The 66,550-nt window shown below is 40.1% G+C and overlaps 3 protein-coding genes across 3 annotated transcripts in view; 2 read left to right on the forward strand and 1 right to left on the reverse strand.

The window, feature by feature from the left end:
• The window catches only part of AGR3 (anterior gradient 3, protein disulphide isomerase family member), a gene marked incomplete at both ends in the record, with an annotated part of 14,212 nt that extends 12,289 nt beyond the window's left edge, over positions 1 to 1,923 (forward strand). The window contains one exon of the mRNA XM_081346259.1: positions 1,874 to 1,923. Within this exon, the coding sequence (XP_081202385.1) occupies positions 1,874 to 1,923 (50 nt within the window). The remainder of the gene's footprint in view (positions 1 to 1,873) is intronic.
• A 23,673-nt stretch (positions 1,924 to 25,596) lies between these two features.
• Positions 25,597 to 35,477, forward strand: AGR2 (anterior gradient 2, protein disulphide isomerase family member). The gene is made up of 8 exons (XM_081343259.1): positions 25,597 to 25,634; positions 28,688 to 28,840; positions 29,183 to 29,246; positions 30,039 to 30,091; positions 31,552 to 31,625; positions 32,241 to 32,304; positions 32,632 to 32,715; positions 34,591 to 35,477. The coding sequence occupies exons 2-8, from the start codon at positions 28,696 to 28,698 to the stop codon at positions 34,638 to 34,640; spliced, it is 534 nt and encodes a 177-aa protein (XP_081199385.1). The 5' UTR covers positions 25,597 to 25,634; positions 28,688 to 28,695; the 3' UTR covers positions 34,641 to 35,477.
• A 3,673-nt stretch (positions 35,478 to 39,150) lies between these two features.
• Positions 39,151 to 55,988, reverse strand: TSPAN13 (tetraspanin 13). The gene is made up of 6 exons (XM_081346512.1): positions 55,725 to 55,988; positions 50,641 to 50,808; positions 47,199 to 47,279; positions 45,061 to 45,174; positions 43,535 to 43,645; positions 39,151 to 41,200 (listed from the first exon to the last, which is right to left on the reverse strand). The coding sequence occupies exons 1-6, from the start codon at positions 55,785 to 55,787 to the stop codon at positions 41,126 to 41,128; spliced, it is 612 nt and encodes a 203-aa protein (XP_081202638.1). The 5' UTR covers positions 55,788 to 55,988; the 3' UTR covers positions 39,151 to 41,125.
• Positions 55,989 to 66,550: the final 10,562 nt, after the last annotated feature.

Below are 66,550 nucleotides of genomic sequence, written 5' to 3' on the forward strand. Positions count from 1 at the left end.
TCTCTTTGCTAAAGGGAAATAAGTTCTTTCTAGGGAGACAGAGTCTCCATAAATGGTAATTTTGACTAGTTAGTAAGATTGTGTGCTGCTAGAACCACCAATACAGTAATTTTATTGGGTTATTGACTGACTGGATTTAAGCATGTTGGCTTACGGGTCTGCTCTACCATTAATAGAGTTAGCTGGGTACCTTTAGTGTCAAATGCTGAAGTGGGAAAGCAATAGAAGCATTTAGCAAGGCAGAAAATAAACAATAAAATAAAAAAATAAAATTCAAATATAGAAATTAAAACCAAATATTTAGCAAGTGATGTACTTTGATTGCCTTTCTAAATAAAAAGGTACAGGAGGCAAGCACATCTCTTAGAGATTGCATCCTTAATCTAGGAGCAATCACTGGAAACTATGCCCAGCAAGTAACTGGCATCCCAACAGAGATATTTCAGCTTAAGAATTGTATGATCCCCAGAGCTTGAAATTCTTAGCAGCCTAACAGCCAACTTTTAAACTCCCGGCATTACTTGTTTGAATAAGCTCTTCCTTCAGCCAAATCTATCTATTAGGGGTGGCAATGCTACCTTTTTAGATCATTTGCTGCCTTCAGATGTACAGTGCTTTTTTTCTAAAAAAAAAAAAGTGCTGGAACTCACACACGTCATACAACCTGCCTTGCCTACCCTACAAGGTTCCATCCAAAAAAGGTGCCAGAACTCCATTCTGGGCGTTCTATGACAAAAAAGCCCTGGATGTAATAGAAGCTATCATAATAATAGTAAAGTTGGAAGTGACATTGGAGGTCATCCAGTCCAACCTCCTGCTCAGGTAGGAAACCCTATACCATTTCAGACAAATGGCTGTCCAGTCTCTTCTTAAAAACTTCCAGTGTTGGAGCATTCACAGCTTCTGGAGGCAGGTTGTTCCACTGGTTAATTGTCCTAACTGTCAGGAAGTTTCTCCTTAATTCTAGGTTGCTTCTCTCCTTGATTAGTTTCCATCTGTTGCTTCTTTTCCTGCCTTTGGGCGCTTTGGAGAATAGCTTGACTCTCTCTTCTTTGTGGCAGCCCCTGAGATATTGGAACATGCTATCATGTCATCCCTAGTCCTTCTCTTCATTAAACTAGACATACCCAATTCCAGCAACCGTTCCTTAAACATTTTAGCCTCCAGTCCCCTAATCATCTTTGTTGCTCTTCTCTGTACTCTTTCTAGAGTCTCAACATATTTTTTACATCGTGGTGACCAAAATTGGATGCAGTATTCCAAGTGTGGCCTTACCAAGGCATTGTAAAGTGGTATTAATACTTCACGTGATCTTGATTCTATGTTAATGCAGCCTAGCACTGTGTTGGCTTTTTTGGCAGCTGCAGCACATGGCTGGCTCATATGTAAGTGATTGTCCACTAGGACTCTGAGATTCCTCTCACAGTTACTACTATTGAGCAAGGTACCCCCTATATTATACCTGTGCATTTGGTTTTTCTTGCCTAAATGTAGAACCTTACTTTTTTCACCGCTGAATTTCATTTTGTTAGATAGTGCCCAGTGTTCGAGTCTGTCCAGATCCTCCTGTATCTTAAGCTTGTCTTCTGGAGTGTTGGCTATTCCTGCCAGCTTGGTGTCGTCTCCAAATTTGATGAGTTCCCCATCTATCCCCTCATCCAAATCATTGATGAAGTTGTTGAAGAGCACTTGGCCCAGAACAGAGCCCTGGGGCACCCCACTACAAACTTCCCCCCATGTAGATGCGGTTCCATTGAGGACCGCATGCTGAGTATAGCCGGTCAGCCAGCTACAAATCTATCATTGGATCTATCATTCTCTCCTTTTCTTGAATTGTAATGCCTACAAATCACTTTATTATCTTTTTTTTCAGTAATTGAGAATATGAAGAAAGCATTGCATCTCATTCAGACTGAATTGTAAATGAATGCTGTATTAATGATCACAACAGAAAAAAGAAATGTGGACCAAGAAAAATCATTTACCAAAGTTGTTCAGTTCTCTTCTCCCTCTTTGGAATGTCATCTACGAACTTTGGAAGTTCATTTCACATCTGCTAAAAAATAATAATAATGGCTGTAATAATATAAGAATTCAGTGACAAAAACATTTGATGTTCATCAAGATACTTCTCTCCTTGAGATTTTATATAGCAGTGAAAAAGAAATACCCCAGGACATTTCTTCACATACTGAAAAATTTCTTTTATGCTAAGGATACAAGTACATAGGTTTAATGAAGAAATTGTGTTTATTGCCTTTCTAAATATATGCATCAGTTTATACTGCATTAGTGCAGTTTATACTACATTAATGAAGGCCACTACAAAACTCAGCAAACAAGTTCTTTTCTGTATATATTGTTGCTAGAGCTAGAGATGCTTCTGTTCCATATATCTCCTGAATTCATAGTCCCCTTATACTTTTACTTATAGAAGTCCAAATGGAATAGTAATTCCTTGTGAATCAATATAATATAGCAATTAAGGGGTTGAATTGAGACTTGGAAAACATGGATAAAATCCCCATTTAACCATAGAGTTTATTGAATTAGAGCTAGACTTGGGCTGTATTGCTCAGCCCTACTTATTTCACTGGGACATAGTGAGGATGATGTGAGGGGTGACTATATTTGTGATGCCTTAACCTCCTTAGGGAAATATGAACAGCAATGCTATTGGTTCGAACTCTCCGTTTTGCAATACTGTATAGAAAAATGCTATAGGATAGGGGAAAAAGTAGTCATTTGCTAGAATGCAAGAACGAATTGATTCTTCATCAAGTTCCATGGGAAGGACTCATTAATAAGCAACTTACATTTAAAGCTCTGAATATGTTGCAAATGACTGAATGAGCTGCACAAAGTTTCAAAGAAGAAATAAAAAAAACCTGCAGTCAACTTCTTCACTTGCTACTTTTTTGTCTCATATTTTCAAATTCTGTACAGGGTTCTTTCAGTATGAATAAAACATTGCCAATGGCATATGTGCTCTAGTAAAAGAAATGTATCCAGCCTTCTGTTCCCAGCCAAACCAAATGCCCATGGAAATAACTCTTGTATCCCAGCAATTGGCATCAAGATGTACTCTATTTCTGTTGCTATTGCTATTAATAATATATGGCTATGCCTATCAATCATGATAGAGACTTGGATATGAACCTGAAACTGCATTGGTCACTACATAGATGGATGACTTTGGCAGGTTTGGGTTAGGGGAATTTTGACCCTCCTAGGTCTCTTGACAGCTTTTAATATCTCTTTGTACAGGGCTGCTATATAGATGAGAAATAGCCTTCCTCATCTATGTGCCCTCAAGGAATTACAGTTCTCAGAATTCCTGTTCAGTATGCACAGCAGAAACATTTCCAACATTTCTGGAAAGTATCACATTGGAAAAAGTTAATAGCATTAAGTTCTGCATTCCCAGCTCACCACCACTGAGTGGCATCATATGCGCATCGAGTGTATTTCAAGCTAAGATTACTGTAGAAAAGGCATTACACCTAATTATTTTTTTTAGGCAAAAGCAACAAAATGATTGGATTTATTCAATCATTTCTCTTGCCTCCAGCCTGTTTATACTTATATTACTATGCTAGCTGCTTTATTGTTCATTGTTCTAACTTTTTTCTTCCAATCAGTACCTGAACCCACATGAAGCAAATACTGAGGCTTTACAAACTAAGCCTCTCAGTTTTGCATTCCGAAGATTAACACTAAATAAATATAAAGGCAAGGTAGGGAGCAGGCCTGAGATGAAGGATGAGATAGTAGCTGACTGTTACTTTAGTGCTAGCCATGGGATAGTAAGGTCCACCGCTCTTAAGGGAAGATGCTGGCTTAGCTCTTTTCAACACTTAGCCATTGGTGTTTCCCCCCTCCCCTCAGCTTCCACAATCACCCTTTTCTTATGGTAAAGCTGATCCTGAAAACAGAAGGAACAAAAAGAACTTGAAATGCAATGTCAAAATAAGTTGTAATATGAATAGATTATTCATGTGTATCTCTGTCTCTATGTGTATTTTGTGTCTGTGTGAGAAAGACAGAGAGACAGAGGCCTAATATTTCTATTCTTCTAGGCCTTAATATTTCTATTCTTCAAATTCCTCATGAAATACAGATAGTCCTTGTTCAGCAACTGCCTCATTCAGTGACTATTTAAAGCTAGGATGGTGCTGAAAAAATGTCTACACAACCAATCCCATATTCACAACCTGGTGAGCATCCTTAAGTCACTTGATTGCTATGATAGTCAGGATATTGTTCTGTGCTTGACCTATTAAGTTTTGATCTATTGTTTTTTCTATCTTGCAGTGTGGCAAAATGGGAGATGAAGGGATTACAAAGGAGTAAGTAGGCACCAGGCTGTTTGTATAGCGTGCTTAAAGCTCCACCTGCCAGCATATTCCTTTCAATGTGTATTCCCTATTGTGTGACCCTTACTCTCTTGTAATCCCTTACTCTCCAAGGAATGCAAATGCAAACATAATTCCCTTTTGTCACCTCCATCAATATTGTCTTGATGGTTTGCAAAGAAACCATTACCACTCTGAGTCTTCACTATATGGAATAGCTATCCAGCTTCCATTCCTCTATTGCATTTAAAGCTTCTTGCTACTCATAAAAGGGAAAGAACAATTTACATACCACAGTCATACCATAATATCACAATGTATGTGTGTATGTTACCGTAGCAGCAGGAATGGTGGAAATACATTTGAACCAATAAATGCAAAGAGCTGTTATAATTAAGTAAAGATTGCTTGTGAGGGTGAAGAGAGAAAGTTTCTGGGGGAAAAAACTTTCCTCCCAAACCTCACATTGTAATAATGCAGTGATGGAGTTGCTGCAACTCTACTACACTTGCACCAAAGCAAAACTTTGCACTGATTAGGCGCAAATAAAAAAAGAATTGGAGAAAAGCATAGGAGAGCAATTTCTACAAAGAGAGTCATAGAAATAACTTTGCAACAATCCTATAATGTAATCATAAGTATTAGCTCATAAAAGCTAAAAATATTGTTTTGATTTGGAAGGACAATAGCATATAGCTACAAATATTAGGAAAGGGTACAGCTCTAAATATATTTCTAAGGGATTTTCCATCCACGCAGAGCCATGGTAATGAAGTGGGCAGAATGCAGTATTGCCCACAAGCAGGAGTTCAATTCTGACTGGCTCAAGATTGACTCAGCCTTTCATCTTTCTGAGGTTGATAAAATGAGGACACAGATTGTTGAGGTAATATGCTAACATTGTAAACTGCTTACAGAAGACTGTAAAACACTGTAAACCAATATGTAAGTCTAAGTGCTATTGCTATTCAGTACCATTTGAATCAACATGCAGGATATTGTGTGTCAAAAACAGAATGCAAGAGCAAGAATTTTTGTGGAAGAATTCTATAGGGAATTCTATACAACAGCATTGTGCCTCTTTGTTTCTCCTCTAGCATTGCCCTTGAATGGTTAAATCAGAGGTTCCCAACATTTTCAGCCTGGTGGCCCAGGCTGGCTAAGGAGGATTGTATGTGGCAGGCGCAGATCCATTTGTGCGAGTGGCATCCACATGTGACCTCCACTTACACAATTAGAGCTTTGTGCGTGAGCGGAGGGTGCTTGTGCTCACATGCAAAGCTCCACTCAAATGAGCAGAAGATGCTTGAGTGGAGGCACTTGGGCTCGCATGCAAAGCTCCATTCATGCAAATTTCGAACAGGCTGTGGCCTGGTAGTGGGACACAGCCTGGGGGTTTAGACTCTTGAGTTAAACCCATTTTTCATTCAGCTCATTTGGCCCAAACCTCAAATCACAAAACTCCCATGTTGAAATTTGGCATTGTTTGCTCATTGGGTTGAGGGACAGGCAATAGATGGGAATTCCTACCCATGAGCTTTCTCCATCTTAGAAATGCATTCCTTCTGAAAAATAGAAGTGACTGGTATTGGGAAGAGCCTATATCATCATGCCATCTTCAATAACACCTTATTGTCAGATTGGTACTGAAAATAGATACCAATAAACTTCATATTTATACAATGTTGATTTATATTACTCATTTTTTACTTTAAAAGAAGGAAGGCCACTGTAATAATAAACATACTGGTCACAAAATCTATACTTATTTTCCATAACAAGCTAGCAGGATGGCCCCATATTGCTTCAAAATGGTATCTATTTATTGTTTTCTCACTTCCTTTCTTTCAATTCATGAATTTAATATACTTTTAATATACTTTTGCTTCTTTTATTGTTTTCCAGCCCAGGTATGCCATTAATTTTTCTTGTACTGCCCATAAATAAAAAGGTCAAGAGAGATAAGTTGTACCCTTATTGCTTCAGTATCCTTTGTTCTTATTCACATTATATTTAAGAGAGTGTGTCCAAAGAGCTCTTTCATTGGGAACATCTGGAACTGTCCTCATATTTTATACTATTTTTTTCTGAACTTGTTCATCAACCAAAAACATATTTACTTCTCCACAAAAATGTTTGGGTGTGTGTTGGTTTCCATGTTAGGTTCTAAGAATTTTGCACTACTATATCATTGTTTCTTCTGCCAACCTAGCAGTTTGGAAGCATGTAAAAATGCAACTAGAAAAATAGAGACCACTACAGTGGGAAGGTAACAGCGTTCCGTGCGCCTTTGGTGTCTAGTCATGTCAGCCACATGACCACAGAGACGTCCTCAGACAAGCGCTGGCTCTTCGGCTTTGAAACGGAGATGAGCACCAGCCCCTAGAGTCGGAAACGACTAGCACGCATGTGCGGGGGAACCTTTACCTTTACCTTTATTTATTTATTTATTTATTTATTTTATTCGATTTATATACTGCCCTTTTCCCAAAGGACTCAGGGCGGTTTATAGGGCAAATTAAAAGAAATACAATATACAGATTAAAATAATTAAATTAGCAGCCCTAACACTATAAAATTTGATTTATCATTGTTTAGCTTGGCGAGTTAGAGTATATTGTTTGCAGGAATCTTAGATACTTATTTTAAATATTTAAAAGACCAAATTCCTCTCATGGATTGACATCTTAGTCTAGAATCCTGAAAAGAGCTTATTTCAAAAGTATTAAGAGGAAAGAGAAATTTAGGTTTTATTCTCCACAACCCTTACGTATGATTTCAGTTCTTATTATCCCAACTGCAGGAATAAACACATTTGAAAGGTGCCAGGCTAGAGGGATCCTGCTTCCTCCTTTCCCAAACAAATTTATGTACATTATATTTCTCCAGCATTATCAGCTAGTAATCTGAACAGGAAGCAAACAAATTTCAGCTATGTAACTTCAAGCATCTGAGTTTCAGTAACTGACGGAACAGGTCTCTGGCTGCATCCGCCTTCAACAAGGAGGGTGGAGGCTTCCTTAAGCAGATGGCAAATGTACAAATTTGTAGAGCTGAATATTTCCCACTGAACAAATATTTGTTTTGTGAGCTGTAACTAAAAGGAAAAAAAAAGATTTACCACAAGACAAAGACTTAGGAACACCTCAGCAGTTAAGCCACAAAAAGAACATGAAATTGGATAAATGTGTTCTTGATTTATGCTTCATTGTTCTAACGGTTACACTTTTACGTAAGCCTATAAAAGAACTGAGAGGAAAATTCCAGTGCTGATGTGTCTTAACTTAGGGATCAGGTTAATGGGATACATTGTCTTTAAATGGGCATAGCATTTTGCAGATAATTTGCAAAGAAAAATTGGAAGGCTGGTCCCAGTTAAAATTTGTTTTGCTTAATTCCAACTATGTAGTTAATTTGGACTTTCTATATATTGTGTATATTACTCTGGGTAGTATGCAATTTTACTCTGAGTAATTGTCAAAGGGGGACAAAAAGGCCCACACATTCTGATAACTGAGGTATTGGGTATTTTCCAAGGCAGTGGAATTTTGTGGGTTATCCTTAAATATCAGGCAGACCTGGCAGTGCTGATGGTTGTTAGGGGGGGAAAAAGATATATTTATTTATTTATTTTTATTTTATTTTAATTCCATTTATATCCCGCCCTTCTCCGAAGACTCAGGGCGGCTTACAAGCTTAGCAATAGCCTTCATTCTATGTATATGCCTGCTTATTAGGGCTTTCGCCCCCCCCAAGCGGCATTATTACAAAGTCAGCTTAATTGCCCCCAACAATCTGGGTCCTCATTTTACCTACCTCGGAAGGATGGAAGGCTGAGTCAACCTTGAGCCTGGTGGGATGCGAACCTGCACTAATTGCAGGCAGCTGGTATTACTTAAGGAGGCATTAGCCCACTGCTCCACCAAGGCTCATGATCATGACCATGTCATCAAGATTTACATACTTGTCGGATACCATTATATTGGAGTCATTATTTTCAGGCCATTGTGGTTTGCTGCAGAAATTGCTAGGCATATCCACTCTCCATTAATACATCACAATGAATAGTCCTCAATTGAAAAAAGTCTACACATAGACTGAGAATTAATTGTCAAGAAACACCAGGGCCAAATTCCCCCCAGGCAAATAACATAACCTTTTAGATGATTGCCACAATGTTGTAATAGCACTTACTATAGTAACCTTTTCAGTTCATCATTATAGTGACATGGCTCACATGTCATAATTAAGCATTTAGCTGCATTACGACAACCACCAAATCAAAATGTCTAGTTATAAATAATCCACATATACATGGAAGATATTGCAATTTAGCATGATATATGAACCCACTATTTACATTGATTGAGGCTAGTTTACCTGAATGTATTCAAACTGCACATTTCTTAATGTGAAATGCAATAGCTAATCTCCATATTGTTTCAAATGGTAAGTATTTTAGAGGAATATTATTCTTAACTGCATATCTCTTTCTAGCAAACTTTTAATAATTTATATGCTGCATAGAGTAATAGCTAAAAAAAATAACTGTATTTTACTGCCGTTCTTTATTATTTAATTACTGGGGGATATTATACTGTTAAACAATATTCATCTTTTTTATTTATAGTAAGAAGAAAAAATACACATTGTAGTAAAGCTCATTTAAAAGCAGGAACTCTTCAAGCTGCTTGTTCTTCTAGGGAGAGGAATACTTCACTGTAAATAATATATACATCTATATGTAATCTCACAACGCGCTCCACTGAAGCATAAAAATACAAATGCATTAACAAGGTCATTAAGAAATCAAGACTTTATATGTAAAGGATAAATTGCACTGATGATAATTGCACCTTGCAAATATCCTTGGAATTGAGCTAAAAGATAGACTAACCAAAGTTTGAATTAAAGCTGATAGATTTCAGGGTGAGGAGACAGGCAAGAGGAATCTATATCTAAACTGCAAACATTTCACTCTGGGATAGGAATGGAAAATTTTAATTCTTCAAGTGTTTGGCTGTATTTGGCTATCTGGTTGTTTGGCTGCATTCACTACTGCTAGTGAACTTTAACTTTAACAGCAGTTAGAATTATTTGGGTTATAAACCAAAAACTCAGCCCCAATACTAGAAAAGGCAGCTCTAAGGATTGAGTCCAATAAGTCGATTGAGAAATAAGATAGCTGTGAAGAAAGAAAAAAATAGATGTGATTTGTTTTATTTGCATCTCATCCTTTTTGCATATTTCATTTTATCTTCACAAATATTGGAAGCATTGTTACAGGTTTAGTGTTAACTTACTGACCACTAGGAGCATTAAGAGTAGATAGAGCATTAACTCTATCAACTCTACTCTTTTTGTGTCTGTTTTGGTGCTGGAAGTCAGATACTAAGAAAAGTTCTGACTAAGCCTTTCTCCAACCATAAGGACTGAAAGCTCAAGGTACAAGCTTTTCATTGGCATGTATTAACTATTTAATACAGATAGTCCTTGATTAGTGACTGCAATTGGGATTGCCAATTGTTTAGCAAAGCAGTTGCTAAATGAAACTCATGTGACTCTGACTGCTTATGATTTTATTTCAGCTTTCCTTTGCTGTACAGTGTTAGAAGGATACAAGCCCCCAATGAAGAAACTGGAGAATTATCCCTGCCAGTTTTATACAAAAATATGCCTGCAACATACCACAATTGGTTTGTTTTAGAAAAACACATACTTAACTTTGCAGGTGATATATTTAGCTGACCTTAGCTGATGTGGTAAGCTATGAAGTTAGTTAGTTAGTTAGTTAGTTAGTTAGTTAGTTAGTTAGTTAGTTAGTTAGTTTTATTAGTACTTGCATAGAAAACCTCCTTGGCAGTCTAAAGCTGTAAAAGGTAAAGGTAAAGGTTCCCCTGCACATGCATGCTAGTCGTTTCCGACTCTAGGTGCCGGTGCTCATCTCCGTTTCAAAGCCGAAGAGCCAGCGCTTGTCCGAGGACCTCTCCGTGGTCATGTGGCCGGCATGACTAGACGCCAAAGGCGCACGGAACGCTGTTACCTTCCCACCGCAGTGGTCCCTATTTTTCTACTTGCATTTTTACGTGCTTTCGAACTGCTAGGTTGGCAGAAGCTGGGACGAGTAACAGGCGCTCACTCTGCTACGCGGCACTCGGGATTCGACCCGCCAAACTGCCGACCTTCTGATCGACAAGCTCAGCATCCTAACCCACTGAGTAAACAGAAAAAGAAACAAAAGAAAACAATAACAAACCATTTTCATATCATGTCAAGAAAACAACATGAATATGTCCATGTAGGTCTCTGGAAACTGAATTTGACAAAAAAAGAAATTTGAGCAGTATGAAAGGATGATATTGTGATATTGCGTTGTTATGACACAAGATTTAAGTATGCTATACAAATGCTTGGTTGAAGATTTCCCTGGTCTTTATTTTCTCTTGTAGTTTTCAAAAATAAATTCCATGCTGAAATCAATTCAGTAAATTCTCAGTAAAATGACTTGTGATAATGGTAAAGTTTTCTGAGCTTGGAGCAGCCTTCTCTAAATTTTTAAATTTAAGATACGAATTGGTACTTGGAAGGAATGTGCAAAGCCCTACCCTCTGATCAATCTCATTTGTAAAACCAGTTCTACAAGACATTTAACCTATATTGTCAGACCAGTTTTTTTTAAAAGCCTTTTCCTCCTTATATACCCATCAGGAAGAAACTGGCAAAAAAAATCTAAGCCAAAAACCCAGATCATAGTAAGAAAGGAAAGGAGGATTCTGAGAAGCAAGCAGGATTTAGTTATATGAAGCTTCTATTTTTTTGAAATAATGTCCTCGCCATATAATTAGAGAACATCATCCCAATGTAAAAAGCTGCTGTTGCTGTCATCTTCATTTTTGCCCTAACGAGGTATTTCATATGATAACTTTTTTCTCAGTACTTGTTTCAACTAGTTTATGAAAGAAGGGTCTTTGATACAATTTTAGGGGAACATAGCTAAACAATACATGCAAACTTCAACTTATGTCTGTTCACCTACTTGAAAAGCCCATACATTGGAAACTTGACATTATGATTGACCCCCAAAATCTACTTACAATCTAATTTTGAGGTTACAATGACCACCGACCTCCCCCATACCTCCATGGTAATGTACATTTTGGCTACTTGGTAACTGGCTCACTTTTACAGCCATTTTGTAGCAACCAGCAATCACATTACTGCATTCTTCAAAAAAATTGCCTGTTTCTGATGTTTATTTCTGATTTATGGCAAAAAAAGCCCCCATCACTGGGTAAAATTGATTCACTTAATATTTGCTTAATGACCACCATAAAAATGATAATAAAGTCACATCTCATAATATGAGGACCTATTAAATATCCACAAAAACTTATGACTATAATTCCAGACTCGATTTTACAGTTGCAATTTGAGAACTGCCTGTATTGCTGCTTTTTTACATGAAGAACATCCATTTTTCCATTCCCACATCCTTCAGATACAGTGGAAAAATTCTCTGGTTAGTATCCTGGAAAGTCATAGTTCATGCTGACAATTCTGAGATAGAAATAACAGTGTTCCAATTCAGAAGACAACTTCCTATTTTTCTTTGTATTTGAATGTATGTTTATTATATTTGAAGTTATGTTGTTGTTGTTAGTTGCAAAGTCATGTCCAACCCATCGTGACCCCATGGACAATGTTCCTCCAGGCCTTCCTGTCCTCTACCATCTTTTGGAGTCCATTTAGGCTCACACCTATTGCTTCAGTGACTCCATCCAGCCACCTCATTCTCTGTCGTCCCCTTCTTCTATTGTCCTCAACCTTTTCCAGCATTAGGCTCTTCTCCAGTGAGTCCTTCCTTCTCATTAGGTGGCCAAAGTATTTGAGTTTCAACTTCAGGATCTGGCCTTCTAAAGAGCAGTCAGGGTTGATCTCCTCTAGGACTGACTGGTTTGATCGCCTTGCAGTCCAAGGGACTCGCAGGAGTCTTCTCCAGCACCATAGTTCAAAGGCCTCAATTCTTTGGTGCTCAGCCCTTCTTATGGTCCAACTTTCACTGCCATACATTGCAACTGGGAAGACCATAGCCTTGACTATACACACTTTTGTTGGCAGGGTGATGTCTCTGCTTTTTAGTGTGCTGTCTAGATTTGCCATGGCTTTCCTCCCCAGGAGCAAGCATCTTTTAATTTCTTGGCTGCAGTCCTTGTCTGTGGTGATCTTGGAGCCCAGGAAAATAAAAAAAAATGTAATAAATCCTACTGTCTGAAAATGGAAAGGAGATTTAAAGTACTGTAAGTAAATACATTTGGCTGGTCATAGCAAAGTCAGCTTCTAATTATATTTCTATTTAAAATGCTAGTTACAAACTTAGCAGCCACACTTGTACAACATGATAAATTTGATTAGTTTTGATTAAGTACATACAAAATCTACCATTCCAGGAAGTGAAAATTCCAGAAAACTGCATGATGTTCTTTTCCTTATCTGGACCACACTAATCCTAACATTTCAGGTGAGTTAGTTGTTCTTTGTCCAAGATTGAAGTGAATATTAATATCTAGTAAGCTGCAAAACTACCCAGAGTAGCTGGATCAACAAGGTCCAGAAAAGAAATAGAGCATTCTTCACTTTGCACACCTGGTTTTAATCTTGCTTTTTATTCCTTTCAAGGTCATCAGACTGACATCACTTGTTTGATTGTGGTTCATCTTGTTGCATGATCTCAGAAAATGCAACACACTTTTTTTTTAAAAAAAGAGCAAAGCTTCTCTTTCATGGTTTCTTGTTATTTATTTATTTTTTTAAATTCTTTCTCTGACACATTTGCCTGTCACTTAGTTTGGACTTGAGAGTGACTGGCTCAAAGTCATCTCATTCACCTTCCATGACTGAAGATCTGAACTTAGATCTCTTTGAGTCCAGTCCAGTACTGTAACTCTTGATGCTGTTATTGTTGATGGTTATAATGTACAAAATGTGAAAGCAGCAGCAATGCATGTAGTTTTTGTAAATTCCTTTTGAGAAAAGGAAGGAGTCTTTTCCTTATTTTCTTTAAAAAATGTCCCTGCTCCCTTGCTAACCTCATATTAGTGAAGCAGGTTCCTATTATGTGCAGCAGCAATATGTTGATATTGAAGGCCATACTCACAGTGCAGTCACTCCTTTGCAACTGTTCTGTGGAAGATTAAGAAATGGCAAATTGAAGAATTCTGAATTGGCTTATCTCTTAATGTAATATATTCACACTGAATTGATATGGTTTGTAGTTAAGTTATCTGGTGCCCCATGTCCGACTTCTAATACTGTACAGAGATTACAATTATGTACAAGTAATTTCAGCACAGTTGAAATTCCAAAGAAATATTTTTCCCCAATCAGTTTTGTAAGTAAGCAATGAGCAGGAACTGAATGCAGTTTTGATCCTGGAAATTTATGCCAACATCTGTTTCTATGCACACTCCATTGCCCAAGACATTTTTCAGAAGGTGAGATATTTTAAGTTAATAATTTATTTTGTCCTAAGGGGGGAAAAAAACAAATGGGAAGCCCAAATTAGTTTCAAAAAATTGAATGTATTAATAAGTATTTCCCACTGTTATGTCCCATATTTTTAACTGAGTTTGTTCTATCAAGTCTTCTTTGCCAGTAGGGCTTTTATTCACACTGAATGATCCTGTGTATTATTTTGCTGCATGTGAAATTAACAACTTGAACAAAAGATTGCACTGTCTGTTAAGTCTCCTTTCTTTGCTATTGATACGTAGACTGGTCTCTTCTACTCTATTGGCCAATGTATTGTTCTTCAGTTTTGTTGACATAGGTTAGAACCTTAACTGACGCTTCTCCTGTGTATTGTTATATTTCAGTTAGTGTTCCATCAGTTCTGTAGCCTTATGTTTTGACTGAAATGCTCATATAGTTTCCTATTCTACTACTAGAGATTCTTTTGTTAGCATCTCTATTGTATAGAACATCATTATACTTCTTCCATTTTTGTTTGATTTTTGAATCAAATGCCATCTGTCCATTGGCAATATTTAGATACCAATTTGAATTTAGAACTTCATTCTGACTTCAGAGCTCTTTTTGAAGACTTTTCCATGTCTGTTCCCATCTTTGAAATAATAAATTTTAATGTAATCTTGTTTCTTCTTCATCTAACATTTTCTGAAATTTTTGTTGAGATTCTGTCTGAGAGATATTTGCTCTCACTGAGTTTGTCTTCTCTTCTTGGCAATTTCAATTTGCTTGTATACAATATGGTATTTTCAATCTAATACTCTATTTCTTGGTCTTTGGCAATCTCTTTTTCATGTTAATCCTTAAAAACTTCTTTTAATTCATTCCACAGTTTCTCTTGTTCCCTGTCAATTAGGTTCAGAATTTCAAAGCGATTTCTGATGATTTTCTTGAAGATGAATGTATAGAAAGTTATATTATGGAAACGTTTGGCTTTCTTCAATTTGGAACTTGTAAATAAACAATTTGTAGTATATTCAAAATAAGAATTTTTTAATGTGTTCCACAGTTAGACCTTGGCCACAACTTTTGTTATAATTGAGTTCTTCCATCTCCTTGTACCAATAATGTAGTCAGATTGATTTCTGTGTACATGAGGCATTCAGTATACAGCCACAAGTAGTTCATATTTCTTACATGTTCTGCAATTTCATATTAAACTTGATTAGAAAATTTCCTCCTCCTCCTCTTCCTCCTCAGTAATAATCATATGATGAAGTAAAATTGATGTTATTTCATCTTAATTTCATTGTATCAAAATATTGTCATTTCTACACTCTTCCTGATACAAAACTAACATTGTTACTTCTTTACTTTTGTGTGTGTGATCTAATTAGCAAAAAGTGTGATCTTGTGACTGAAAGTGACCAATCCCAGTGCATTTCAATTCAGTAATAACTGAATTGTCAGTGTTTAGCCAATTCATTTCATACTTATGTTGAGTTTTCCTATGTCCATGCTTTTTGCCTGCTATGCTGCCAGTGTAATTCTGTCTCTGCGCCTTCAGTTTTTATTTTTCTGCATGGCAAAACCATTTACCATACATTCAAAAAGTTTTAAAATAGTTTCATTTTAAAAGATCCTCAGCTCTTTCTCAGTAGCGTATTAAATGCCATCTGATCCTGAGGTACACATCATCCAGCACCACATGATCCATCACTTTATAGGATTTGCCAGTGTGGCTCCCTTGGTAAAATATGGGAGGGATTTACCATTGTCTTCTCCCATGTAAACTCCATTATACTTAAATTCTTCCATTAAAATTATTGGAGCTTACATTTATTATAAACAAGTTAATGCCTTCTTTATTTCAACAGGTTTATTCAAAGTATATTGAAGTCTGGATTCAAATCCGTGTGTACATATTCTAGCTATGCCCTATCTAAGAAGAGGAAAATATTACAAACTAAAATATAAAGAGGAAAGAAAGCAAGAAAGAATAACAGAATTGGAAGGGACCTTGGAGATCCCGCCCCCTGCTCAAACAGAAATCATATCCCATTTCAGACAAATGGTTGTCTAATCTCTACTTAAAAACCTCCAGTGTTGGAGCACCTAGAAGGTCATTCATTTTAAGATTAAAAGTAAAGGTAAAGGTTCCCCCGCACATGCATGCTAGTTGTTTCCGACTCTAGGGGCCGGTGCTCATCTCCGTTTCAAAGCCGAAGAGCCAGCGCTTGTCTGAGGACGTCTTCGTGGTCATATGGCCGGCATGACTACTGTAGATGCCAAAGGCGCACGGAACCCTGTTACCTTCCCACTGTAGTGGTCCCTATTTTTCTACTTGCATTTTTACATGCTTTCGAACTGCTAGGTTGGCAGAAGCTGGGATGAGTAACAGGCGCTCACTCTGTTACGCAGCACTCGGGATTCAACCCGCCAAACTGCCGACCTTCTGATCGACAAGCTCAGCGTCCTAACCCACTGAGCCACCACGTCCCTTAAGATTAGCTCTTTTTTAATTCAAAAGTTAGGTTAATGCTCCTTCTTAACTGAACAGATTTGTTCTATAATATGTTTTCTTTATTAATTTTTGTCCCATATGTATACTGGTCTATCTGAGTGACTTCCTCCCCCCTTTTGAAGATGTCTTACCCAACAGAGCCTTTTTTAATCTGACACAGAAGAGAGTATTTTACAGAAGAGAGTATTTACTCCTGTTTCACATTTAGTATGGAATGTACTGCTTCTGGAGGTGTATTTAGTTCTACTTTATCTGTTTTTATATAAGCAGCTGTGCTTATGTTATTGAAATAATGATTATTGAAACCATTTTTACCTTACCTTTGTAATCATTGTAGTTATTTCTATATGTCTTGAGAAATTACCTGAATAGAATTCAGTAGAATATGTTCTGAATTGAGCAGAAAAGCAGGCTATGAATCAAATCAATCAAAAAACATATTGAGTTATTCAAATAACTATTTTCTAACATTTCCAACATTTTTTTAAAGGTCCTAATATAGCTGGTAGCAAAATTGTAACTTTAGAGGATATAATCTCATTACTTTTTTATAGAGAAATTATATCAAATTATATCTATTTCTAGGATATATTAAATATAGCTTTCCTACTTGAAGTTTCATTGTCCATATAAATATGGGTATGGATGAAGGCAGATAATTTCAACAATTAGAATAAGGAGAACATTAATGAATTAATGAACCTTTATTGTCAAAGTACAACCATGTATACATTGAGATTAGCTGAGCCTCAAAACCATCAAAAAACTCTGCCCATAACAGAATTCACATTATGAAAACTTTGAAGAATAATCAAGTTGTGCTGATAACTAGAGGAAAACAGAAAATGTTGTAGTTGTTGGGAATGTATTAAAATTCTGTAGTACACATTTTCAGAACAAAAGGCAAACTCACAACTAGGTCCAAATCTTGAGAAATTTTAAATTCCCCCCTTACAAAAATTGTTGGTCTTGAAAGAAAATGCATTCCTATATTAAAATACAACTTAGGGCAATTTCATATATCACAGGAATTTTTGATCTCAGGTCAGCACAAAAATTCCTGATTGGCTGGAGATTTATGGGAATCGAAGTCCACATATCTTAAAATTGTTAAGGTTAAGAAACATTGATGTAGACTGCTATTTAGGAAAACAGCAGCTAGAGATGATTTTAGATTAAAAGTATTAATGTACGAATATGTTGGGTTTCTTATTCAACATGTTTTGACATTGTTTATAAAATCTACTTTTATTCCTGACAACATAACTAGGTTTGTTCCAAAAGCCATCCTGGCCAGTTCCATATAGCATTATAAATCAAACCCAAAATGTAAATTCCATCCAGAATAGATCACAGATGATGAGAACTATCTAGCAAAACTCAAAAAAGATGACTAGGTTTAATACTTAATAAAGCATGTGTCATTATTTATTTTTAGGGCTAGGACATACAGTGATAGTACAGCAAAAATAATGCATCGTCAGAACTAAACACAACAGGACTTGCTATTGAAATTATGTACACATCATCAAGTTTTATTTCTGGAGTAGGTAAAGTAAATATAACAAATGTTTAATTGTTTGGGGATATTGATCAAATTAATGTTAACCTTTACTTAGAATTGTTAAAGTTATATTAATATATCTTAAATGACCTCAATTCTGAATTTCAGGAATAAGACAAGTTGCTACATGGAATTAATGAACATTTATATTCCTGACTAAAGAAGAGAAATTTAGAACAGAACCATTATGCCAGTTCCAGTCTACCTTGATTCCAGTAGAGAGTAGCTTCATCTAAATAGATTCTATGTGCAAATCTTCTGCGATCCTAAACATTCCCTGTGCAACAAGCAACTGAAAAACCTTGGCTCCCCAAACATCTAATTTGGTGCTTTCTTATCATGTTAAATTACAAATACAATAATTTGGTTAGCAAGTCCATTACTCCTGCTGTTTAATTGGTCACATTCCCAGAAGAAACATTTTTAGATTGGGCCTAAGTCCAAATTGAAAGGGGCTCAAATAATCAGCTTCTTTTGGAGCTATAAGCTGACCATTTTCTCAACAAGCCTCCATAGAGCAGCAGTGAAACAACAGCTGTCTGAAGAATTGTAAGAGTTGAAGTCCACACATCTTCAAGTTGCCAATATTGAGAAACACTGTCCTAGTGTTTCTGGGCTTTTCAACCAGTGGTACGGGTACCACCTGTGGTACATTAGCACCTGGTAGGTGGTACATGACTGTTAAATAGCGGGTTCTTTGGCGCAGGAATGAAGACGAGGTAGCTGAGTACAGGGAAACTCATATTTTATTTCATGCAGAATCTGTACTGAGCAAATGGCTGCAACTAGCCACAATATATAGTCTAGCCCCTAGGTGGCAGCCAATAGGTTTGAAGCAACCATTGCTGCCTAGGGATAGCCAGTTGTAGTGCTAGAGACTTGTAGTCTGGGTTGCAGGAGAGCCATTAGCTGCTCCAGCAACCCACATGGTATTACTATGAGCCCAGTACATAACACCCCTCCCCTCTTAGATCAGACAATATTAACACAAGTTAGTCTCAATGCAATTATCAAGACTCATTATCACAACACACTAAAATAAAAAGTAATAGAACAAAAAAAACCCAAATAGGTTACAACGAGATTAAACAATGTCTGAATGAATAGGCTTCAAGGATAGCACACTTAGACAGTTACAACATAGCACTAGTTTCTGTAGTATAGTGGCATATAACAATACAACAATGTTATAGCTCTTTATTTTACAATGTAATCAGCAAGATATGAAGGAGGCTTGTGTGTCCTAGAGGAACGTCTCAGAGTCCCCATCACTTTGTGGTCTGCCAGCTTACCCAGTGGGCTGGGTAGACTTGTGTCCCTTTGTGCTCCTGAATCAGGGGGATTAGATGCTCTCTGGCTGGCCTCTCCAGGTTGGCCCACCCCAGAGTCAGACTGATCAGCAGAGTAGGCGCAGTGGTTGCTGAAGTTCAGATGGCTTGCTCCTTCAGGGGATCCATGTTGCATTCCAGGACTCCCCACTTCTCCCTCTGGTTCCATCTCAGTTATGAAGGAAAAGTCCTGAGAGTCCATGTGAGGACTGGCTTGGCCGCAAGTTTGAGGACCTTGGGAGGCACTAATGATGCAGTCCTCACTTAGTGGCCATTCTGGAAACCGTTTCCTGAGCTAATCAATGTGTCGTCTGACAACTTGCCCTCCCTCCAACCCCACTTCATAAGACAGGGGTCCAGATGCTTTGGTAATTTGACCAGAAACCCACAGATTCCCATAACCATAGTTCCTGGCCCAAACCCAATCACCCATGTGCAGCCCCCTCGGGAGTTTTGGTCGAGAGGCTTCTGCTGCCACTCTATCTGGATGCAACCTGTCCAGTTTAGTGATCAAACGCCTCCCCCAACATAGTTCTGCAGAACTTTTGCCTGTAGCAGTGCAGGGCAAAGAATGCTGGCAGAGTAGAAAATCTGCCAATTTGTGATACCAGTCACCTGTGACAATGCATTTGAGTGATTCCTTCGTTGTCCTTACCATGCGTTCAGCTTGACCATTAGAAGATGGATGAAAAGGCGCAGACATTGCATGACTGATGAGATTAGCTCTAAAGAAGGCCTGAAATTCAGCAGCAGTGAATTGGGCTCCATTGTCTGAAACTAAGACATCTGGCAACCCATGTTTGGCAAAGAGTTTTCTCAGCATCTGGATGGTCCTAGCAGTAGTCATGTTAGGAACTGGAATTACTTCCAGCCATTTGGAGTGGCTATCCACTACTATAAGGAAGAGCTGTCCATGAAAGGGCCCAGCGTAGTCTATGTGAATCCTAGACCATGGAGTGTGTGTTTCCTCCCACCTGTGAATTGGAGCCTATGGCATTTCAGGCCTAGATTGCTGGCATGTATAACAACCATGGACTTGTGCCTCAATGTCCTTATCAAGGCCAGGCCACCAAAGGTAGGTTCTAGCTAAAGCTTTCATTCTGACAATGCCTGGATGGCCTTCATGTAATGACTGTAAAACCCCGTCTCTTAGGGAAGTGGGAATTATGACTCTGTTTCCCCATAATATGCACCCCTTGTGGGCAGATAACTAATGCCTTCTGACAAAATAGTTCTGAAATTCAGAACCTAGGCTTTTATCCAACCAGCCCATGTATACCCATGACAATACTCTAATAAGTATTTTATCTGTGGCAGTTTCAGCAGCAATGTTCCCTGCATGTAGGGGAAATTCAGGTATGTCCTGTATGGACAGTATTCTAGCAGCTGGAGCTGGATCTGGTTCTATTAGTGGCAGTAGTAGTCTGCTGAGGCCATCAGCATGGCCCATTTCTTTGCCCAGTTTGTGAATCAATTTAAAAGTGTATGCAGATAGAAAAATAGACCATCTCAGCATTCTTGGAGACAGTAGCTGGGGGGGGGGGGTTGTTTGTCTGTTGTGAAAAGTCCCAACAAAGGTTTGTGGTCTGTAAAGACCATGAAGTCCCTGCCATTTAAATAGTCATGAATTTTTTTTATTCCAGCAACAATGGCTAGGGCCTCTTTGTCAATCTGAGCATAGTTGTGCTCAGCAGAGGACAATGTCCTTGAGTAAAATGCTATAGGGACTTATGTTCCATTTTTTTCTATGTGTCTTAAAACTGCCCCCACCCCATATGGAGATGCATCACATGCAAGACATACTGGTTTAGACTCTTTGTAGTGTTACAGTGGATGTTTCTGACAATAGTGCTTTTAAATACTGGAAACTTTTTTCATGTAAGTTATTCCATTTCCGTGGAGCTTTCTTATCTAGAAGCCTGTAGAGGGGCTCTGCTATTGCTGCCTTATGAGGTAGAAATCTGTGATAGACGTTTAGGAGGCCCAAGAATGCTTGTAGCTCTCCCTTGGCTTTGGGCCTATGAGCCATTTTAATGCCCTTCACTTTAGAATCAGCAGGGTGAATGCTGTTAGCATCAATTCAGAAACCCAGGAATTCTGTTGAAGGAACCCCAATACTACACTTGCTCTTTTTTAATTTGAGGCCTGCTTCACGAAGCCTCTGCAAAACAGCCCTGAGCCTACTGGCTAACACTTCTGGGGATTCCCCTGCAATAAGAACATCATCAAAATAAGGGCAGAAACCCTGAATACCCTTAAGTGTATGCTCCATGATTCCCTGGAAAATGCCCGGTGAAACACTGACTCCAAACTGTAAGCGTTTAACTTTTAAAGCCCCCCTGTGAGTCACGATTGTCTGAGCCACAGCTGTGGCCTCATCAACCGGCAATTGCTGATAGGCTTGTGCTAAATCAAGTTTAGCAAAAATAGTACCCCCTTGCAAGGAGGCTAAAATGTGGTTGACCGCTGGGACCAGGTAAGCGTGTTGCTTGAGGGCTTTATTTAGTGTGCATTTATAGTCAGCGCAAATGTGAATTTCCCCATTGGCTTTAAGTGGAGTGACTATAGGAGTTTCCCACTCCCCACCATCAACAGGCTGTAACATGCCCTGTTCTACAAGCTTATCGATTTCTGAATCAATTTTATGTTTTAAGGCAAAGGGGACCCTGCGAGGCTTAACCCTGATTGGAACTATGTTGGGATCTAGCTTAAATGAGAGAGGCGGGCCTGTGTTTGTTCCTAGGGCTGAATCAAAAACATCTGCATAGTCCTCACATACTGACGTGAGGTCTGCAGTTTGTGTCCGGTTTATACCAGTAATCTGAATACCTAAGGCATCAAACCAGTCGAGTCCAATGAGATTCATTCTCTGGCCCCCTACTACTATTACATCCAGGTGCCCCAAAAAGCCCTTAAATTTTACCATCAAATTGGCTTCTCCCTTAAATTTAACATGAGCATATTGAAAATCAGTTAGGATTATATCTGAGGGTCTTCGTTTGGCCCAATTGTTACAGCGCCTACACACAAAGTTAAAAGTGTCTTGAGAAATAATTGAGACTGCAGAGCCAGAGTCCAATTCCATCTTACATGAAACTCCTTGTAGCTCTATCATGAGCTTAAGTTTGGGTTTGAGGGGGCGTTGAGCCCCGGTGCGGCACACGCTTCTGCGGCTTCTGAAAAACCCCACACTCACTGGGTCCTGGGCCCCACTACCTCTCCTAGTCGATTCTTCCGACAGGTGTTTGGGTGGCCAGTATCTCTGTCAGGCTCTGCAAACCACTGTGATGTGGCCTGTCCTTCCACAAGCTCCGCACGTGGCTGATTGGAATCTGAAATTGGTGTGGAAATGGTTGCTGCCGCACCTCTTACATCTCGGTAAGAGATTCTCTTGCTGCTGGCTGTTTCGGTGTCACGTGTTGGGTTGCTTTTGGAGTCTGTTGATTTTGGGCTCTTCTTCCTCGGAAGATTCATCAGTGCATTTGGCATCCTCAAGGTGGACCGTTTCTTCAAACTTTGTCATTTTGGCGGGCTGTACTGCTTGAACTGCGCCCCCAGCGGCTTCGTCAGCCATCACTTCGTCTGGTGCCTCAGAAAACGTTAGGTTTGGTCTAGCAAAGAGTCTCTGCTGAAGCGTTCTATCCCGTAGGCTGCAGACGAGCTGGTCTTGTAGTCGCTCTTCTAAATTTGAAAATTTGCAAAGGCGTGCGGCCTGCCTCAGGCCCGCTATGAACTCTGCAGCTGATTTCCTGGGTTGCTGCACTCTTTGATAGAACTTGAACTGCCAAGCCATTTCAGACATCTTGGGCTGGAAATGTCTGGTTAGCTTCTTTTTGAGGTCTGAGTAGGAGACCGCTTCAATCGGTGTCAGTGCGAAAAGGTTCTTGGCCAAATCAAAGGTTGCTGGGCCGCACATGCAGATAGAGTTGCGGCCTTCAGCCCTTCTTCCACGATCTGATTTGCCCTGAAGTAGTTCTCCACCTGAGACAAATAGGATGTCAATTCCTCTGGGTGCTTCACGTTGAATTCTCAAAGTTTCCCAACCTTCGGCATTCATCCTTTGCTGGTTCCTACATTTCCTTCCAAATCCTGCTTCCAGGCTCAGGGAATGAGTCCACTGAGCACGAGGTTGCTAGTGTAGCTTGCTAGCTGATCTTGAGAGAGGGGGGTAGAAAATGCCTTTTCCCTCCGGCGTGCAGTGCCTTCCCCTCGTAGACTTCAACTTTTTTTTTAGTGAAGCAGGATCCCACCCTCGTCGCCAGTGTTGAATAGCGGGTTCTTTGGTGCAGGAATGAAGACGAGGTAGCTGAGTACAGGGAAACTCATATTTTATTTCGTGCAGAATCTGTACTGAGCAAATGGCTGCAACTAGCCACAATATATAGTCTAGCCTCTAAGCAGCAGCCAATAGATTTGAAGCAACCATTGCTGCCTAGGGATAGCCAATTGTAGCGCTGGAGACTTGTAGTCTGGGTTGCTGGAGAGCCATTAGCTGCTTCAGCAACCCACGTGGTATTACTATGAGCCCAGTATACTGTATAACAGTGACCATCCTGGAAAAGTGGAAGCTGAATCGGTGGCAGCACCACACAAGCCTGAGCGAGAGATGGCTGGAGCTGCAGGGCTGTCAAGGCTCAGCGGAAGTGCCAAGATCAGCACTTCTTTGGGCCTGTCAGAGCTCCAGCTGGAGCTCAGTGCTGATCCCGGTGCTTCTAGCACCGATCAGCTGGAATGTTGCATAATCCCCAGGGTCTTGTGATTTACATTCAGATGCTTGACAACTGATTCATATTTATGACGGTCACAGTGTCCCAGGGTCATGTGAAGTGACCAAAACCTGCTGCAAACACCCAGCAGAAAGGTGGGAAATAAAAACCAAACACCCCCTCACCCCACCCCCACTGCCAATCCTCAGCAGAAATGCTCACAATGAAAACCTTGGACAGAAGAAAGAGTGCCACTGGGCGGGCAGGCAGTTGTCTTGCTTGGCTGTGGCTTGACGGGCACTTTTTTCAGTGCCACTGTAACTTCGAACAGTCACTAAGTGAACTGTTGTAAGTTGAGGACTACCTGTACTTCATCACTTTTTTGGGGGGTGTCATCAAGTTTTTGACACCTTGCTAGGCGACTGGTGGTACTCGGATGTTGCCATATCCTAAAAGTGGTACAATGGGTGAAAAGGTTGAAAAACCCTGTCCTAGAGTAATACGGTAGCTTCTTGAGAAGGGTGTGAACAACAGTCTCCTACAAAGTGGCTAGATTTACTCTTTCCCACAAAAGAAATGTTCCCCACTGCATGTATCCAACCATGTGCTCCCTCCCTGGAGGCCTTATACAATTAATGAGGGGCATGAATCTATAACACACAGCCCAATTTACAGCTAAAGGGAAAGCTGATTAAGCACTAATCAAATTATTTGAAATGAAAAATACATAAAATGGCAAAAGAATAGTGGCAATCTTAACATGATCAAAGAAGCTTGCTAGGAACAAATCTTGGCAGAGATTTGCCGTAATGAAATGCCAATGTGATTGTTTTGTAATGGTATTCAAAATATATGAAAGCAAACAACATCACAGCAACTTTTGCATAGATAGTTTGCATGCTTGTAATAGTAAAAATGCAATGATTCTTTACCATTCTGCTTAATCTAGAACATCTGTTTTGAAACTAATAATTATAATTATTATTATATTTGTATCCCACTTTTTAAATATATAACATACTTAATACTCTTGCCTCCTCTTTTCTCCACATCAACCCTGTGAGATAGGATAAGAGAGAACAATTTCTAAATGTGCTAGCCCAACATAACCCAGTCAGCTTTCATTCCTAAGGCAGGCTTTCTTCACAGTTCCTAGTTACCGGTACTGAATCACTACACTAAACAGGCTCTCTAGTTATGGAACAATCTTATTCCTAGCAATAACATACAGAGATTAATCTCCATTCTGGTTTGTACCTAAAAGGTAATCAAATAACCAGCTTCATTTTTTAAAAAAAATAAATTATAGACCAGTGCCTTAGCATAAAGGCTGCTCCAATCACATATGGACAAATCAGCCTTTGGTCAAACTGGAGTCTCCATTTACACTTGCTGTACTAGATTTGGTCTGGTGCCAAGTATATTTCCTGAACAACTCACATAAATTCAAGCATTCTAGTTTTCTGTAATAAATGTTCAATAAACCAAAGCACAGAATGGCATAACATTGTTTGAAAATTCTTTGCTAATACTTTTCTACTTTGCTTTTTAAGTTTTTCTTAGAACAGCAGGATTCAAATACCAACCTCCTGGGTGGGATCAGGTGCACCCAGATATATAAATAGGCTTCCACACCTTTCTTGTTCACACTGAAATTGAGCTGTTGCTCTAAGAAGCAAGAGGGCAGAAAAGGTAAGGTTATTGCTGCTTGCGTAGTCAAGGCCCTGTTAAAATATTTTATGCTTGTGAGTCAGGTTATTTATTAATAAGCAGAGGTAACAAGCAGAGCAGAGATGATGACATTTAGATAATCCTAACATTCTTTTTGACAGGAAAAAAATCCATTTTTAAACAGACCTTTGCAAGTACACTAAGTATTTTTACAGCCAAGATACATTATTTTCAGTTATTTGCTTTCTCCTTCTAGCCTGCCAACAGTCTTTCATTTACTGTGCTTTGATTTCCTGTTTGACAAGGGCAAAGCCATTTCATAATTTTTAAGGCTGTACTTGTTTTTGAAAGGGAACAGCTTCTGTATTGTACAAAATTGGAATTTTATATCTTTTCATGTTTCTTAGAAAGTTTGGAGGAAAAGGAGATTTTCCTTTATAGAGTTTTTCCCCATTTTCTTTCCATTCATATTTTTCTTGCTACTACTATCAAACCCCAATCTTCCAGTCTCTAAACTCTCACCATCTATTCAGCCTAACCATAGATCATGCTGGCTAGGCATAATGGGACTGCCTTATAAAAATGTCACTATGGCATACTCAGGTAGACGTAGATATTTAGACAGACACACGTATTTACACACCTACTTTTAATTCTCCTATGGCTTCAAAAATTAGATACTGTATCCTGGCATCTTACCTTACTTTATTCCTCCTTCTAATCATCTCCATTTTCATTTTATTGATATATATATATGTTACTATACTATAGTTATCTCATTAAATTTTAATCTAAAGCATGCTTATTCAAAGTTAAAATCTACTATTTATAGCAATTTTGTTTCCTAAAAACATAATTGTTCTCCCTAATGTATCTGAAGCCAATCCCTCTGTATTATAATTAAATCTACTTACAAGTTAGTGAATTGGATTTAGATGTAATCATGGCTACAATAGATCTAAGGCAATATTCCAGTTTATAGATTTCAGATCCCAAAATCCTTCAGCCAGCTATCAAAGTATTAGACTACAATACTCTTGGTATCAATAAGATAATTTATAATTAGCTAGGGACCCACTGATTTCCATAAGTTTTATTTTGAGCTTCACTAAGTTTATATCCATTCCAATGTGCTAAATACAAAAGCTCAGAATTAGCATTTTGTTACCATGTTCCTGAAGGCAGCAATGCTGATGAGAATAATGCTAAAGACTGATTTCGAAAGTGGCATGGTCCTTAGTAACTTTTACAGTATTCAAAAGTATCAGGCTTGAACTCAATTTGGCAAAGAGAGTAGGGAAATGTAACCTCCCCGTGACTTATAAATTGTTTAGCAATCTAAAAGATAAGAGATGCTGAACTCTTATAGAATCAACGTTCAGCATCTTGCGTGTGTGCTATTTCTAATAATCAATATTTTAAGCTAGCTAATTATGCAATTAGATTAAAATAAAGTAAATCTTCCTGAAAACAGCCTGGGGTAAATCTAGATAAGATCACCCTAGAAAACAAAAATCAGTCTTCCATCGTGAGGCTTTGTAAAAATGTTGGATTTAATCCGTGAACAAATGGCAAAAAGCTGGTGGTCACTTGCGGAATTGTCATCTAATGCATTTAAGAAAAGACTGGTCTAGATCAAAACACAAAATGCAAAGCCACACTCGCATGCACGTGAGAGTGAAGTCGGTTTTAAATGTGTTTATTCTTATTTATTTATTTATTTATTTATTTATTTATTTATTTATTTATTTGATTTGTATACCGCCCTTCTCCCTAAGGACTCAGGGCGGTGAACAGTGACATAAATGTCAAAATGCACAAATACAGAAATGAAAATAAATTAAGCCCTACTGCCCAAATGTAGAAGCTAAGTTAAAACCACAATTAAAATTAAACCCGTCAGACCAGACCGGATTGCTTAAATAGATATGTTTTTAGATCGCGTCGGAAGGAGCGAAGGTCGGGAGCCATCCGGAGCTCAACCGGTAAATGGTTCCATAGGTCAGGCGCGCCCACAGAGAACGCTCTCCCCCTGGGAGCCACCAAGCGATTGATGGAGGAAATTCCCTGATAAATATTATAAAATGTTTTGCGTTCATTAGTATAACATGTATCAAATATTCCATTCTTAATAATGTTTTGCTTTACTATCAACTAATAGTAAATTCAGCAGTAATTCAGAGAAAAATTCAGAGAAAAAGAAGCAAGAGAGAAATTAAGCCTTGAAACCTGTCTCTGCCCTTACTCTTGGGAAAGGAGTTTGTTCCTTTACGGTGCTTATTTCAATGCAGGAATTTTTAAAGGATTTTCATTCACTGTACATGACTTTCTCCTGTAATTAATATTATTGCAGATTCTATAGTAGAAATACATTGAAAAACCCGACTTTTACATTCTTGTTGAAAGTATATATAAGCTCCTCTACATAGCTTACAAGTGGTACCGTAATGTCAAAGTACATTTATCTAGACTGTAAATATGTAGTTTTTCCTGTATTTCATAGCTGCTATCAAGAGATTATTCAGATATTTTGCAGCTCTTAGTATATATCATACTAAGGCAAGGTTTGTTTTTAACTTAGTATAACTAGTGAACTCAACATTTAATAAATGGTTAAGGAAACTTAATTTTGGAGTGAATCTCAGCTTAGACTGATGTTTGAATCCGATCTGTAGTTCAAGTGTAACACTCACTAGTTGTGAGTACTCTTTTCAGCATTCAAGCCCTATTCCCCAATAGGTACAACATAAGAGGAAGGAAGGAAGGAAGGAAGGAAGGAAGGAAGGAAGGAAGGAAGGAAGGAAGGAAGGAAGGAAGGAAGGAAGGAAGGAAAACATACTTGGGAGGAAATTCATTAACTTCAACAGTGCTCAGCACTGAAGAAGCACATATAGGCTTGTGTTGTAAATTTGCCTAAGTAGTTCCTCACTAAATAGAGAAATTCTACACCAGTGCATGACATTTAAAGCATCTTTTCTTTCTTATGTTTTGCTACTAATGTTTTTTTCTTGTGGTATTTTGTTCCATTGCTTTTCAAGCATTCCAAGACTGTTTTTTTTCCCCCCGCTCCTTAGATTTAACAATGGAAAAAAACATAGCCTCCATCCTGATTTTGGTTCTTGCTGTCTTGAATACCCTGGCTAAAGAAACTACAACTAAAGATGAAAGAAAAGACCCCAAAGAACTCAAAGAGACCCATCCTAAACTTCCACAGACTCTGTCAAGGGGTAAAACCGTGGTAGCTGAACTTGATGAAAAGCTGTGTATTTTATGCTGATCATCTTCTCAGTTGTTAATCAGGCCTGCTTATTTTTAGAAAGTGATTTCTGGAATTATTCTATGTTTATCAGCTTCTGAATTCATATTAATAAATGAATTCAAAAAATGCTTGCTGTTAATCCTTATTATCAAAAATAGCTCCCTAAAACATGGGGTAATGCTTGGATTAAGAAGTGCATTGTGTGATAGATATACTACAATATTTGTTCAGATTTGAATGAAGTTATATATTTAAGACTTCTTCAACAATGACATATTTAAACTAAATTCCATTTGTCATTTATCTTCAGGCTGGGGTGATAAACTAATCTGGACTCAGACTTATGAAGAAGCTCTTTTTAAATCCAAAACAAGGTAAAGTGTTCCCTTTTGCAAGTGCTTTTCATTGTTTTATGAAAAATTATTTGACTTCCAATATGAGACATTAATAAAATATTTCTTTTAGTATATTTCAATGATACTGTGAATTACCATTGTATCACTCTCTCTTTCTTCATTTACTGTCTTTAAAACTTATGGAAAAGAACTTGCTTTCATTTTTCCCACCCGGAAAGATAACAACTATTTAGGGAAATTCTTAGGGATGGGTTGCCGTATGATCTTGCCTTAACCTTTTTTTTTCTTCCACAATAAAATCACCATTACACCAGTCTTCAGCTTTCTGGAGTTTCCACATTTCAGTTAAATCCAAAAAAATTACGTGATGAGGAAATTCCTCTTGGAATTTGGAGCTTCTATGGCTTGCAAAGAAACAGGAAACAGACTTCACAGTTATAGACAGAAGTGATTAAATAGCACTATAGAACTTGCCACTTCTTTGAACAGTAAAGTCATCTCACAAAACCACAAAAGAAATGCTAAAGAAATTCTAAAGCACTCTGGGAATAAGATAGAAATGCAGAAACATCTTTTGCAGGAGAAGAAATTTAGGAAAAAACGTGTTTCAGCACGATGTTTGATTAAAAATTAAGCACAGACCTGAGATCCCTTCCAGATACATTCTAATTTTCATCTCCCCCAATCAACATAATCCATTGGCTATGCCAACCGCACTGAGGGAAATTGTAGGGCAATACAATGGGATGTGCTTAGTTTGGAAAATTTAGGTAACTGAAATTCTATTATGGATCTCTTTTTCTTTCACAGCAATAAGCCTATAATGATCATTCACCACTTAGAAGAGTGCCCTCATAGTCAAGGTACTGTTGTTTCTAACAAATGAAATGTTCATCCGAACTAGGAAAGCTCCTTCCTTCCATCAGAAGGTTTTTTTTAATGACCTGGAAAAGCAGCCTGTTTTAACTTAGTTATTAAATTAATTTGAATACAAGGTTTTGTAGTAGCCATAATCATAATTAGAAATGAAGTGCTATGATTTGTAAAGAACAATATTAATCCTGTTCATATATAAAAAAGAAAAGAAATCCAAGTTTTAGAATCCAAAGACAATTATTGTGATAGTTCTAAGTATTTTTTCTTAAAATAATTTTTCATGCTTTATTTCTATAGTATCCTACGTGTGTGATTTTGAGTCACTTTTTGACTGGACTAGTCCCTGCAGTTTTCTTTGCAAGATTTCAGAAGTGGTTTGCCATTGCCTATTTCCTAGGGCTGAGAATGAGTGACTGGCCTAAGGTGACCCAGCTGGCTTTGTGCCTAATGCAGGCCTAGAACTCGCAGTCTTCCAATTTCTAGCCTGATGCCTAAACTATTATACAAAATTATTATTATTATTATTATTATTATTATTATTATTATTATTATTATTATTATTATTATTATTATTATTATTGTTGTTGTTGTTGTTGTTGTTGTTGTTGTTATTATTATTATTATTATTATTATTATTATTATTATTATTATTATTATTATTATTATTTTTATTTGTATACCGCCCTTCTCCCGAAGGACTCAGGGCGGTGAACAGGGCAGTACATGTTGAAAGACAAAATACAAAAATTAAAAGAGATTAAACAAAATGCCCACAACTCTTACAATAAGTTAAAACACATTAAAAATATGTTAAAACACATTAATAAAACCCAACCCCATCCCATCAGGCCAGGCCAGCTTGTTCGAAGAGGTAAGTCTTTAGATCGCGCCGGAAGGAGTGGAGGTCAGGCGCCATCCGGAGCTCAACCGGAAGATGGTTCCATAAGTCCGGCGCGCCCACAGAGAACGCCCTCCCCCTGGGGGCCACCAGTCGACATTCTTTGACCGGTGGCACCCTGAGCAGGCCCTCTCTGTGGGAGCGTACTGGGCGGAGGGAAGTTGACGCTGGCCGCAGGTGCTCCCTAAGGTATTCCGGACCCATGCCATGTAGGGCTTTGTAGGTCATTACCAACACCTTGAATCTCACCCGGAAGACAACTGGAAGCCAATGCAGCTCGCGGAGCAGAGGTGTAACTTGGGAGTATCGGGAAACTCCCAATACAACTCTCGAGGCTGCATTCTGTACCAGTTGGAGCCTCCGAGTGGTCTTCAAGGGCAGCCCCATGTAGAGAGAGGTTTTCCTGTATAGTATTACTGTTTCATTTTACAATGAGATATACCAGTCATTATTATAATTTACAGGTTTGGTTTGATTTGTACTATCAACAGATATATGACATTTGTTCTATTTTTTAAAAAAATAGCTTTTATAATTATTCTGTTTTAGCGCTGAAGAAGGCATTTGCTGAAAACAAAGATATACAGAAATTGGCAGGAAGCTTTATTCTTATCAATCTTATTGTAAGTTTTCAGATGATGTTTGAATTATTATATCTGGATATTTATCTAATGGTATGTTAATCTATTTTACACAAGGCATTTCACCAAAATGAAAATGACCTGCAAATAATTTGAGAAAATGGAAGCTATTACTTTAGTAAAATTTACAAGCACATAGGTTGCCTTGATTTTCTGAGTAAGGAATTCAGTTCATAAAAGTATATTAATAAATGATAATCTTATAGTAATTCACAATATGTAGTTTCAGTAATATTGTTGCTTGCATGAATACCTATAGTAAAAATATTATGAACAAAACATGATGGGAAAGTCTCAACTTTCTCCAGTTGCTATATAAATTATATTGGCTGGAGGATTATGGCAGATGAAGTTGGTTGAAGAATATGGAGATTTATTCACAGCATCAAGTTGATCTAAACTCTTGAATATCTTGAGATTAAAATTCTAACTGTGAATCTTATGCAACATTGCAATAGTTGCACCTAGTCTTTCTCTCCCAAATCTCTAACTATATTGAGGATAATTGTTGGGGTTTTTTGTTGGCATGAGAAAGAGATGAGAGACTGCAGCTTAAATGATAGATAGGAATATCAATATCTTTTTTTCTAATTCTAGTATGAAACTACAGATAAACATCTTGCACCAGATGGTCAATATGTACCCAGAATTATGTTTGTAGGTGAGTCTTTAGAAGTTGAAAATATTTACTTGAAAAACTGGTATTGAGCTAATAAAAATAGTCTCAACAAATATTTATTATGCTAACAAATTTTGTTCACTATTCAGTATGAATGTGGAAAAACTAGATAGCAGAATCACATTCAGGTGACGTTATTTGCAAAGTCTTTTCCCTACCTGGTATCATCTGAGTGTTTTGACATCATACTCCTCAGTATACACTAATTCATAATATACGTCTAATTAGGAATCTGTACTTCAGATGTTGATGGTAGGAAAAATATGAATGGCTAGTTTTATAGACTGTTGCATCTTACCTTGTCTCTAGATCCTACACTGACTATTAGAGCAGATATTACTGGAAGATATTCCAACCGTCTCTATGCTTATGAGCCTCAAGATATTCTACTGTGTAAGTAATTCCTGTTTCATATCCCAGCTTTCAGCAGATTTAGCAAAGAAAAATCCATTTGACTTACAGTATGCTATAAGCAAATATTGGAATACATCATTAGAATTCTATCACCAAAATAAAATCCATTAATTTGACATCATTTCATTTTATGTGTTGCAGACAAGAAAAAACTAGTAAGGTGTACAACCTTAATCAGTAATAATTACCTTTGGAGTTAATATATGTGCAGAATCTGTGCATAAAATCAGTATTGGCCTTACAATCATTATTGACTCCTGGCAACTACATAAAAAAGCCCATTCTTGGCAAGATTTTAAGAAGATAATTTGTTGTTCCCTTCTTCACAGACTGAGAGATAGATGTAAAATCACCTAGCTGGCTTTTGGGTGTAAGGCAGGACTACAACTGGTGTTCCCCCCCTCTCCAAGCCCAGCTCCTTAACCACTAGATAGGTGTTTGTCAACCTTGGCAACTTGAAGATTTGTGGACGTCAACTCCCAGAATTCCCCAATCAGATTTGAACTTCATTATCTTCACTTTAAGCCACTTTAGGCCAAAGTGGTTTTCATATGTAGGATGACACAGCTACATTATCACAAGCAATTGGCCTCTGCCCTTTCTCTCTAAGTAGCAGACATGAACCACCTATGGCCTTAGAAGCAGGTAGGTTTTTTTTGTGCAATCTGTTAAGTCCCTTCCTTCTACTGGCCTTGAACCCTGAGAAGAAAGTTCCAAAGTTGTTCACCCCTGGTACTTAATGCTTACTGATTTTACAAAACAGTTTGTTATTACGGTATAAAAGTTATTGGGACATTTTAAAAGCATGTAGAAGTTCTGAAAACATGGTTTATAAGTATTTATTTGAAAAGATGTTATAAAAATTCATATATTTGCTAACTTTAGAACTTATTTTTAACTTACTTTAGCTCATCCATATCTACATGATTCAGTCACACACTATGTTACAGCATATAGTGTGGTGTTCACTTCCAATATTGTTCCATGACCATATTGATCCAAAGCAGAACAGTGAAAACTTCGCTGACTTAAAAATGTTTGCCAGTCAAGGAAGATGATAATTCATAGAAGTGGACCAATGGTTATAAGTGAAAACCAGTCTAAAGTTTTCATCCGGAGAATTTAGCCATGTTGCACATTTAATTATGACTCTGTATGATATGAATATTGGCTGGCACTAGTGATAGGCAACTTCTGCCTTCTGTGGTGTCTTGAGGGCTATACTACAAAGCATTGTGCCAATTCCCCCTTTTGGGAGTTGGATAAAGTTTCTGAACTACCATTGTGCCATACCAGAAACAAGCCCCAGCTTGGTGTAATGGTTAAAGGACTGGATTAGAAATGGAGACATTGTGTTCCTCCATTAGTCAGAGAAGGTGGTTGGGTAACTTTGGCCAGTTCACCCCTCTTTTAGTCCGACCCATTTGAAATGGCGAATATAGGAAGAGTAGTGTATGAGTTGTACAAAATAAAAGTGGGATATGAATCTGAAGATTAAATAAAGATACCCATACAAGTAGTGCTGGACTTTAGGGAATTTCTGAACTGTTCTATATCACTCCACTGCAATATGCAGGTTACTATGCAAGTCACCAATCATTTCTAAATAAAGCATTTGTATTTGAAAAAAATCAAAAGTAGCTCATCAAAATTAATACAATCCAATTTAATCAAATTAAGAATCTGACTTTCTACAATAAACATGCTGTAAATGCTCATGCTATTTAAATCAATTTAAGGTGTGGTTTTTGTTTTTGCAGCTTGTTTAATTCAAGCTGGTATCTATAAAATTGTTTAATAGGATATGACGTTTTGTTTCTTAAAAAATAATGACTCCAAGTTATTTATTCCTAGTGTATTCAAATATGCAGAAAGCTCTGATTCTGCTAAAGACTGAATTGTGAAGAAAGAAAAGTGACCTACTCTCAGATCTTCTGTTCCTGACAGTCCAAATATGCTTATTTTTCTTCCCAAAATGAAGACAGTATGTACTTTGGATCTGCATGGTGTATGGTTTGCTAATATGCTACCTTTTAATACTACAACTATGTTATATTCACTTGTAATGTTATGACATGAAGTATTGATTGCTTTTATAAAATAAAACTAAAGTATGCTAAATCACAATTACATCTTTACATCCATATTACATCGTTACCAAATCAGAATCTCCCACATTATCATTTTTAAATCATCTGTAAGTTTCTTAGTCAAAAGTAATACCCAGGTAAAATATCTGAAAGAGGTGAGAATGAAAATCAGAAAATGAAGTATATAAAATTATAAATATCAAAGTGTATTTGGATCAATTCTTGGTGTCTTCAGTCTGGGTGAGAAAAAAAATATGTAAAAATTTGAAGATCAATATCTATCAATGCAATGTACCAAAATTGTGATTTGACTGCATTTTGCAAACCACTTCTATTATGAGGAATAAACACATGAATTTAATTAACTAAACAGCTAAGTGAAGTGAAACAGGTATTTTCCATTCATCTGTGAAGCCGTTGCCTCAGTATCTCAGTCTCAATTTACCTAAAATCTTTTAAATAGTTAATGGTTGACTTGCTATTTATATTACACATTGAAATGTATAATCAAAACCCTGTAACTAAAGTACAGTCATCTATTAAATATTAGCCTAATGTGTTTAAGTATTAATATTGGAAATTGCCTTCCTGAAATCATGGGACCCAGGCAGGATAGCAACCTTTCAATTAATACACAAATGAAATTTGTCAGTCAACTGTCAAATTATAGCTTGCCAGAAACACAGAAGACAAAAATATTTGTATGTACATAAAAGGTTCGTATATATTTTTAGCTCAGCATGCTGCATAAGTCACATAAAATATAGTAGTTTATTTAACAATCTAATGCAGGGGTGTCAAACTCAATTTCATTGAGGGCCGCATCAGCATTGTGGTTACCCTCAGGGGGCCGGGTGGGTATGGTCTGGGTGGGCGTGGCCTACTGGGTGGGCATGGCTAGAGTGTGTATGGCCTACTGGGTGGGCGTGGCCAGCTCTACATCGTTCGCATAAGGGTGCCTATGGGGGCCTGGGCAGGAGTGGGACAGATCTGAGGGTCTCTGGCAGAAGGAGGGTCTCTGGGCCAGGGCCAAGGCAGTGGGGGCCGTTCCCTCACTGTTTCTAGGATGGCTTCGCGGGCCACATGAAACCACTTCGCGGGCCTGATCTGGCCCCCGGGCCTTGTGTTTGACATGTCTGATCTAATGTATTGTGAAGTGTGATATATGGATATAGCCTCAGAGTTACATGGTACAATATGATAAACTGAAGGAACACTTTTGCCTCCCAGGTCTGTTTCCAGGACTCCCAATGCAACTATTTACCATGATTAGTGAATACTGGCTGTGGAGTGCTGAAGATGCATGAAAAACATTACAGCCATTAGTTCTCTAGGAAAATAACAATGCAGTACCATTTCTACTACTTCTTTGTGGGTTTTATTCACAGATATGTTGAAAGAAAATTGGGAACACAAATAGGTGGAGAGGAGACTCAAACTTTGCCAGCTTTCATGCCATTTCTGGGTTGAAATCAGAAATTTATGCTTCTAAACAAATGGGAAAGGCTAGTAGGCCAGTTGTTACTAAGGCTGCTACCATTCCAAAAGAGGATAACAACCCATGAGTATTTACCCTGACATGAGAATGAAACACAAGCTACCCTGATTCCCAATAGACCTCTGGGTGTGATTCAAATAGGGGTCATCACCTTCAAGTCCTACATGACAAGACAGTCAGGCATTTTGTGGGATCACCTTTTCCTAGCTGTCCTGCTCATCTGGCCAGAATAGAACAGAACAGAATAACAGAGTGGGAAGGGACCTTGGAGGTCTTTTTTTTTAATCCCATTTATATCCCACCCTTCTCCGAAGACTCAGGGCGGCTTACAATCTAAGAAGCACAAATCAATGTGCTTAGCAATAGCCTTCATTCTATGTATATGTCTGCTTATTAGGGCTTTCAGGGGCTCCCCAAGCAGCATTTTTACAAAGTCAGTTTATTGCCCCCAACAATCTGGGTCCTCATTTTTACCTACCTCGGAAGGATGGAAGGCTGAGTCAACCTTGAGCCTGGTGGGACTCGAACCTGCACTAATTGCAGGCAGCTGGTGTTACTTAAGGAGGCATTAGCCCACTGCTCCACCAAGGCTTCTAGTCAAACCCCCTCTTGAGCATGAACCCCTATACCATTTCAGACAAATTGTTGTCCAGTCTCTTTAAAAAATTTCCAGTGAGATTTCCACAACTTTTGAAGGGAAGATTCCACCAGCTCTAACAGTACAGGGATGGAAATAGTATTGAAACATTTGAATCTCGGTATTGAAGAAGACTTTAGAGTAGCATGATAGCAAAATAAACAAATGGATCACTTAAGAAACAAACCCAGAGTTTTTACTCGAGACACAAATTACCAGATTCAAAATGTCCTGCTTTAGACACATAATGATAAGGCCTAACTTTCTGGAGAGGTCTATTATGCTGTGGAAGGTGATAGGAAACAGTAACAAGGTAGGTGTACCAGTGGAAGTCCTGAAAAAGCCAGCTGAGGATAGATCCTCCTGGAAAAATCCATGGTTGCCAACAGTTGGTATCTAATTGTTGGCACTTAATCAGTCTGTGAAACCATGCCATCTAGTGGGATCCAGGGGACCAGTCTTCTCTGTCATGTCTGTATCTGTGAAACAGCATCCCTCCCTATTCCCTAATTCTGATAGCCTCACCCCTTTTTAGCTTTCTGTAGGGCCTTTAAAATCTGTTTCTTTCCTCAAGCATTTAGTTGTTAGTTGAGCCTGCTGTGTTAAGTTTGGTTAGTGTTTTTTTAATTCATTCTCTCTCTCTCTCTCTCTCTTTCTTTCTTTCTTTTCCTTCTCCTTCTATACCAATGACTGCATCTCTAGAAATCCTTTTGTTAAAATACTGAAGTTTACAGATGATACAATAGCCATGGGCCTGTTTCGAGTCAGTGATGAGTCTGCATATAGTGCTGGAATCAGAACAATCTGGAGCTGAACATGCTTAAAACTGTAGAGATGAGAATGGATTTTAGGAGCCCTCCTATTCTACGACCTCTTAATATATTCAACAGCATAGTATCAGCAGTAGACTCCTTCAAGTTTTGGGGTTCTAGAATTTCTCCTTAAAATGGACACATTAGATCCATCATTAAAAAGGCACCACAAAGAATATTCTTCCGTCTCAACTCAGGATATTCAAACTGCTCAGGAGCTGTTGATACAGTTTTACAGAGGAATTATTTAGTGTGTCACTTGTACTTCTTTGCAAGTACAACAATCAAATCGGACAGGTATAGACTCCAACAAATAGTTAAGACTGCAGAAAGAATAATTGCAACCAATCTACCTTCCCTAGGTGATCTATATGTTGCAAGAATCAAAAGGATGACTGAGAAAATCTCCACAGATCCTTTACCTCCTGGACATAAACTATTTCAGCCCTCCCCACTTCGGATGCCACCATAGGACATTGCATGCTAAACAACTAGACAGAGTCAGCTTTTTTTCCCCTCGAGCTTCTGCTGAACACCTATTTCTCACAATACTGCCTAATGTTTATGTATGTTTAGCCATGTAGTATGGTTGTATTATTATTATCCTTATTATCTTCTTTACCACTTCCTTATTGGATGATGACGAGGAGGTTAATAATAATAATGATAGTGGTGGTGGTGGTGATTCTGTTGCTTTGTATGTACACTGAAAGCTTCTGCATCAGAGACAGATTCTTTGTATGTCTAATCATACTTGGCCAAATAAAGTATTCTATTCTGTTTTTCCAGATGGGTTCTTAGAAGCCTCAGTTGGATTGTACTGTTTATGTACATTTAATTATTATGTTTTAATGTGTTTATATTTAATGGGACTTATATATACATGTAATTAGTAATTTTTTTCATTTTTAAATTTGGGGTCACACTTTTACACTAAAAATTAAAAAAAGATTTTCAATTCACCAATGATTTTTTAAAAATAAATTATTTACCTTTTGCACGTAGTCAGTCATTGTACACATACCCACACGTCAGTGGTGTAACAAAACATAATGGTCACCACCCGTAGTAAGCACTCAGCACGTGACCACACGTGCTTACACGTGCAGTGCCACAAACCATGCAATGCCATTGCAACCAGCACAGATGAAGTACACATGCATCGAACTTGACACACAAACAGCCTGCATGCACCATTTTAATGATTTTGCTGCCGACCTGCTATGCTCGACTGGGTGATTTAAGTCCACATGGATCAAACATCAAATTTTCAAGTTACTTTTAAAACTTGGAAAATCTGTCAAAAAAAGGTACCGGAACTCCAGTCCAGTGTGCTCTATGGCAAAAAAAGCACTGGTTGAGTTCTTCTTTGATAGAAAACTTTAATCAAGAATATGTGAATATCATCACTGTAAAAGGAACAGGAAGATTACAAAACTAACGTGAATCAAAATGAATACCACTGAATGTCAAGATAGACTAGGAGATGTATTTTAAATATAACTAATTTTTATGTGATTCCTAAGTCAAGGGCAAACTGTGTTTAAGACTTCAGGAAATTCCAGGGGAAGAACAACATGAGACATAGTGGAGAAATATTCTTACAGAAATATATTTAGATAGTAGCTACATTATGGGTTGATATTCTTGTGCTTCTCAATAATTAGATCCACAGAAATAAAGCAGCTTTACTCTCAACTCATGAATGACTATTGAACTGTAGCCTAAGGTGCATCCATAGATTTCAGTTCCAATAACAGGTCCATAGCACTTCATGGAAAGTTTTATCTCTCAGTGAAATCTTGTGATAAACGTATATGGGGTTTCAGATATTTTCAATTCCAGTTTCCATCAGCTTCAATTTCCAACTCCCGAGAGATAATATTATGGCTATAAGAATTAGATAATCCCAAAACAGTACCAAAGGGATAAGACAAAATTTAATACTTGACTGCTCTCTAATGGCCATCTGGATTTCTGGAATTCATGTCTAATAGTCCTCTTGAAGAGCAGTAACTGGTTCCCACCCTACTTTCAATTTCCAGGACTGCTTCTTTTTGGCAATTTGTGTTTTTTCCCCCATTATGTCATTCTTACTTACATTTCTTTTAAGCTTTCTGCTCTCTACAGACTTCCTCTAATTATCCTTTTAAAACTAATATATTTAATTTGCTTGAACAATCTGCATTTATATAATGTTAATAGAAAAACTACAAATGCTTTGGCAGTTCAACAAGTGCTATGTTATATGATACATGGCTTCAACAGAATTTTAAATGTAATTATTTAAAAGTTTTATTTTAAAATAAAGAGAAGAACTACAAAGATATTATTTACAATAATCTAGTACACATTTACGATCATATACTTTAGATATCAGTGAACAAACAGTTAAATTTAAGACCCATATCAGTATCACAGTTCATGTATTATACTGATAAAATATAATTACCCCTTCCCCCAAACCTCCTAACAGCAATATCTTACCATGACAAGCCAACTACATTCTATGTGTCCCCATTTATCATTTTATGTTACACATCTTGTACAAATTTAGTATACTGTAAAAATTCAACTCTCTTTCTTACTGTTGTTCACATACTGGGTACAAAGAAAACTGATAGTCAAACTACTGAAAATTATAATCTTAGATAATATCCAATCACCCCTGTCAAATGATTTCATGTCTTTTAGAGGTGAGGTAAATCAGGAGATTTAGACATAATCTGTTCTTGGGCTGAAACAGAATCACTATTTATATAGGCAATATTGAAATTAATGGGCAACCCTGAACTGATTTCCATTTATATCTTGAACAGATCCAAAAACTGGAGAGGAGTTGATAGATATAACTCCTAATTATTAAAAATGATTGACGTGATTATTTGAGGAGGTTTCTTCCCAACTAATATCAATATTAGAAACAAAAGCACAACTTCTTTACATTTCAAATAAAATGCACTGAAGCCAATAAATCAGTCTTTCAAAAAAGAAGGAATAGATCAATGAAAGAGTTTCTGAGAAATGAAATGCGACATAAGAACAAATAAATCTTTCTTTAAATTAAAAATAACACCAACCCTTTGAGAGAAGAGTAACATGAATAATTCTACTGAAACACTACATGCTTAGAGAATTCATATTCTGTTTAGTTATACAATTGACAACAAGGATTTCAAACTAGTTTCTTCAAAGAACACTAGAAAAAAGTATGAGAAGCAGTTCTAGATCTATTTTCTTATCTCAAAGGCACATGCCCCCAATTAACATGGAGAGTAGACAGATCAGTGGAGAATTCAGCTTTTTAAAACCATAGGGAGAAAAATGTTCACTCCCTGAAAACATTTCCAGGTCAAAGAAATGCACTAGGGTTTGCACGTGGATCTTTCTGATTCCGGTATCTGTAAGTGAGCCATACTCCTAAGATCTGAAGGAAGAAAAGAAAGACAGCATCTGCTAAAACTTCATAATATATTGCAATATCAGCTTTCAGCAGTCTATCACTTCATTTATAAACTTTCTCTATACCCAATGCTCCTGACTCATCATATTTATTTATTTATTTATTTATTTATTTTTGGGACTTATATGCCGCCCTATCTCCCAAAGGACTCAGGGCGGCTTACAACAATAAAAAACAACAATACAAAAATTAAAAAATGAATTAAATAACAGCCCCCAAATAAATTAACTACAGTTAAAAATTAAAACATATTTAAAAACCCATCATCAATCCAGGTCAGCCTGATGGAAGAGAAAAGTTTTGAGGTCGCGGCGAAAGGACCGGAGGTCCGGGGCCATCCAAAGCTCAAGGAGAAGCTGGTTCCAAAGGGCTGGTGCTCCCACAGAGAAGGCCCTCCCCCTGGGGGTCACCAGCAGACATTGTCTGGCCGATGGCACCCTGAGGAGGCCCTCTCTGTGTGAGCGCACTGGGCGATGGGAAGTCGTCCCCGGTAGCAGACGGTCCTGCAAGTATCCCGGGCCTAAGCCATGTAGGGCTTTAAAGGTAAGTACCAGCACCTTAAATCTCGCCCGGAAGACAACTGGTAGCCAATGCAGCTCACGCAGGAGGGGTGTAATATGGGAGTATCGGGATGCTCCCATCACTACCCGCGCGGCTGCATTCTACACCAGCTGAAGCCTCCGGGTGGTCTTCAAGGGCAGCCCCATTTAGAGAGCATTGCAGTAATCTATCCGAGAGGTAACGAGTGCATGAGTGACCGTACGTCGGTCCAGATAGGGGCGCAATTGGCGCACCAGGCGAACCTGGGCAAATGCCCAGTATATGTATGCTCATATACAAAGGAGTAATATTTATGAGTATTTATGAGTAAATAATATACCAATTTTCAACCTCAGAATAACCTACAAAATTGAACTTTTACTTTTCGGGAAACTTTGGATATCATTTTAGAATGAAATTATCTTTATTTTTAGTCATACTATATATTTCTATGTGTACTTATCTCTATGAATTTTATTTCATCAATACAGGTAGTCCTTATTTAATGACTGTTCATTCAGTGACTGTTCAAAGTTACAACATTGCTAAACAAGGAAACTTATGCTAAGTCCTCAGTGTTGCAGCTACTGTAATGTTACCAGAGTCACATGATTGCAATTTGAGTTCTTCTTGGCAATCACTAAGCAATTATGAAAGCAGCAGCATCCTACAGTCACATGCTTTTTTTAAAGAAAAGATTTTGCTTAAAAATTGATTCAGAAAAAGTGATTTGAATCTCATCGCTGTTCACTAAAGTTGCTTTCTTTTTTCTTTAGATTTCTGCATTAATCTGTAGACAGACTTTTATCCTTTTTTTTTTCAAAATAATTCGGAAATCTGAAAAAAGACATGTGATTTCATAGGAGGTGTTGTACTTGGATGAGGTCCAAAACTGTCATTTTCAGAAATTTTAAAATGGACACGGACATTCATGTTATGGTCCCTGTTGCATGAAATCAGCTGTTGGGTATTATTCACATTTTTCATTTTTCTCCATCTATAATTACTCTGTTTTCTAGCTACATAAACTATGAAGGGAATCTTCAGCAGATTTGGAAAACCACTGAGCCATCCCTGTGTGATGCTGAAAAACTTATTACCCAGAACCAGACCTAGGTAGTAATTAAATAGAAGATCAATATGTAGACTAGACTGTTATCTCCCAAAAGGTAGCAAAGGCAAATAACTTCTGTTCTGTGGCACTTCATGCTTCAAAAATGAATTTGGGAAGAGTTGTGGACTTCATGCTAACAACAAAACAGTACCCGTCTGCTACCAATAAAACAACCACATCATTTTGTCAGACTTAAAAAAATATGATCAGGTTTTAAAAAGTCAGCTCATAAAAATGATTCTTCAGTTAGTGACTTCCCAAATTTGTGTGAAAATCATAAAAAAGAGACACAGCTACTTTAGGGCACTTTTCCCTGATTATTTTTCAAATGTGCACAGAAAACAAAATGAACTGTTCGTATAATTGCCAGGAATAAGCTATAACTGACAATGTTACAATGCACGCAACCTGTAAATAATAAACAGTGAATTCAAAGACATTCACTCCTGCATAGGATTTTAACTTTACCTGACAGTGAAATAATATGTATATTATCATGCTAAGAAATAAAAATATTTTTACTTTTATAGAAGAGAACAGTGCTTCCCCATATCAACACATTTATAGAAAATAATTATATTGGCAAGTTCTCTGAATCACACATACTGTACATACATAAAGGTTTAGGCTGATTTTGCACTTACCTCTGTGAAACTAAAGAAGAGACCAATGCCTCCTACAAATCTCAAGACCATTCCAGAATATTCATTAATTATAGGTGCACAGGATTTACAGGTCTGCGTTTCAAAACATTCCTGCAAATAGTCATTATTTCAATTCATTATTAGGATGTTACCTATAGCATGTATGATATTTAGAATATTTGTAGTTCCCCCCCTATATAACACTGGGCAGCTAACAATAATCAAACCAACATATTACAAATACTCTCCCCTCCCAAATAAAAGACCATCACAGACTAATCAATGACATAAAAAATTCATACTAATTGCCCATAGTTTGGTTTCATGTTGCATCCTGACTCATAATCTAGGATGGGCATGTCAAATTCACGACATCATGTGACATTGCGCAACATATTGCAACTTTTTCCCCATTGCTGGCAATGGGGTGAGCGTGGTTTCGGCGTGACACATCCGGCCTAAGGGCCGGCAGTTTGACATACCTGATCTAGAAGCGTCAAGAGAAAAGGGACTACTTAGATCTCAAGGGAGAGTCTGTTCTGTAAAGCAGGTGCCCCCCAAGTCCCTTGGGAGGGAATTGAGAACCAGTGCACCACCAGAATGGTGTAACATGGGCAAATCTCAGAGCATTTGGAATTATGAACATGATGTATTCTGGGCCAGTTGAAACTTTCAGATAGTCGCCAAGGGCAGTCCCATTAGCAATAATTGAATTAGGAGTGACTAAGACGTGAATAAGATTAGGGCAAGGCCTCCTAGTCAAGGAACAGGTGCAATTTTCAAATTGCATACCAGCATTGTCCAGGTGAGTGCTACCTCACTTTCCACACCTTATTGTCACAAGATAAGCCTATACATAATTGATAAGCCTATACATCACTTGTCACCTATAAGATTTGCTTTTTGTCTTATTAGCATTTTGTCTTAACAACACTCTAGGTATCTCTTATGTTGTTTCATCTTTCACCACTCATGTATGAACTGGGGGCTCCATAAGATCCACAATTACAGAGTTCACATAGGTGGGATCCACTAATATCTCAGTTGAACTGAACACAGAAATTTAGGAATAACCTCAATCCTTCTGAAAACACACTGGGTTTCTAAACTGCCTGAGATAAGCCAACCTTCCCTGCAAAGTTCCTATTGGAACTCCAGGACCATGGCAAGGAATGAATTAACATTATCCAACCATATTGTCACTCTACCAAGATGAAAAGCATATCTACGGGTTGACTGTGCTGTCAAATGGATCAACAATAAGCTATACCAAGTCCAGGACTGCCATAATGCTCATGAGTTCTGCTTCTTGGACAGATCTTAAAATAAGATTTGGATGCAACTTTTCATATTAACCTTTTTTTTCTCCAAAAATTCTACCATAACTGTATCTATTGTAATTAAATGCAAGAAACAGATTATGGATTTCAAAGATAGAACATTACAGATCCAAGAGAGGCAGATAACCAAAGTAAATATATAGTAACAAAGTTCTTATAAACAGAACATAAAAATAGTCAACTTACAGCAGAACAAGAAGTATTATCACTGACATTATGGAAGCCACAACAGTTTAGAGTCCGCTGAATATCCTGCCTTGCATTGCTTGTGTTGTTCCACGCAACCTCTAGAAGTTTGCTCTATAAATACAAGGAAATTTTTTAGTAGCCAAGAATTGCTCTTTGCTAGTAGTTTGATATAAACTTCTGCATAAAGACTCTCATTTGCTACTTATATAAGTTCACTCCCTTCATTTCAGGACATAACATATAAGCGATGCTTAAGCAGGGTACGCAGGATTGTCTAGAACACTACAGATCCTCTTCATGATTTGTTTTCCTTGTTACCTTCTGGGAGGAAGCTCCATGGTATCCAAAGCTGAACATCCAGACTCAGTCACAGTTTTGTTCCATATGTGAACTCTCAAGCTTGTGAACTCTTTCTGCTATGTATTCAAGATGGACAGTGATTAATATTTATATGTAAGGATGTAGGTATATACACCTTTACATATATGTATGTATATAGCATGTCTTTATGTGTGTTATGTACGTGTGCATTTTTTGAGAGCAGGCAACAGAATTTCATTTTTAATGTGTGCCAGTGTGGCCACAGTAAAAAATGGCAATGTTATCTTATCTATATCTGAACCACCAATGCAAACAGAATAATTTTTCAGTAGTTTAATTATTCATTTCATTTCCTTATTTTGCTCATAGTTGTAAAGCTTTCTCTGCCTTGGATTTGTTTGGATAGTACCAGTTTATGTAGAAAATATCCTGTTTCTTGGTAATAATAATTTTGTATCTTAGATGCATTCTTTAGTCTCCCTTTCTCCCAGTTTTGCTTGCTCAGAAAAACATGCTTATGTTGCTGCTGATTCATTTCTTTTGCCATATCAGGGGTACATGAAGGGAAATGACTGTGTTTTGGTTTCTGTCTGTACAGAGGCTTATTTTAAATCAGATTTCAAATTTGGCAACTTTAAGATGTATGGACTTCAGTTCCTATAATTCCTCAGCCAGCAAACTGGTTTAAACCCAGTCATAAACTATGAATGTGAAGAGACTTGGATTACCTTAAATGGGTGCATGTGTTAAAAAAATGCTATTCAAAAGACCGTGTAACCTGTAGATAAATTAAAGCTGTTTGCACTATCCATTTAACTGATATTTCTGGCACATTATGGTGAAAAACATCAGGCAACAGATGATTAGGTTTCTCTATTTTGTAACTTATCCTTTTTCTTTTTGTTTTACTTTTGGCTAACTGGAACAGCCAAGGTTTCACAAAATGGATTAACAGTAGTAGTACTTAAATGTTACAGTATTTATGAGGGAGGGGATCAATTCCATAGCCAACGTTCTCATTTCTTCATTATTTTTTATCAGGAAAAAAACTATAAGAAGAATGGAGTTAACTCCAACTTGACCACCAGCCATGACTATCAACAAGCAGCTTTAGTGGATCCAACCCATGACATGTATCATGAATTTTTATAGCAGTATTGCTATACAACTTTTTTATTTTAGGCCTTCAGCCAGCAATTCTATTCTAGAATGTCTTGAGTTGTTACAAGTTCTGTATTTTATGTATAAAAGAGTCTTTAGAGTTTTTGATCTTTTTTAGGATAAATCCTTCTTATCCTTGTTAGCTTTGAAATACTTGAACTAAATATCTTGAACTGGGAGTTGGAGTTAAGGTTGTTGGATAAACGTTCACAGCATAATTCTCTTAACCTAGTGAAATAGATCTGTCCTCTGTTTTTCCTTCAACTGAGGCTTAACTGCTCTGTTTTCTGCAGCTATTGGGAGATTATGTGCTACACTTTGTAACTGTTACTTTTTCTAATTAACAAACAAATGCTCTTTTGCGGGTCCACCTCAACTTTGCCTATGAATATCTTCTTCATGATCCTACTGATAAACATAAAAAAACAACAACAACAATAGTCTCTCAGTATTTTGAGTTTTTTACACCCTAATTTTACAAATCAATAAATAAAACCCTGCTTGGAACTGCTTACATGCTACTTTAATAATTTTTAGGTCCTTGGTTAGGGCTTGATTATTAAGTTTTCACAAATTTTATTGTAAATCTAATTGTAGATTATACACGTAATAATAATACTTTTTAGATAAAGATATCATAGGAAATATTTTACCTGTTGTTCTTTATTCAATGTCAAACAAGCACAGGAGACTGAGAACTGTATAACAAACACTAGCAAGAGTATAATCATATACTGAAGACACTTAGTTAAGGTAATCAAAACTGCATTTGTAGAAATGATGCCCATGTACTTGTTTGCCTGTTGATTCATTCATTTTATTTGTTTGATATATGCTATCCAACTCAATCAATCGACCCCACGTGGCATGCCGTATATACATGGATAAAATGCAGTGGTGGGATTCAGCCGGTTCGCACCACTTTGGCAGAACCTATAACTAATTTTTTGTTGCTCAGGCCCTGAATGGACTTCTGGAAGCGGCATCCACACAGAGCACTGGTTGTTCACATATTTGAATCCCACCGATAAAATGTATATACAAATTTAAAAGATTAAGCTCTTTTGGTCTGATTCAAAGAAAGCTCAGTTAGATGGGAAGAGACATTTTGGATTATGATTATGCCAAAATTTCCACCTGTTCCATTAACTAATTCAGGGATATTGGTTGTCATGTCAGCTACAGGCCACCCCACAGCATTCTATTTGCAGTCTCCAAAACATTCTAGCTTTTTCAGTTGCCATTTTTCAACCTGACTGGACCTTCTTGAATCATTAGCTCCTTCTTTATCTTACACCCCTTGCATAATTCTAATTAGATTACCGTATATACTTGAGTATAAGCCGACTCGAGTATAAGCCGAGACCCCCAATTTCACCCCCAAAAACTGGAAAAAGTTATTGACTCGAGTATAAGCCGATCCGCCGTTCTGCAAGCCTCCGCCGCCAGCAGAGGCTCGATCCGCCATTTTGCAAGCCTGAATACACAGGAATACCCTGTGTGGCCACGGCTCTCGGGGAAGCCCTGGCTGTCCGCTTCCTCGCTCCACGCTGCCATTCGGGGCCCGCGCGTTCCCCGGGCAAATCGCGGCGCCCAGCAGGCGAGGAAACACGCCCGCTCCAGTCGCCCCCCCTTCCCTCAGGAGACGCGAAGCAAGTGACCGCCCGGAGCTTACCGAGGACTTGCGCGCGGCCGAGACTTCGGTGCTTCCAGGATCGCGCGCACCTCTCCCAAGCCGCCGCCGTCCGGAGACCTGCCGAAGTTTGGGGAGGTTTGGGGAGGTGCGCGCGCACCTCCCCAAACCTCCCCAAACGTCGGCAGGTCTCCGGACCTCCGCACCCTGCCTGCCTGCTTCTTTCTGCTGCGGAAAGAAGCAGGCAGGCAGGGCGCGGAGGTCCGGAGACCTGCCGACCTTTGGGGAGGTTTGGGGAGGCGCGCACCTCCCCAAACCTCCCCAAACGTCGGCAGGTCTCCGGACGGCGGTGGCTTGGGAGAGGTGCGCGCGATCCCGGAAGCACCAAAGCCTCGGCCGCGCACAAGTCCTCGGTAAGTTTTTTTGTTGACTGGAGTATAAGCCGAAGTGGAATTTTTCAGCCCAAAAAGTGGGCTGAAAAATTCGGCTTATACTCAAGTATATACGGTATATTTGTATGAAATGGAACTATTGTAATCCAGACACCATGTTGCTTTTCAAAGATACAATTGTAATATTGGAAAATCAATAAAAAAATATTTTTAAAAAATCCTGAATTTGCACGTAAAACAAAAGTGAGAGACGTTATACTCACACATAATAAGAAGAGATGTTGTTAGAATTTGCTGAAATGTGAAGCAATTTACCTGATGTGTAATAAACATCTGGCACCTTTCGTTCAAGCTTTCTTTTTTGAACTTATGGTAAAGGTGAAGGTTTTTCTCTGTCAGTCATGACCAACTCTAGGGCATGATGCTCATCTTCATTTGTTGGCTGACGGAGCCAACGTTGTCCAAAGACAATTTTCATGGTCATGTGGCCAGCATAGCTTTACACCAAAGGTGCATAGTATGCTGTGATTTTCTCACCTTCCCAATAAAACTACTTGCATGCTTTCGAACTGCTAGTTGAGCAGGATCTAGGGCAGACATGTCAAACACAAGGCCCGGGGGCCGGATCCGGCCCGCAAAGTGGTTTCATGCGGCCCGCAAAGCCATCCTGGAAACAGGGAGGGAACGGCCCCCACTGCCTTGGCCCTGGCCCAGAGACCCTCCTCCTGCAGGAGACCCTCAGATCTGTCCCACTCCTGCCCAGGCCCCCATAGGCACCCTTGATGCGAACGATGTAGAGCTGGCCACGCCCACCCAGTAGGCCATACGCACTCTAGCCACACCCACCCAGTAGGCCACACCCACCCTGACCACACCCACCCAGCCCCCTGAGGGCCACCGCAATTCTGATGCGGCCCTCAATGAAATTGAGTTTGACACCCCTGATCTAGGGCAAGTAACGGGAGCTCACTACATTGCGTGGAGCTCCAGCTGCCAAGCTCAGTGTCTTTAACCACTGAATCACTGCACCCCTTTCTGAACATAATGTAGTTTAATTTGAATAAAAGATTCTTCAGTCAAATAATAACATAAGTTACATGAATATTTACACAATGAGATATTTCTTCTTTTCCTTACAGGTAATCCTCACTTTACAAACATTTGTTAATGATGGTACAAAATTACAATAACCTTGGGAAAAGTGATTTACAACAGTTCTCGTAGTTATGACTGTTGTACACAAACACACCCACAGTCACATGATGGTAATTGGGGGACTTGGCAACTGGCTCACATTTATGCCTGGCTGCTGTTTCCTGAGGTCATATGATTGCCATCTGCAATCTTTCCAACCAGTTTCCAACAAAATTGTCAATTGGAGTTGCTTTATCCAACTAACTTTGGATTACTACGGTCCAAATTATAGTCATAGGTCAAGTACTATCTGTTACTTAAAGAGTCATAGACAAGTTAGGTATTTAAGAAGTAAAAAGGCCATAGGTCCACATGATCTTTCTTATGCTGGAATTTTAAAGCATCTAGATATGCTTTAAAAGCTATTGTTTGACTCCAAGGGATGTATTAAAAAAACAATTGTGCGACATAATAAGTCAATAATGTTATAGTGAGCAGTGAGCACTTTTTCCATTTTTATCTTAAAAAAAGATTTAGTGTCTAAGACTATCTGAAGTCAATGCTCTTTTTCCTTTAAACTGAGCAGTATTTTATTTATTTATGTATTAGCCATTCAACTCCAGTGGACTCTTATTCATTGGCTGTCAAATTAGTTTACTCTCTGGAATCTCTGGAGATCTGCATCCACTTGAAAGAAACCATTTATACCACTGGAGAAAGCTGTTACTATCTAGTTTTTAGTGTCATAACAAGGACAGAGGTTGAGTTATTCAAAAATATAACACTTATTTTCCTGTACTTTAGATAATTTCACCAAAATGCTGCCCTCCATTTAATGAACCTGCCATGAAGTACAAGAAACCATGAAGACGTCATTTAAAGGAGTTTCAGAGAAATAGGGGAGATGTGTTAGATTACTTTCAAGTCAAAGGATACAAAGAAAAGCAGGACCTGGTGGTGTTTGATGGCCCCAATCAGTCCCACCAGAGCAATCAGGAAAAGAAAGATTCCTACTGCCACTGCAACTCCAACAACTCGGAAACTGGAGATCAGGCCAAAGCCAATGCCCCAAGCTGCAATTCCAATCAGCAACAGACTGACCAACTGGTAAGAAAGAGAAAAGAAAAGTTTTGGTCACATGTTAGAATAGTGTAGTGTTCCTTCTCTAGCCAAGTGAAAGATCAACATTTCCAAATCGGTGCAATAGTTTTGGTCCAAAAATTCCCACAAACAACTTCTCCTGGGTATAAAATTCACAGTAACTTAAAGCGTTTGTGATCTTAAAAATCTAGTGCTTGAGGTGCTACTTTAACTCTCCAAATGCCTAGTGCAGTTTTAAAGTTATGCAAAGTTCCTTTTAGGAACCAAAGACAATCAATAAAGGAAATCAGCAGATGCCAGTAGGAAGTCGTCATTCATTAATTTAAAATGCTACTTTTGTACATTATGTACAAAATGTACAATTGTACATTGTGCACTTTAAAACACATTGTAATATATTGCAGTTCATGTTCACAAGTTTGATGAATTTATAGCTTTTTAAAAAAAATCACAAGAAAAAAAATCAAAGGAAAAATCAACCTCATATGTTGTTTTCCACATTTCCATAACGATATGGAAGTGGTTTGTCATTATTTTCTTGCAGAATATTTTTAATTCCCTGTCTAGCTTACAGTTTTGCAGTTTTCTGGCAATCTCCTATGTGCTCATCTGGTTTGACCTGATTAGTTGCTTTTTTTTTCTTAAGATCATCCAAGGTCAGCCAAGTTCTACTATCTAGTTGACAATTTTGAAATAATCTTTGTATCAGCAACTCATAATCAGCCTTTGAAAACATGCAAAAAAAAAATGTATCCTTATTTAATAAAAAATATTCTGACACCTATGAACAACATAAACAATGCCTTAATCCACAATGCTAAAGCCACACTGGAAATTAAATGGCAATTCAGCTTCACAAAGAACTTCAGAAATCTTATACTCTTTAGGTAGATGGCAGGTAGTAAATATATACCACTTGTGATAGAAGATGATAAAGGAACCTGTGTCATTTGTATGATGTCCCGTTAAAATTTTTAATTGGAATACAGGTAATCCTGGTTTAGTGACTGCCTCATGTAGCAACTATTTACAATTACAACAATCATAACAAAGTAAGTTAAATTTAATTTAAACATAATTTTTCAGATCTATGACCTTCTCAGGTTTATAAAACAAAGGAACATTAAAATATGATCATAAGCACAATTGTGATTTCATTTAACTTTGCTTAACTACCATGTTACTGGTCCCAACTGTAGTTACTAAACCAGGACTACCTACTGTATAAGGTTTTTACTTTTGCCCAGCCTTTAATCAAAATTAACTTTAAAGTCTGCATAGCACTTTTCCTCCCCGGCACTTAGCATATTTCAAAAAGGAGAGTTTTGACACAAAGAAATATTTGACAAGTCATGTTTTAAATGGAGGAAATCACTGTTTAAATGCAGGAAGCCCCCACCTTTCCTGTTTCTGTAAAAAAGAAAAGAACAGATATCAACGCACTGAAAAACTGAGCTATTGTGATACAGAATAATACCTACAATCGAGTGCCATTCAGAAAATACCAGAAATAAAAACAAAAATAGTTGTTGGCCATACTGTCTGAGAATTCGGAAAGTTGCAATCCTAATACATGCGGAGACTATCAGGTTGGGCAACTTTTTGACCTCTAGGGCATCACGTGACGCATAGCTTCCATTTTTATTTTTCCACTGTAGTTTTATTAGTCTAAATTAGTGTATGGCTCAAACTGATCAGGAAGTCTTTGATAAAATGTAAAAAGCAAGAAAGCAATTCAGTAACAGTTTACAAGTAGCTATCTGCAGTAAAAACTCAAGCACAAGATGTCAGTAACAAATATTTATTTTAAAAGTTGACGTGCCGGACCATTACAAAGAATGAGATAACACTGCCATTCCGTGCTGCAGTTATAATAAAAGGTAAGGTATACATTATTCAAATTTTAAAAAACCCATATTCAAACTCTGGAATTTTATCCAATATAAATGTTTAGTTTCAACATTTTCAAGGCCCAGTAATTGTTTGCAGGCCTCAATAAGCTTCATAGCTGTAATCCCTTGTCGACTTGCCAGCTTAATCTTGTTTCCCAGGTTCTATGGTTTCTTAATGTAAGGACAAAAGGGCCTATCTTGAAACTAACCTGGAACATAGGCTTTGAGTAATTAAATCATCAAATCCTCAACTAAACGGAAGAAACACATACATACACATACATTATTCATCATCCATGATGCTTCACACATGATGTGGCAAGATACACAATTTTCCATTACTTCCTTATCTGGGACCTGAATTACAGTTTCTCATCTATGTGCTGATGTCAGAGGTTGGAAATGCTTTCCAGTTTACTGCAGAAATATATGACTCTTTTTATTTGTTAAAGCTTAATAATTTAATACAAAGTTAAAGTATAGTAACAACATTGAAAATGCTTGAAAATTAGAATTCTAATTTTTTAACGTTAATTTAAGACAAAAAACAATAGCAAAATAAGATTGCAATAGCGGTTTTATGGGATAGTCTGTAGCTCAAAAGTTCTTCTGGATCTAATGGAAAGAGAACTGGGGAAAAAATTGGAACTCTCATTTTATATATTGTGAGAGCAGCAAGATTGCTCTATGCACAAAAATGGAAGGATGCCTCAATTCCTACCATGGACGAATGGTTACAAAAGCTGATGGAATTAGCAGAAATGGCCAAATTGACTGTGCTTTTGTTTCTACTTGTAAACTGCATCTGGACTTTGTGCTTGAGTTGGAAAAAAATATTATGATTTTGGGTTTTACCGATTAGACTGATTTGCTGATACAGAAATGGCTAGTGCATACTACTATAGAAATGTAAAAAGTTGAGATTTGATTTTAATGTTTGATTTTACTGCAACAGAGAAAGTCGGAAGTCAATGCCTTTTGTTTCTTTCCCTCCCCTTCTTCACACTTTTTTTGTTTTCCCTTTTTCTACTGTTGTCCCCTACTATTTGCTTTTGTATTTTCACATTTTATGTTATAAATGAATAAAACTAATAAAAAGGGGGGGAGTCATGGATTAAGTAATTTTATGTAGAGTCCTGTTCCATTATCAGACCTCTCCAATGTCAAACCAACTTAACTGCAGCTTTACTGAAGTGGCCATCCTTGGAAAAGGGCTGAACAGGATGTCCTGACATCAGAATTTACTGATCTGAAAAAGTTCACATGCCTCCAGCATAGATTATGAATGTTGCTAGAACAGATCTATCTAGAAGTTTACCTTAATCTATAAACTGGCTTTCTATGATATTCATGCAGCTTCTTCAAAGAAAAACTACAGATATAGCAAGGCAAAGTAGTAGAAGCAGTAAATGAAGTAGGCAAAGTAATTATTAATGTTTAGATATGTATTGGTTCATAATGCACTAAATTAAAATGTGGGGCACAGATTCATCTATTTTCAGACACTAACATAGAGGTATGCATGCTCACGGTAACCTGTGGCCTGACAATAGTGTATGGAAACTCTGTGTATATTTTTTCCCATATAATAGTAGTTAAAATTAACGATAGTTAATATGATTCCTTATGTGTTTAAGAATTGGGTAACAATGTTTGAAGAAATTTGAGGCATACCCAAGGTTTTGGCTGCAATTGCTCAGGGCTTAACATGTGATTTATTTAGCAAAGTACTTAAGCAAATCTTTACAAAGCACGTTGTGTGAATTTTCTAATATAAACTGTTATATAAATATAAACTATTAAAAAGTGAAAAAGTAGTTCCTCTACCCCTGCTTAAAAAAACGTGTAAGAAGTTTTTGAGTAGTTTAAATCCACAAAAGAAAAGAGTATTATCCCGTAAGAAAATATAGTTAGAAAGCCTAAATTGCTCTGAATATTGTGGGATTCCAGCTTCAATTAGTCTCAGGCTTTAAACAGGAAAATGGGAGTTGTAATCTCGTGTCATGGTAAGAGTGGCTTGATAGTGACATGGATGGAGAATAAATGTAATAATAAACAAGCAAATAAAACAAATAATATCCTCTCTAGGGAGAAGAGAGGAGTCAAAGAAGTCAAGATGGCAGCCACAACTATGCAACTAGGCAATCTTGGTTATTTGACCTCCTGTTTCAGCAAGCATGAGACGTGAGACCTTGTGACTCCCTACTCAGCGATAAGAGTTTATTTCCAAGTGCAAATGCACAGATAGAAGTCGGAGTCTTGTAGTTATAGAAGCTAGAATAATACAGCATAAGATTTTATGGATTATTACTCCACAATTTAAATCAATGTCATCTAGCACTGGGATGGGCATGCAGAGGCTTTGATATAAAATAAAAACCAAAAGGCTCAAACTTTTTAAAAATGAAAACTAATAATTATTTCAGCTAATTATTCTCAATTGTCTAACTTTGCTGTTCTACCAGCAATGCTCCGCCTCTATATCTAACTAATATCGAACAGGAAGACGTTCCACAGGTGAAGATTTCCCCACCGTTGGATTCCTGTCAGGCGAGGAAGAAGGCTAAATGACCGCCCTATGTGCAGTTGCTCGACACAAACAATCCTGCTGAACGAAGTGATATGCCACCTCAAAGTACACATCGGTGGAGCTCCCAGAGCGTAATCTCGGGTTTAACAGAACCGCCCGGTTGCCTAGGCGCCGCAGAAAGCCTGCAGAAAAGGGGCTTCCAGCAGATTCGAGTTCCCGCAGTCCCTCGCGGAGGTTCTTTAGCACCGCGGCAGGTGCATCGCGTTTTAGCGAAAGAGACTCGCTCCGGGACATCTGGCGGTCACGACTGCGTCTCACCCTCCGCGGACTATGGGGCTCGCACAGGCCTACTGTGGTTCTTTTTCGCTCAGCAGTAAGAAAAAACCAGTCACTTCGGGGGGGGAGGGGAGATCTCCCCCGCCCACCCACCCCTGGCTGCAGGAGGCTCCCATTCAGTCGCCACCTGGCTCGAGAATGCGGGCGGCGGCTGGACTTACCGTGTAAAGCAGGTTGAGAGCGCAGAGCCAATTCTTGGAGCAAGAGAAGCCGCCGCAAACCATCGCGCCCTGCGGTTGTGCTCGCTGCTGCAGGGTCCCCTGATCTGGCTAACTCCCCTCGTCTTTCAAGGGAGGAAAACAGACCTTTGCTTCCCCTGCCCGAAGTGGAAAAGGGCAGGTAGAACCAGGATGACCACGACAGCACTACAGGAACAGCAGTCACAAAACCCAGCTTTCCCAGCCAGCTGCCAGCGCCCGCTCGGAAACCTCCGGGGGGGGGGGTGGGGGGTGGACCGCAGGCAGCCAAAGGCCCTCATTGGCTGATCTTCGGAGACAAAGGTAAAAATATGCAAATACATCCGGCCCGGCGACCTGGTTTTGAACGAAGTCGTGGAAGAGTGTGAGGCGAGTTGCACTTTCCCGTTGTCTGTTTACACTGCTATTTTATTTAAGCTTTTAGAGCAAGGTTGCTGCTTCTTGGGGAGACATTGGTCATTCGGAAAACATAATTCTCACTGAAGCAGTTCCGTGCACACGTTAACATTTGGTTGATTTTGACTTAAAGTAAATTTAGAACAGCTCTTTGCTTTCCTCTAGAGTTGAACATCATTGTTCACTATTTCTTTCCTATGTCTGAGTCAAAGATTGATAGGTATTGTAGACCAATACGTTTTTGATGCATTCGTTTGTAAAGGTCTAGCTTTTAATAGAATGCATATAGTTTGTACTATGTTGTTGGAAATTGTGATGAATTGCTTTTTCAATTCTATAATAAACTAAAAGAATAAATCCAACAATAAATAATAACAAAAAGCCAAAAGAAAACAAAAGCAAAAAAAATACAACAACTCTGTAAAAGGGATCTTAAATCTTAAACAACCAAATAAATCTTGACTATATAAATGAGATTCCCATAATAACATCAGCAGAAAGTCTGCTCAGAAAGTATAAACATATCTTTCAGCTAAAGTTTCTGGTAAAGTATACTAGCTGCTATCTATACATGATGTCCAACGTTTCCTTATGCTTTCATAGATTTCCAATTTGAGAATATAATTTTTACACACCTTCCCCAATACTCTATTTTATAATCTTATGGAGTGTATTTGTAAAAAGAACAGACCCAGAACATGTAGGTTAAAAGACTGTTCCAGCACATTGAACTTTTACTGGTTGGAAACCAAGCCCTTTTCGGTCCATTAAACAGAAAATAATATTTTATTGACTAAAGACAGAGACATTAAGATGAACAATAAGGCAACCCAGTAGCTATCTGATTTGTGTATGTATGTGTGTTTGTTCCATGTAGTGAATTTCATGTTTATTGGATTATTATATATTTGCCTTAAACTGAAAAGCCACATGCTTATCTTTAAAAAAAAGAATCATGGTAATGGTTTTGGGTTTTTTGGGGAATGCAAGAAAATAGATAGCTTTTTCAGAAGTAACATTTTCTATATCAGTGGAATTTCCTTTCATGATAGTTGTCAAACCCTCGTCTCCGCCGGGAATAACAGGCACTCAGGAAAAACCACGACGAAGTACGGATGACTGCAGAGAGCACCTTTAATGTCAGGATCTCCAAGCATTAATAAAGTCAGCGTTGAGAGGCACACTCTCCAACGCGCCTTTTATTCTATGCCTGTAACAAGGTAGCAGCCCCACCCTTAGGCCCCACCCCTCCCCCGTGCAGACCAGCATCCGCCTGGCCTGCATAAATACTCCACCCCCCTACTTCATTACCCCACGCCCAACTCCCTCCACCGCCACCGTGATTCCCACCGCGGAGAAAAAAACACAAGTCCACCCCCCCCTACAGTCCTGGTCGTGCTCCCCTCCACCATTGTAAGCCCTTGCGTCATACCCATGGCCCCTTGGTGGTCCCCAGAGTCCGGGCGCAGCTGTTCAGCGCCCCGCGTCGCTGCCGGCGTGTCTGCAGCCGCAGCCGTAGCCGTTTCAAGCCGCCGCTCAGCTTGCAGCCGCCTCCCAGCCGATCGAACTCTACGGGCCCCGGCAACAGCTTCCATCCGCCTCCCAGCTGATTGAGCCGAGACGGACTGTCCCCCGGCCGCCAGCACCGGCGCGGCCTCCCGTAGCGCTGCCGTGGATCCGACGCTCGCCTGCTGGACAGCTGGTATGTGTGGGCGTGGCTGGGCTCCTGGTGCAGCGCGGGCGTCTGCCTTCGCCCGCCGCACAGCTTGCAGCACGCCCGTGGATCTGACGCTCGCCCGCTGGACAGCTGGTAGGTGTGGGCGTGGCTGGGCTCCCGGTGCTGCGTGGGTAACCGCGACCGTGCTCCCCTGGCTCCCCGTGAAGTGTCGAGCCCGTAGGGCTTGACAGTCGGCCCCCCTCACCACGGCTCCTCCTGGAAGGCAAGATACAGGAGTTAGGCATGCACTAACGAGAGCAGTAGTTTCCCTTCGTCTCCCCCCCGAGGGCCTGCCAGGATGCCTTCGATGAAATGCTTTAACTAACTTAGGGGCCTGGACGTTCGGTTCTGCCACCCAGGATGCCTCAGTAACCGGGTATCCCTTCCACAGCACCAAGTATTGCAATCGCCCTCTCCGTATTCTAGAATCTAGAATCTCCTGTATCTCGTATTGATTATCGCCCACGGGCCCCGGGGTCACTGACTCCCCCCGGGCAGGAACGGGAGCTGGTTTTAACAAGCTGCCGTGGAACACGGGTTGCACCTTGCCCAGGAATTTAGGCAACCGGAGGCGCACCGTGACTGGATTGATGACGTGGGTGACCTGGAAAGGGCCTATGTACTTAGGGCCCAGCTTCTTGCTAGGTACTTGCAACCTCAAGTATTTTGTAGACAAGTACACCCAATCCCCAACCCCCGGGGTGTAGAACGGTTGGCGCTTCTTGTCTGCTTGGGCCTTTACGATACCGGCTTGTTTGGTCAAGGCCTCCTTGGTTGCTGCCCAAGCTTTTCTGATTTGCAGCATCCACTCCTGGGGTTGACAGGGGGAGGTCGAACCTTGGTCGCACTCGGGTACGGGAGGGAAATCGTAGCCAGACACCACCGTGTACGGTGGGAGACCAGTGCTACTGTGCACAGCGTTGTTGTGGGCGATTTCCGCAAATGCCAGTAGATCAGCCCAATCTGCCTGTTGGTACGAGACATAGCTGTGCAGGTATTGCTCCACCGCTGCATTGGCCCGTTCAGCAGCACCATTCGTGCAGGGATGGTACCCCGAGCTTAATCCCTGAGATGACCCGATGAACTGGAGGAATTTACGCCAAAACCTGGCGGTAAACTGCACTCCCCGGTCCGATATAATGCGTCTAGGCGCCCCGTGCAAGCGGTACACATGGGTTATGAATAGCCAGGCCAGACGCCGGGCCGAGGGTAAACCCCTCAACGGGACAAAATGGGCCTGTTTAGAAAACAGGTCAACCACGGTCCAGATAACAGTGTATCCGCGGCTCTCTGGTAGGTCCACGATGAAATCCATCCCGATGTCCTGCCATGGCCGGTTAGGGTCTGCCACCATCTGTAAAAGCCCCACTGGCTTCCCGGGCTGGGGTTTGGCCATAGCACACGTGCGGCAACGCTGGACGTAATCTTTGACCTGCCGCCTCATTCCTGGCCACCAGAACTGACGTCTAGCAAGGTGCAGGGTTTTCAGGAATCCAAGGTGTCCGGCCTGTTTGGCGTCATGGCACCTATAAAGCACAGTCTCTCGCAAGGTTTGCGGTACATACACCTTACTCCCATACCAGGCTAGGTCATCCCGTCGGGTTAGGAGTCGCGGGTGTTGCTGTAGCCAGTCATCTTCCACCAGAGCTTTTTTCAGCTGCTGTACAAGGTCCTCCACACCCTTGCTCTGAACAACCTGTACCATCTCTGGGACGAGAGGAGGGATAAGAGCCTGCACCACCTCCTCCCGCTGGTTGTCATACTGCGGAAGCCGCGAGAGGGCATCCGCCAGGAAATTCTTCCCCCCCGGAACGTATTTCAGGGTAAACCTGAACCGCCTGAAATACAGGGCCCACCGTACATGCTTAGGGGCCAACTTACGTGGGGACTGTAGGGCTTCTAAGTTCCTGTGGTCTGTCCACACTTCGAAAGGCTTCTCTGCCCCCTCTAGGAGATGCCGCCATGTCTCGGCAACGCCCACCGAACGGCGTAGGCCTCCTTTTCCCAGATAGCCCAGGCGCGTTCGGTGGTCGACAGTTTTTTGGACGCATAAGCACAAGGTTGCAATGCGCCTTTACTGTTGTGTTGTAATAGAACAGCTCCGACTGCCACGTCACTAGCATCTGCTTGCACAACATATGGTGCTGCTGGGTCGGGATGCAACAGTATGGGCTCTCGGGTGAACAAACCTTTCAAGGTCTCGAAGGCCCGTTGACACTCTACGGTCCACGTTACACGCAACCCTGGTCGTGGTTTCACCGCTAACTTCTTAGTTTTGAGCAAGTCTGTTAATGGAAGAGCTACTGCAGCAAAAGATGGTATGAATTGGCGGTAAAAATTGGCAAACCCCAGGAAGCTCTGTAGCTGTCGTCTGGTCCCCGGGGCTTGCCACTGCAATATAGCCTCCACTTTCTTGGGATCCATGGCAATCCCGGCCACTGAGACCCGATAGCCCAAGTAGTCCAGTCGAGACGCATGGAATTCACATTTTGATAGTTTCACGTACAACCGTGCGTCAAGGAGTTTTTGCAAAACCTGGCGTACAAGGGCAACGTGCTGGTCCATTGTCTCCGTATATATAAGGATGTCGTCAAGATACACGAGCACCCCCCTATATAAATGTTCATGCAAAACCTGATTTATTAGTTGCATGAACACGGCGGGGGGCCCCCTGGAGTCCGAATGGCATTACACGAAATTGATAGCTGCCCAATGGGCAGTTAAACGCCGTTTTCCACTCATCTCCTTTCTTGATGCGCACCCGGTAATAGCCCTCGCGTAAGTCCAAGCGGGTAAACACCCTCCCCTTAGCCAGGTGGGACAACATGTCTTTCATTAAAGGCAGTGGATACAAATGTTCAATACACACTGCATTGACCCCCCGGTAGTCCACACAAAGACGCAGGCCCCCATCTTTCTTCTCCCTAAAAAGAACTGGTGCTGCCATCCGCGTCGGTCGATGGGGTGGCAGGAGATCGCATTCCTGCTCACTGAACACCTCAAGGAATTCGGTATACTCTGGTGGCACGTGTACCTCTGCCCCAGCCCTGCAACTCTCCTCCGGTTTCCCTGGCGGGCCAGGAACTGAGCCTGCCAGCCACTTCACGAAAGTCCTGCACATAGGCTGTAGCTGGACGCCCGTTCTGCCGCAAGCCAACGATCTCAGCTTCCGCTCGATGCGTGCGCGTCACATCCTCGAATCGTGTACGCAACGCTTCAAGGAGAAGGCCCACATCCCCCAGTTCACGGGCACGATCACCGTAAAGGTTCGCCACCCAGGCCGCTGCCTCCCCTTGTAAAGCCGTTGTAACAGCCATCACCATTCCCCACTGGGAAGTATACAAAGGACCGTACTGGTCCAGATGGTGGATGGCTTGTCCGAGGAACAGGGCCAAATGATCGGGGTTGCCGTCAAAGGTCACAGGCAGCGGTGGTGGGCCCCAAACCGCAGGCCCTCCCCAAGGACCCGCCGGGCCTCCCGGCCTCTGTGCAACCCCTGGTTGTTGCCACCCCAGCCCCCCGGCTGGCACAGCACCCCCCGGCCTTGTTCCACCAGGCCCTGCGAGGCCCAAGTCGGGAGCAGCCGCCGGTCCCGGCGATGGAAGGCCTGGGACCTGTGGGGTACCAGGGGCCTGCGGAGCCCGAAAACGGGGACTTGCCAAACGGAACCGGGTTTGACCCCTACGCTCCGGGTCGGTCTGGGGTCGTGCCCATCCACCAGTCTCCAGGTCGGCATCAGTAGGGGTCCATGGCCGGGGTTCTCCAAAATGGTCCCTCAGGACGTCCATAGTATAACTGCCAGGAGCCGTGGTGTAGCTCCACTCCTCTCCGCCCTCATCGGTGGCACGACGCTCTCTCCACTCCCAGAGGGACCCCTTCCCTCTAGATGGTTGGGTTTGTCCAGCCACTGGCTGGCTCAAGACAGGACTGAGCCACCATTCTCCAGGCTTCTCCTGGGCAGCCGGTTCTGGAGCCTCAGCTCCCTTTGGTGATGGTCCAAGGTCCCGGACCTTAGGCCGAACCACTGGTGGGGCCTCTGCCAATTCCCCCACCTCAAGAGGCACAGCGACCCCAGCTGGTTCCTCCCCTCCTGCCACGGGCACACCGCCCTGGGTCCCCTCAGCCATGGTGGCAGGCAAAAACCAGAGCCCAGCAAAAAGAGCGCTGTGCTGTTTGAACGCTGACTTACTGTCAAACCCTCGTCTCCGCCGGGAATAACAGGCACTCAGGAAAAACCACGACGAAGTACGGATGACTGCAGAGAGCACCTTTAATGTCAGGATCTCCAAGCATTAATAAAGTCAGCGTTGAGAGGCACACTCTCCAACGCGCCTTTTATTCTATGCCTGTAACAAGGTAGCAGCCCCACCCTTAGGCCCCACCCCTCCCCCGTGCAGACCAGCATCCGCCTGGCCTGCATAAATACTCCACCCCCCTACTTCATTACCCCACGCCCAACTCCCTCCACCGCCACCGTGATTCCCACCGCGGAGAAAAAAACACAAGTCCACCCCCCCTACAGTCCCGGTCGTGCTCCCCTCCACCATTGTAAGCCCTTGCGTCACACCCATGGCCCCTTGGTGGTCCCCAGAGTCCGGGCGCAGCTGTTCAGCGCCCCGCGTCGCTGCCGGCGTGTCTGCAGCCGCAGCCGTAGCCGTTTCAAGCCGCCGCTCAGCTTGCAGCCGCCTCCCAGCCGATCGAACTCTACGGGCCCCGGCAACAGCTTCCATCCACCTCCCAGCTGATTGAGCCGAGACGGACTGTCCCCCGGCCGCCAGCACCGGCGCGGCCTCCCGTAGCGCTGCCGTGGATCCGACGCTCGCCCGCTGGACAGCTGGTATGTGTGGGCGTGGCTGGGCTCCTGGTGCAGCGCGGGCGTCTGCCTTCGCCCGCCGCACAGCTTGCAGCACGCCCGTGGATCTGACGCTCGCCCGCTGGACAGCTGGTAGGTGTGGGCGTGGCTGGGCTCCCGGTGCTGCGTGGGTAACCGCGACCGTGCTCCCCTGGCTCCCCGTGAAGTGTCGAGCCCGTAGGGCTTGACAATAGTAAAGATTTCAATTTTTATAACATCTAATGTCATTGATCTCTATATCTAGTTAAACAACAATTCTATTTAAATTCTGTGCATCAAAAAATTCTAAGGGGTCAAGGATTGCATAAGAAAATACAGTCATGGCCGAAATTGTTGGCACCCCAGACTTTTTTCCAGAAAATCAAGTATTTCTCACAGAAAAGTATTGCAGGAACACATGTTTTGCTATACACAGGTTTATTCCCTTTGTGTGTATTGGAACACAACAAAAAAGGGAGGAAAAAAGCAAATTGGACATAATGTCAAACAAAACTCCAAAAATGGGCCGGACAAAATTATTGGCACCCTTTCAAAATTGTGGGTAAACAAGATTGTTTCAAGCATGTGATGCTCCTTTAAACTCACCTGGGGCAAGTAACAGGTGTGGGCAATATAAAAATCACACCTGAAAGCAAATAAAAAGGAGAGAAGTTCACTTAGTCTTTGCATTGTGTGTCTGTGTGTGCCACACTAAGCATGGACAACAGAAAGAGGAGAAGAGAACTGTCTGAGGACTTGAAAACCAAAATTGTGGACAAATATCAACAATCTCAAGGTTACAAGTCCATCTCCAGAGATCTAGATTTGCCTTTGTCCACAGTGCACAACATTATCAAGTTTGCAACCCATGGCACTGTAGCGAATCTCCCTGGTCGTGGACGGAAGAGAAAAATTGATGAAAGGTTGCAACGCAGGATAGTCCGGATGGTGGATAAGCAGCCCCAAACAAGTTCCAAAGGAATGCAAGCTGTCCTGCAGGCTCAGGGAGCATCAGTGTCAGCGCAAACTATCCGTCGACATTTAAATGAAATGAAACGCTATGGCAGGAGACCCAGGAGGACCCCACTGCTGACACAGAGACATAAAAAAGCAAGATTACAGTTTGCCAAAATGTACTTGAGTAAGCCAAAATCCGTCTGGGAAAACGTCTTGTGGACAGATGAGACTAAGATAGAGCTTTTTACTAAAGCACATCATTCTACTGTTTACCGAAAACGAAATGAGGCCTACAAAGAAAAGAACACAGTACCTACAGTGAACACAGTGAAATATGGTGGAGGTTCAATGATGTTTTGGGGTTGTTTTGCTGCCTCTGGCACTGGGTGCCTTGAATGTGTGCAAGGCATCATGAAATCTGAGGATTACCAAAGGATTTTGGGTCGCACTGTAGAGCCCAGTGTCAGAAAGCTGGGTTTGCGTCCGAGATCTTGGGTCTTCCTGCAGGACAATGACCCCAAACATACGTCAAAAAGCACCCAGAAATGGATCGCAAGAAAGCGCTGGAGAGTTCTGAAGTGGCCAGCAATGAGTCCAGATCTGAATCCCATTGAACACCTGTGTAGAGATCTTAAAATTGCTGTTGGGAAAAGGCGCCCTTCCAATAAGAGAGACCTGGAGCAGTTTGCAAAGGAAGAGTGGTCCAAAATTCCGGGTGAGAGGTGTAAGAAGCTTATTGATGGTTAAGTAACACCAGCTGCCTGCAATTAGTGCAGGTTCGCATCCCACCAGGCTCAAGGTTGACTCAGCCTTCCATCCTTCCGAGGTAGGTAAAATGAGGACCCAGATTGTTGGGGGCAATTAAGCTGACTTTGTAATAATGCCGCTTGGGGTGTGTGTGAAAGCCCTAATAAGCAGGCATATACATAGAATGAAGGCTACTGCTAAGCTTGTAAGCCGCCCTGAGTCTTCGGAGAAGGGCGGGATATAAATGGAATTAAAATAAAAAAAAACTGATTTCAGTTATTTTTTCCAAAGGGTGTGCAACCAAATATTAAGTTAAGGGTGCCAATAATTTTGTCCAGCCCATTTTTGGAGTTTTGTTTGACATTATGTCCAATTTGCTTTTTTTCCTCCCTTTTTTTGTTGTGTTCCAATACACACAAAGGGAATAAACCTGTGTATAGCAAAACATGTGTTCCTGCAATACTTTTCTGTGAGAAATACTGGATTTTCTGGAAAAATTTCTGGGGTGCCAACAATTTCGGCCATGACTGTATTTTCCTCATACCTGAAAATGTGACCTTTTTGCTCAATTTCAATGCCAGCACTGCCAATAGGAATAAAGCCTCAGTGTGGAAAAAATAGCAAGTATGATATTCTATTGCAAGGTGATAGAAGGATGGACCTCATCAGTATTGATCTTCATGAAGGGAAGATGAAAAATAGTACAGATATAAGGCAGAATTGGAAGCCTTTTGTGGACTTGATTCCAGGCAATGATATGATTTTACAACTCTTATGAGTCACAGATACACAGCATAAACATCTTGACTTCTGGGCCATCCATCCAGAGAAGGAGGGAAAATCTAAATCAAATTAATCAGAGGATAATAATAATAATAATAATAATAATAATAATAATAATAATAATAATAATAATAATAATAATAATAATAATAATAATAATAATAATAATAATAATAATAATAATGATGATGTTAGAAGGAACCTTGGAGGTCATCTAGTCCAACCCCCTGCTCAGGCAGGAAACCCTATACCATTTCAGACAAATAGCTGTCCAGTCTCTTCTTAAAAACTTCCAGTGTTGGAGCATTCACCACTTCTGGAGGCAGGTTGTTCCACTGGTTAATTGTTCTAATTGTCAGGAAGTTTCTTCTTAGTTCTAGGGTGCTTCTTCCTTTATTATTTTCCATCAATTGCTTCTTATCCTGCCTTCAGGTGCTTTGGAGAATAGCTTGACTCCCTCTTCTTTGTGGCAGTCCCTGAGATATTGGAACACTGCTATCATGTCACCCCTCACCCTTTTCTTCATTAAACTACACATACCCAATTCCAGCAACCGTTCCTTAAATGTTTTAGCCTCCAGTCCCCTAATCATCTTTGTTGTTCTTCTCTTTGTACTGTTTTAACTGTTTTTAACTTTGCCCTGTAAACCACCCTGAGTCCTTTGGGAAATCAAAGGTTAAGATAAAGTTAAAATTAAAATAGGATTAAATAACAATAGCCCAAATTTAAAATTTATATTTAAAATTTAAAAATTTAAAACCCCTCAGTCCAGGCCAGATAAATCAAACAACCAGGTTTTTAGGTCCCGGTGATACGAATGAAGGTCGGGGGCTGTCCGGAGTTCCACAGGCAGGTCGTTCCACAGGGCAGGCACGCCCAAAGAGAACGCCCTCCCCCTGGGGATCACCCGCTGGCACTCACTGACCACCGGCACCCTAAGGAGGCCCTCCCTGTGGGAGCGCACAGGACAATGGAGATTGATGCTGGCAGCAGGTGCTCCCTAAGATAACCTGGACCCATGCCATTTAGGGCTTTATAGGTCATCACCAGCACCTTGAATCTCACCCGGAGGGCAACCAGAAGCCAATGCAGATTGAGGAGGAGAGGTGTTACATGGGAGTATCGGGAAACTCCCATCACAACTCGCGCGGCCGCATTCTGCACCAGCTGAAGCCTCCGAGTGGTCCTCAAGGGCAGCCCCATGTAGAGAGCATTGCAGTAGTCTAACCGGGAGGTCACAAGCGCATGAGTGACTGTGCGTAGGGCATCTCGATCCAGATAGGGCCGCAACTGGCGCACCAGATGAACCTGTGCAAAAGCCCCCCTGGTCACGGCTCCTATATGATCTTCCAAAGTGAG

Source organism: Vipera berus (assembly GCF_964194415.1).
Source record: "Vipera berus genome assembly, chromosome: Z".
Lineage (NCBI taxonomy): Eukaryota > Metazoa > Chordata > Lepidosauria > Squamata > Viperidae > Vipera > Vipera berus.

Coding starts and splice junctions, on each gene's coding strand:
- AGR2 (XM_081343259.1), top strand. CDS start 28,696: ATGGAAAAAAACATAGCCTCCATCCTGATTTTGGTTCTTGCTGTCTTG. Junction 29,247..30,038: donor CTTTTTAAATCCAAAACAAG/GTAAAGTGTTCC, acceptor TTTCTTTCACAG/CAATAAGCCTATAATGATCA. Junction 32,305..32,631: donor ACCCAGAATTATGTTTGTAG/GTGAGTCTTTAG, acceptor CCTTGTCTCTAG/ATCCTACACTGACTATTAGA.
- TSPAN13 (XM_081346512.1), bottom strand. CDS start 55,787: ATGGTTTGCGGCGGCTTCTCTTGCTCCAAGAATTGGCTCTGCGCTCTC. Junction 45,175..47,198: donor CATTGAATAAAGAACAACAG/GTAAAATATTTC, acceptor TTGTATTTATAG/AGCAAACTTCTAGAGGTTGC. Junction 43,646..45,060: donor ATAATACTTCTTGTTCTGCT/GTAAGTTGACTA, acceptor GACTATTTGCAG/GAATGTTTTGAAACGCAGAC.